Here is a 60948-nt window from a genome sequence, read left to right as displayed (position 1 = left end):
AATAAAATGCTCGTATGCTTCCATTTTAAATCGGATTAAGACCAATTACATAATGATAAATAAGGGTTTTTCACAGTATTAAAAGATGATGGAAATGACCAATTAAAATATTGAAGTTTTGTTTTTAAAAAGTTGGTCGAAGGGAGACTGATTCAAAAGATCATTGAAGCGACAAAGGCTAAGGTACGTTTTCCCGCCCATTTACGCATTCTAAGGTCCATTCGATGCACACATCCCTAGTTCTAGAATACTCATTCATTCTATAAGAGTGTCCAAAAGGTTCATTGGGCTCTCCACACTTTATTAAATAATCAGGATTCACCCTAAGGCAAGAGTACTTGGGATGAGGGTGAGAGATAGAAGAGGGAGTCGAGCTCAGAAGGGTGAGTTTTTTTTAATGTTATTGTGTACGATCCAATAATAGTTAAGTTTCTCTTAATTCGTGTGTGAGTATTTGGTTTTGATCCTTGACGCACAACACGAGTCTACTCAAAGAGCTTTAGTACAAGTTTGTTTTGGTAAGTTGCTTTCATTAAGAAAAAAACAAACTGGAAAGCTAGAACCAACTCAATCACATTCTATACAGAGACTTTCCCTAAGAGAACATAGAGGATTTGATGTCAACAAGGATTCGGCAGGCTAGGCTCTCTATGTATGTGCAGAGACTTTCCCTGGAAAATTATTTTGTTCCTCTCACACCATATGTGGTAGACGGTTGCCCCGGGCGCCTTTTATTTTCTCTCATTTTGTAGGGTGTTTGAATTGCGCGTTGGGAGCATTCAGATTTTCTCTGTGGATGTGATTTCATTCCTACATATAACATCCAGTGCCTCATAGATTTCAAGAATTTGAAGGTGCGATTGATTTCCTGAAGCAAACCCATGGATCGATCATTGGGCATCAACGCAGCTCCACCTTGGCTTCTTCATCAAATCGTTGTTGTACATACTCTCCGTACTTCTTCAACTCCATCCCACCATTCAACAATAGCTTTGAACTTCACTAACTATCGTGGCCAGCATTTTTAGGTTTTCCAAATCTAAGAGCCATTTTGCTACATATTTGATCTCCTCATTTTTGTTCCCATGAACTCTACACGCTACCAATAACGCTCCCAAAATCCTACCACATGGAAAACTCACAAGTTTCAGAATCATACCGAATGCCCATTCCCAGATTGGAAATGGGGAATGTGAAGAGTCCAAGTACCACATAATGACACCTTGGTCATAACCCTACGAATTGGGGAATATGACATTAAAAGGATTCTGGTGGATCCAGGAAGTTGCACAGAGGTGCTATATTACGATGCATTTAAAAAGTTAAGACTGACACAGGCGGATCTGGTACAGTCAATAACCCCTCTAGTTGGATTTGATGCAGGAGCAATTTTGCCATTAGGCAAAGTAACGTTGCCTGTTCGGGCAGGAACAGCAGTGCTACGTACCAACTTCCTAGTGGTAGATATTCCGTCTTCCTATAACGCGATTATAGGAAGAACGTGGTTACACAAAATGAGGGTGGTTTCCTCCACCTACCACCAGATGGTGAAATTTCCTGGGTCTAATGGAGTTGAAAAGATCAGAGGAAACCAAAAGGTTGCCCAGCAGTGCATGATTTCCATAATCAAGAAAGCACCGAAAGCTAAATAATGTGAGTTTGGCCATTTATGGTTTCCATTTTGATTTCTGATGTGTTTCACTTTCCGTTTTGGCTTCAATCATTATTTGGACAAGAAAAATCTGAAGATAAATTGACACAATATATTAGCAGCTTCAACTGTTGGCTACCCGTTCTCTGTATTTTCTTCATTATTATCAAAGAAGTATCCTATCATTTGACAAAAAAAAAAAAACTGTTGTAGGTTTTGGGCTGTATAGCTAGATGGCATTTGAGTTTTCATCATGATATCCATATTCATTCACATTATAGGTATTGTGGATTGATTCTTTTTGAGTGTTTGAAGTGAGTTATTACTAATGTGGCATGTGATGTGAGTTATTACTAATGTGGCATGTGATAAGTATCTGAAAATGGTGTGAATGAGAGGATCATTTGAGATTTTTCGCAAAATTCAGAAGATTAAAACAAAAGAAGACAACAAAGAATTAAAATGGGATACCGATTTTCAATGTCATGTTGGTCTCACGGTACCTGAAACCAAAAGGTTGATTAGTGTATGGTCCGTTTTCGGATATCTTGGACGCCTCTTATTAGATTTGGCCGCATCGTATTACTACTGGCCGCTTGTTTTGACACTTGGCCGCAAGTTTCTGAAAGCATGACTAAGTATACCCATCATCGTGGCCGGAGCGTTGGGCTTCTGATTAGGAATTGGGTTTTGAAGAGGGCCTCTATGACTTAGTACAGTGGACTGAAAAACACAAAAAATGTCCTGCGTAGTAACTGTCCTGGTGACCAGATAAGAGGTGATGGCATAATTTGTGCATGACTAAGGAAAACACAATGCAACTGAAAACACACACACAAAGCTGAATACTCACTGTACCTTTATGCAAGTAAGACCCAGTTATTTTCCTTGGAAAGAACATAACAAGACAGTAACATTTTTGCACATGGATAAACTCTAGTAGTTTGACAAGAACCTCCAAAGTCCAAAGTCCTCATTCCGATCAATTCATGGACCAGAGCCTGATTTCACACCACCTAGCCAAATTAACCTCAAAAGGAGCATTAAGAGAACTGCAGGAGGCTTAGAAATTTAACCAGGTTTTAGTGTTTCTCCAGTTTAACAATTTAGACGAGGCAATCATATCCTGTAAGGGACAGTGCCAAACATGCTTCCTTCTAAAACTGCAAAATCGGTATTGAATTTCCCTTCCGACTTCCAATTTCTTGCTCAAACTTTAAAGCAACGACACAGATTTGAAGGAAGACTGAAGATATTCATACCTCTAAGGCTTTGTTCATTTCATCTTCAGACTGTTCAGTGCTACTGCCATGTTCAGTGTGGTGCAGTGAAGAAAGCATGTCCCATGAGAAGGAGTTTGACTCAATGTCCTACATCGCAGCTTTACCAAATCTCTCTCATAAACTGATCTCTGTAGCTTGCTCAGAGGGAAGAGACCTCACCGGATCAGAAATAAAGTCTCCTGTACTGAATGACAATGATAATGGGAACCATATCATAAAGGCACACAAGACATTATTAACTGTAGAAGTTCTTCTGCTCAATAAATTATTGGTACAGGAGTCATTTTCTAACAAGAACCTTTAAATGGTCCTATTTTCAACTACTAGAGGGTAGCAAATGTACTTTATGTGAAATATACTGAAATGACAGGTAATAAGATAATAGTGAAATGCTAAGCAAAGATTTCCATATTCCGGGAGACACTCGTGACCTTCGGAGAGCAAAAATGCCAAAACAAGAAAGATATTTCGCAGGATTGGGACTCATGAAAAGGTTTAAACGATTAGTGGGTTCAAAAATCCTTAACATGGTTTTAAATTGCCAATGTTGAAATCACTTTTTCGTTTGAAGTTTGACCGCAACTTATATTACTTTCCATTTGCCAAAATTTTGGCTAAATTCAGACTTTACCCCCTTTCCGGTTATTCAATCTTTGATAACTTGTGCTGTTCAATTTTGGCTAAATTCAGACTTCGTAGGCCGAAACCCATTGAAATAGATCAACGAAAAGAAGATGCACAACGAAATCATCAAAAGAGTGAAGCATAAATGAACACACAAATGCAGGCTGGAGAGGATCTCGAGTAAGCAAGAACAAGATTGGCAGCTCCTTTCCCTTTATAAATAATCCAATCATCCACATCTTTTTGCTCTACCGCCACCTCCAGCCACTGCAAGGATTTGCAATCAATACACTACAAAGTGAACAAACACATCTAAATATATTATACTCCTAGACGCATACATACACATATACCAAATCCTGTTTGCTTGAAGATTTCTAAGAATTTACCATTAGAATTGCAACAAAAGCCAACTACAGCGAAAGCACATCAAGGAATTATGTTTCATCAAAGTGAACTCTAGTGTTTCTAACCCAGTTTACAAGAATAAGAACACCAACCAGAGACGGAGGGAGGTGTGGGCATATGGGGGCCAAGGCCCCCGCACGGTTTCGGGTTTTTTTTTTTTTTTTTTTTTAATTTTTTTGTTTGGTGAGAACATCTAGGTATTGTATTTTGTATTGGATATTATTTAGACATAAGAATGTGTTCATTTTTTGTCCCAAAACCCAATTTCTCTCTCTGTGCACGGTCTCCCATAAGTTTTTCCTTCAATTATTGATCTCATTTCTTTTTCTATCTCTCTACTTACTACCCAAAAAAACCTCCCTCAAAATTTAAACCAAACAAACTATTAGATTTCCGAACCTTCAAATTTCAAAATCGTGTTCATAGGTTGGCCCCCGTGTTTACAAGATCTTGGTTCCGTCCCTAACACCAACCAACCGGTCCAAACCAAGAACCACAGGTTACTTGCATATTTCAGCCATTCCTAAACTTTTGAATCATGTATACCTGAAAATCAAAACATATGTCGATGATATCTTCATGGATGGAATTCATGGAATCACTTCGTATGCCCCTCTTATACTTTAACAATCCTTATAATGTTCAAATGATTGTCTTTTTTTAGTCGCCTGCTAATTCAGACTAGAAAAACTCAATAAGAAACAAATTAAACACATTTGCCGCATCAAATGCGCCCGAGACGCAATTTGAGAGCGCCCCCGGCACATTTCAGTTGCGCCCGGGCGCATCCACATTTTCTCTCCTTTTTAATGCGCCTCGGGCTCATCCTATTTCCTCTCATTTGGTAATGCGCCCCAAGCGCTTTTGAATTGCTCCTCGGGAGCATTCAGTTTTTTCTCTTTTGATGTAATGAACCACTGAATTCCATGCCCTGGAAATTGCAAAATGGAAATGGTTTGGAGTGCAACAATTCAGTATTTTGAAGAAATCATTCTTCGTTTTTGGAGAAATAGAGATGTGTTGGAGACCCTCTTATATGTTCTCTCCTCTAGGACTCTATTACTCAATACTTTTGAAAGATATCAACCCACAGTGCATTAATTCAAAATGGAAACTCCATTATTCTGGTTCCAAATACAAATTAATTAAGCTTCCTCAATGGATGGTTGAGGCTCTAGATGGATTCTCCACTGACTGATTTGTAGCTGCAAAGGCCGACTGGAAACAGGTGTTCGACTGTTTCTTCAAACGGAAGTGAGTAGGCTTCGCACTGGTAATTTGCTTCACAAAATCTCATGTGAGTTATCCAGTAGTGCCACTACCAAGACTAAAAGTAAAGATCCTTCAGCTCAGTCTTATTGCATTCTGCATTGTATTTTTCATGAGGCGGATCAAACATACTGCATGCTAGACAATTGGGAAGAAAGAGAAGAGCCATATGATTTCTTTCCCTCGCTTCTTTGTAGCTTTGATCTTCGAAACCCAAATCACAGAGATGCCTCTCCCTATAATCCAAAACCAGATAACCGAACCAAGAAGCTTAGACGGAAGCATTTCAACAACAAGAACAGCGGATCAGAATACACAACGAAGAACCCCATGTTAAGAGAAGTTCAATCCTTCTGCAATCACCACTAGGCCATCCATGACAAACCATAATGCCATATTTGATTTGTAGGCCCAAAAAATAGAGAACCTTGGTATGAAAGATGGCCTGGTTACTGGCAGTTTTGTGGACTTCATACAGACCAAAATAGACCGTTCCTCCAAACATAAGGGTCAAAGAAAGAAGATTCCAACGATATGAGATAATATTTACTTCGTGTGTCTCACTGGTGAAGGTTGTAAGTGGATCATTAATTAGATGATATTGTAAGGATTCAACTCCATTGTTGAAAGAAAAGACATCTGGAAGGCATGACAGTAAGTTGTAACACAGCAGCGTTTGTAAACTAATCCTTCACATATAGTACCCTTCTTGCATATTTTTTTGGATTAGCAACATGTTGCTTATCCACTTCTTCTTCCCCTCGATGTACCCTTATCGAGCTTTTATAAAAACATCTTTTACCAAGCAAAAAAAAAACTATGCCAAACTATGAAATAAATGCGTTTGAAATCGGAGAGAGGTCGTGCAGGCAATGGTTGTGGCAAAATAGTTGCAGAGTCAGACATAGTTGATGCAATATTTATTGTCATCATGGGAAATCAAAAGTCACAATCCAACATGACAATTGGCAAACAATATCTTAAGTGTAGTTAACATGACCTTGAAAACTTCTATAGTTGCCATAAATGTATGAAGGGAATTGGGTCTCCATCCAATGAATCAGTGGATTGATCAAGTTCACTGAGAATTTCAGTTGTAAAACTACTCTTGAGTCGGGGATGTATGTGTAGTTTCCGAATTATGTGCAGAAAAGAATCAAACTTATATTGACCAATAAATCATTTTCCTGAGATTTAAGGCCATGTTGAAATGATGAACCTCATTAGAAGCATTCTTTCTCCATCTGGAAGAGGGCTCTCATTGCTGATAAAAAACTCAAGTAATCGAGCAGCATTTCGGACTCCGGGGATTTCCGCGGTAGATTAGGGATGAAATTTGTTGCAGGAAAATCAGAGGAAACATGAAATTTAAACAAAAAAACAATCACGTATAAATCTACCTGTGAGAGAAGACCAAAGACTTCTTCATGGTAAATCATGTTTTCTTCTTGCTTACTACAAGTAAAAGCGGGATTAGTGTATGGTCTGTTTTCGGACATTTTGGCCGCATCTTATTACTAATGGCCGCATGTTTTGACACCTGGCCGCATGTTTTGAAAGCGTGGTTACGAAACATGCATTATACTGTATGGTTTGTTTTCGGACATCTTGGCCGCTTCTTATTACACTTGGCCGCATTTTACTACTTTTGGACGCAAGTTTTGACACTTGGCCTCTAGTTTTGGAAAGCGTGACTAGTATTGTTGTTGGATTTGTAGCAAAAAAGGGGGGGAATATGCAGCAAAATGTCTCTTGGATTTGGAACCCAGTAATGCTGACTATTACACTTAGTACTGTTCAATTAATCTATTGTTGAGAGGTGGGATGGAGTTGAAGAACTACGGAGATGTATGCACAACAATGATTTGATGAAGAAGCCAGGGTGGAGATGCGTTGAAGCCAAAGGATGCATTCTGGACACAAGGAATCCAACCATTTTCTCCCACGTACATCGCAAAAACTGTAAGAATTGTTTGTTCTCAGTGAAGGCTGTAGAGTCTTTTATGCCATGAAAAGGAGATTCGGAAGGGGAAGCTCAGCTAGGATTTGTTGGGCCGGTTTGAGATGGATCACACCCTCAAATGCTTGAAATCCATGAGCCCGGCCATGGATGTCATATGAAGGAATGAAATTATTTTGTTTCCTTTTGAAATTGCTTCGAGGCCCCTATTTTTTGTTCATAGACAAATATATATGGACTAACACAAGAACCAATGACCTCTAGAGTGTTTTTTTTTTTAGCATGTTTGGAATGGATTCAGTGGTTCATTACATCAAAAATTCAAAAGACAAAAAAGTGAATGCTCCAGAGGAGCAATTCAAAGGCGCCTAAGGCGCATTAAGAAATGAGAGAAAATAGGATGCGCCGGGGCGCGTTCAATTGCGTCTGAGGCACATTACAAAAAGAGAGAAAATGTGGAAGCGCCTGGGCGCAACTTAAATGCACCTGGGGCGCACTCGAATTGGCCTAAGGCGCATGTGATGCAACAAATATTATAGATTCTTATTTTACTGGGTTTTTCTAATCCGAATTGGCATGAGACTAAAAAAAGACAATCCTTTAAATATTTAAGGATTGTTAAAGCAAATATTTTAGCTTCTGGGGGAATGGTAATTGTTTTCAAGGCAAAAATTGCATGGTTTTGCTACTGAAAATGGACTTTATCACGGTGTTCTCCAAACTTCATTCCTTGGATTTTTATGCAAAGTGCGGGGACATGGATAGAGCAGCTCAAATTGTTTAGACAAATTTCCTTTAAGAATAGCACTAGTTTCAGAATCGATCATACTCAAAATGCCCTGCATTTTGAGATTACCATAGAACTGTTTCGGCAAATGGGCAATGTAAGTCTAGAACCTGTGGCTGATATCTTCTTTTTCTTTTCTTTTTTTGAGGAGTTCTGTGGCTGAAATCTTTAAAAGCCTCATCCTTGTCTATACTAATATTGGCTGCTTGAAACTGTGGCTGATAGGATGATAAATAGTGAACTCATGACTATGACACGGACATAGGTTATTTAGGGCTATGGAGCCCGTGCGCTAGGTTTCGAAGCCCTGCATATTTTTCGTCAAATGGTGGAAAAAAGATTGGATCGGAATAGTACTGACCTTCTTGAGCTTATTATCTACTTGCATGTAGCCACTCTTGGCCTTCTAAGTGAAGGTTGTAGTACACTGTACATTGGCTTATAGAATAACCACGAGATTGGTTGTAGTAGACCTGCTGTGCTTTTCCAGACTCATATGAGTGATTCAAATTGTTCATATTTGTTCGGCTCAAAAAGTTTGTATTGATCGTAGTGATTCGGTGTTAGCATGAATAGCAGATCAGAATACACAACGAATCAAGACCCCATGTTAAGAGAAGTTCAATCCTTCTGCAATCACCACTAGGCCATCCATGACAAACCATAATGCCATGTTTGATTCAATGGCTCAAAAAACAGAGAACCTTGGTATGAAAGATGGCCTAGTTACTGGCAGTTTTGTTGACATCATACAGACTAAAATAGACCGTTCCTCCAAACATAAGAGGTCGAAGAAACAATAATCCAACGACATGAGATAATATTCAATTCGTGTCACTGGGGAAGGTCGTAAGTGGATCATTAATCAGCTGATATTGTAAGGATTCAACTTCATTGTTGAAGGAAAAGACATGAGAGCATGACAATAAGTTGTAACACAGTGGCGTTTGTAAACTAATCCTTTACATATAGTACCCTTATTGCAAAAAAAAATAATTTTGGATTAGCAACATGTTGCTTATCCGCTTCTTCTTCTCTCGATGTACCCTTATCGAGCTTTTTTAAAATCATCTTTTGCCAAGCAAAAAAAAAAAAAAAACTAAGCCAAACTGTCAAATAAATGCGTTTGAAATTGGAGAGAGGTCATGCAGGCAATGGTTGTGGCAAAATAGTTGCAGAGTCAGACAATTGTCTTTAAAATGAGAAAAGGCCCTTATTTGATGCAATATTTATTGTTTTCATGCAAAATCAAAAGTCACAATCCAACATGACAATTGGCGAACAATATCTTAAGTGTAGTTAACATGATCTTGAAAACTTCTATAGTTACCATACATGTATGTATTACCAAGTTTCAGATTTTCAATGAAAAAAAACAAAAGGCTTAAAAAGCATCAAATGTAAAGCTATAGACAGTTGACATCAACACTGTAATAAGACATCCTAAATTACACACTTTTGTAATGCGCCTCAGGCACAATTGAATCGCGCCCCGGGCGTATCCTATTTTCTCTCATTTTGTAGGGCGTCTCAGGCGCATTTGAATTTCACCTCGGGAGCATTGTTTTTCTCTTTTGGTGTAATTTCATTCCTACAAATAACATCCAGTGGCTCATAGATTTCAAGCATTTGAACGGATCATCAATTTCCCGAACTGAAACCATGGATCATCCTTTAGCTTCAACTTCAACACCATTCCACCCCGGCTTCTTCATCAAATCGGTGTCGTTCATACCTTTCCATACTTCTTCAACTCTATCCCACCTTTAAACAATAGCTTGAACATTACTAAGTGTAATAGCAAGCATTATTGGGTTCCAAATCCAAGAGCCTTTAGCTGCATATTCCCCTATTTTTTGTTCCTATTGAACTCTACAGGCTGCCAATAGCGCTCCCTAAATACTACCACATGGAAAGGCTTCTAGTTTCAGAACCATATCGAAAGCCTCGTTGAGCTTCCCAAACCAACTCAACAAATCCACGATACAAGTGTAATGATTGAGATCAGGTTCTATTCCGAATCTCCATTTCATGGCATAAAATACTCTACAACCTTCACTTAGAAGGCCAAGAGTGGCTACAAGTAGATAATAAGCTCGAGAAGGTCAATACTATTGTGCTCCAGTCCTTCTTACACCATTTGACGAACAATTTGCAGGGCTTCAAAACCTAGCCCACGGGCTCCCCAGCCCTCAATATCTGATGTCCATGTCACGAGTTCACTATTTATCATCCTATCAGCCACAGTTTCAAGCTGTCAATATTAGTATACACAACGATGAGGCTTTTAAAGATTTCAGCTGCAGAACTCCTCAAAAAAAAAAAAAAAAAGATTTCAGCCACAGGTTCTAGACTTCCATTGCCCATTTTCCGGAACAGTTCTATGGCATTCTAAAAATGGAAGGCATTTTGAGTATGATTCTGAAACTAGTGGTGCTATTCTTAAAGGGAATTTGTCTATACAATCTGAGCTACTCTACCCATGTACCTGCACTTTGCATAAAAATCCAAGGAATGAAGTTTGAAAAACACTGTGATAAAGTCCATTTTCAGTCGCAAAACCATGCAATTTTTGCCTTGAAAACGATTACCATTCTCCCCAGAAGCTGAAAATACTTCTTATGGGCTTCTTGTGCCTCTCTTATGCTTTAACAATCCTTATAATGTTGACTTGAGGGGCCTTTTTTGGCTCCATCCTCCTGTTGCCAAGCACACCACAAGGACAGCTATCCATTCTCCTGTTCACTATCACTCTGCCATGTGCTTTGAAGATCCCAGGCGTGGATTTGGAGTAAATGCTTTGTCTAAGCATGGGGTTGGAACAGCGGTAGTTTTTGGCCTATAAAAGGGCCTCTGAGCTCTGTATTCTGTATTTCTCTTGAGTGAGAGACCAGAGAGGGTGAGGTCTGTTTGTATAGCTATGTAGGAGAGTGGTGAGGAATGAGAGTCCTCGCTGTAAAGCTTTCCTCTCGTTTTGATAATAGCTCTGTTTACCTCTATGAACGTACCCAATTTTGAGGAGCCACGTAGATCTTCTGTGTTTGTGTGCACGTGTTTTGGCTCTATTTGATCCACTCAGGGCACAACATATAATGTTTAAAGGATTGCCTTTTTTTAGTGTCCTGCCAATTAGGACTAGAAAAACTTAGTAAAATAAGAATCTGAAATATTTGCTGCATCCCATGAGCCTCAGGCGCAATTCGAGTGTGCCCCAGGCAGATTTAAATTGCACCCAGGCGCTTCCACATTTTCTCTCTTTTGGTAGTGTGCCTCAGGCGCAATTGAACTCGCCCTAGGCGCATCCTATTTTCTCTCATTTCTTAATGCACCTCAGGCGCCTTTGAATTGCTCCTCGGGAGCATTCACTTTTCTCTTTTGAATTTTTGATGTAATGAACCACTGAATTCCATTCCAAACATGCTTAAAAAAAAAACTCCAGTGGACATTGGTTCTTGTGTTAGCCCATATTTATTTGTCTATGAGACAAATCTTGAACAAAAAATAGGGGCCTCGAGGCAATTTCAAAAGAAAACAAAATAATTTCATTCCTACATATGACATTCATGGCCAGGCTCATAGATTTATAGCATTTGAGGGTGTGATCGATCTCCAGAAGCAAAACCATGGATCAATCTTTTGGCTTCAATGCAGCTCCACCCTGGCTTCTTCATCAAATTGTTGTCGTTCAACATCTCCGTAGTTCAACTCCATCCCACCTCTCAACAATAGCTTGAACAGTACTAAATGTCGTAATAGCTAGCCAATATTACTGGGTTCCAAATCCAAGAGTCATTTTGCTGCAACAACGAAGTTTGGAAAACACTGTGATAAAGTCCATTTTCAATAGCAAAACCATGCATTTTTTTGCCTTGAAAACTATTACCATTCTCCCCAGAAGCTGAAAATACTCAAGTTTAACGTCTCACTGGTATACCATACTTCATCTTGCATTTTGTTGAAGCACTTGTCAACTTCCATGATATCCTGTTTTGAAATGTAAGTATGTAACAAGAAATCAAGATATTCTAAGAAACAACATCCCTTCTATCAATTTCACTGAAAAAGGTTTCTATCTCATCGATACTACCTGCATTACTATACATTTTCGAAATCAAAATTTTCATCACAGAAGAATGCAATTGCTTCCGGCATTACTAGTTTCTTAGACTAATTTGAGTACGTGGGCGAGCACTGAGCGATTTAAATTTCTATTCAGTGTGAATATACATCGGCTTATAGAATAACCACGAGATTGGGTGTAGTACGCCTGCTGTGCTTTTCCGGACTCATATGAGTGATTCAAATTGTTCATACTTGTTCGGCTCAAAAAGTTTGTAATGATCGTAGTGATTCAGTGTTAGCATGAACAACACACTTTTGGCTTAAAATTTATAGACTAATATGATTTTCAGTATAAACTTCAAGATAAGTGTGTCTAAATTACACCTGTATACTCAGCGTGATAGCATATAAAAGAGTTGTTGCCGTCGTCGTCACTTTTTTGCTACTGCACTCACCCACTGGTGTTAATCCTCTCTCTTTCCGATGTGGGTTGGCGTTCCAAGAGATGAGAGCAGCTCAACCGACGAGAAACTAGAAGAGGAAGAAGTATCCAAGGCAGACCACTACTACAGTTGATTCTTTCCTTAATGTTATTAAGTTAGCGAGGGTGCGCTAAAATTATGTGTTTCCCCAACACCAGTGAATAGGAGTGGTTACGGAACACGCGTTTTCTTCTTGCTTACTCTAGTAAAAGCGTAATTAGTGTATGGTCTGTTTTTGGACATATAGCTGCTTCTTATTACTGTTGGCCGCCTGTTTTCACACCTGCCCGTGCTCTTTAGTAAAATCGTGACTAACATCTTTTCTTTTTGATCGGCAAAAAATAAAGATTTATTAACTCCAAACACAAAGTACAGAGCTAATAGGATCATGAATTTACCGGCCTGACCATCCATGACCCTCATCTCCTAACCATATGGAGGAAAAATTGATTTGAGCCCAATAGGCTGAGCCCAAACCAGGGGAAAACACCTAAAAAGTCCAGGTTGGAGAAACACCAACCAAAAATAACCAGCCCAAAAACCCAAACGGGCTAGGCCCACACCTAATACAACCCTACACACCTAAACCAAACTCAAGAATCAACCCTCCAGCCACCACCTCCATATGCCAGCTACCGCCACAACCACCGCCGGACCTGCCAACCCAGCCGAGTCACAAGCAACCATTTATAGATTAAACATAGCACCGTCCAAACTGCCACCAACCGCCACCCACCACCATCTGCCGCCACCGTCATCACCGTCTGGGAAATACCCAAAACTGGTTCCGCACGCGCGCTCCAACCACCAAAACAAATCGAAGACAGAGAAGAGCCACCAGATCTGAAAACAGGAGAAGCAAAACCAGCTGCCGGCTGTGTTGAATCCCTAGCCGTTAGGCACAGAACTGGATCGGCCCAAGGAAACCGACCGGCGAGATTCAACGCCCAAGCACCACCCGTCCAACATCTTGGCCGCATCTTATTATTCCTGCCGCTTGTTTTGATACTTGGCCGCGATTTTCTAAAAGCGTGACTAGATACCCATCATCGTGGCCGGAACGTTGGGCTTCCAGAGAGGATTGGGTTTTGAAGCGGGCCTTTAGGACTTAGTGGACTGAATTGAGCTAACCAGTTGGCCCACCTTATTTTAAGCCGAAACCCATTGAAATATATCAAAAAAAAATACTTTCAAAAATCTTTGTGTCGGCCCAAAATATTTTCCTAGCTCTCTTTTGGGAATTTATACTTTTACAATATTAATGTTTCCCTAATTTTTTTTTTTGTCTTTATTCAATTTTCTTCCACGTTAGTTAGTTTTGATTCAAAGTTTTTTTATGGATTATTGATTAGAAATCGAAGAACTATAAAATTATGACCCAAACTCAAATTTTATTTTTAAAAAAGGCAAGAAAAAGTCTGAAAAGTTAGACTATTGTTTGGCCTTTTTTCGGATTTTTTCCAAAAATAATTGTGTTTGGGTCATAATTTTCCACTTCTCCGACTCATCTCGTCTAGACAAATCGATAGTTTACAAAAATTTGACGCAAACTAACAAATGCAAAAAAAAAAAATTTGAATAAAGACAAAAAAAGATATTCCTTTTGGCAGGAAAATAAAAATGTCTGTGCAATTCATTCATGTAACATTTTAACAGAGAGACCTGTCCAAGTGACTGTCCAAGCATACACCATAATTTTTTAGCCCTTCCAATTTCTTGCTTGAATGGAGTCAATGGATCACAAACGGGGTCAAAGATGCTGCCTAGCACCCCGGTGCCAAGCAGGTGCCAACCGTTCCAAGCATACACCATAATTTTTTAGCCCTTCCAATTTCTTGCTTGAATGGGGTCAATGGATCGCAAACGGGGTCAAAGATGCTGCCTACCACCCTGGTGCCAAGCGGATGCCAAGCGTTCATTTCGGCACGGATCACTCTTATTGAATCTGAGCGCATATAAATCTAAACTGTTCATTGCTTGATCAATATCCGAGCCATCGATCGCTGAGATGAACGGTCGGTTCGGCCACTTGGCACTGTTGCCATGCACATGCATCTCCAAATCCCGAGGATAGTAGTGTATTCTTAAGTTTCTTTCCATGGAAGGCACTCATCATTCGTCAGAGCCGGATGACCATCCTAGCTATCATATCCGTTTCTGGGAGATTCATTCCTAGGAGCCTTTTGTATGCGCAGTACCTTCCCAACCTACTCAAAATCGAAGCAAATGTCATATGTAATGAATGTAGGTACATTGCACCGTCTTCGTAATGAAGCATGTTACTATGGCCTCCCCTATTGACCCACTGTTATATATCTAACTTGTTTTATCTCCATTTTATTCTGAAATTCAAGTTCATTTTACGGAGTACAAGGATGCATTTGCAAATTCAAACAATTCTTCAAAAGGAAGATCCCAATTCTCAGAAGGAAGAACTTGTTTGCTTTACTTTTGGAGTTTGGTAAAATGCTCAGTTGAATTATTGTATAATCAAAAATGAAACGATCAAAGAGGCAAGCTGAAATGATCAAAAGAGTGAAGAATAAATGAACACACAAATGCAAGCCGGAGAGGATCCGGAGTAAGCAAGAATAAGATTTCTAAGAATTTACCATTGGAATTGCAACAAAAGCCAATAACAGTGAAAGCACATCAAGGAATTACGTATGTTTCATCAAAGTGAACTCTGGTGTTTCTAACCCAGTTTACGAGAATAAGAACACCAACCAACCGGCCCAAACCAAGAACCATAGGTTACTTGCATATTTCAACCTTTTCGAAACTCTTGAATCATGTATACCCGAAAATTAAAACATGTGTCAATGAAATCTTAATGGATGGAACTCATGGAATCACTTCCTACGGGTTTCTTGTGCCTCTGTTATGCTTTAATGATCCTTATAATGTTTAAGGCATTCCCTTTGTTAGTCTCCTGTCAATTCGGACTAGAAAAACTCAGCAAAAAACTAATTAAAAATATTTGTTGCATTACATGCGCCTAAGGAGCCCCAGGCGCACTTAAGTTGCGCCAGGGCGCATCCTCATTTTCTCTCTTTTTGTAATGTGACTCAAGCGCAATTGAATGCGCCCCGGGCGCATCCTTTTTTCTCTCATTTCATACTGCGCATTTGAACTGCTCCTCGGGAGCATTCACTTTTTTTCTCTTTTGATGTAATGAACTATTGAATTTCATGCCGACATCCAATGGCTCATAGATTTCAAGAATTTGAAGGTGTGATTGATTTCCATAAACAAACCCATGGATCGATCATTAGGCTTCAATGCAGCTCCACCTCGGCTTCTTGATCAAATCGTTGTTGTTCATACATCTCCGTACTACTTTAAACATGCAACAGCTTGAACTTTACCAAGTGTAGTAGCCAGCATTTTTAGGTTCCAAATCCAAGAGCCATTTTGCTACATATTCCCCTCATTTTTGGTTCCCATGAACTCTACAGCCTGCCAATAGCTCTCCCAGAATCATACCAAATGCCCATTACGAATCTCCATTTCAAGGGATAAAAGACTCTACAGCCTTCACTTAGAAGGCCAGACTCAAGAGTGGCTACAATCAGATTATAAGCTCAAGAAAGTCATACTATTCGACTCCATTCCTTCTTCCACCATTTGATGAAAAAAATGCAGGGCTTCGAAACCTAGCCCATGGACTCCACAGCCCTCAATCATCGATTTCCATGTCACGAGTCTCTATTTATCACGCTATCATAAATAGTCTAGCATAAGAAATGCTTCCGCTTCATGCGTGCATGTTTAGGATAAGCACGGATAACCTGGGATGATTTGGCATTATCAGTAAAACTAAAATTGATATTTGGGGTGAGCTCAAATCCAAGGTTCAGAAACTATGGGGTCCAATAGCTCTTACACAAGTTAAAAAGCATTGAAGAACAAATTATGAATCATGTAACTTGAGAATCAAAGCATATGTCAATGAAATTTTCATGGATGGAACTCATGGAATCACTTCGTTTGGGCTTCTTGTGCCTCTCTTATGCTTTAGCAATCCTTATAATGATCAAAGAATTGCTTTTTTTAGTCGCCTGCCAATTCGGACTAGTAAAACTCATTAAGAAACAAATTAAAATACTTGCTGCATCACAGCGCCTCAAGCGCAAGTTGAGTGCGCCCCATGCTCGTTTAAGTTGCGCCCAGGCGCATCCACATTTTCTCTCTTTCTGTAATGTGCCTCGGGCACATCCTATTTTCTCTCATTTCATAATGCGCCTCAGGCGCATTTGAATTGCTCCTCGTGGGAGCATTCACTTTTTTCTCTTTTGATGTAATGAACCACTGAATTCCATGCCAACATGCTCAAAAGTGCAAAATATTTTAACTGTGAACTTCTGGTTCCAAATACAAATTATGCTTCCTCAATGGATGGTTGAGGTTCTAGATGGATTCTCCACTGACTGGTTTGTAGTTGCAAAGGCCGACTGGTAAACTGGTGTTTAATTGTTTCTTCGAACGGAAGTGTGTAGGCTTCGCACTGGTAATTTCCACATCAAAGGCCGGTTTTGGCGGATTGGTCTGTTTCGGCGGTTCGGTTAATTTGCTGGGCAGCCCTAACTTGTGTGGTGTACTCGATCCATGTAAAGAAATCAACGAAAAGAGTTTTTATTTAGTGCCCTGGGCACCCCCACCACCCTCCTCTATTATCACACATTGCCGTAAAGTTCATACACGTAATATTGGACCTCATGTCAATGTATGAGGCAGACGGACTTATAGTGCTGTCACTTAATAATTTCTTGAATAAAAAAAAGTGTGTTGATGGCCCACAAAATATGTTGCTACATAATTTATTAGAAGCGCAAGATAGAAATTTTACATGATACTCCGGAGTATTGAATAACTAAAGTGTGGCTCACCTATTTAATCAAAGTTTGTGCTCGCTGCTAACCCCTGAAATAAATCAATTTACTGCATCACTAGATATATCTTCTTGCCCTTTTCTCTCCCCATTCATAAATCCCTCCACAAATATGTAGTGTCAATTCAAACTATAGCACTCAATATCAACATATCTTGATCACCATGTTTTAGGGGAAAGAAGAAAAAAGAGATTGGCAAGACGTTCAATCAGCCACGAGGCTTTTGGCCAAACAGCATCAAGGGAATGTGCTTTAAGTGCTAGGAAAAATGCAGTTGGGAGTTCTACTTCCCCTCCAAGGTGTTGATCTAGCAATTTAACACTAATAAATTTTGCCGAGAAAAAAGAAAAGTTCAACCTAGACCCCTAAAAGGATGGAAAACCAGCTATCCACAGGCCTAATTAGAGTTTTTTTCTGATCCTAACCAATCTGATGGTCACTAAATTCAGCAGTTACAACTGTAATTGGGGCACAAGGACTCACAAGGTGATCAAAGGTTTCAAACTAACGGCACAAATCAAGCAAAATGTGCAAAACCCAGTTTGCGGTTTGTTTCCCACATTGACTAAGCAGAAAAAAAGAGGAGACAGAACGTGGCTATAAAACAAGAGGCCCAACATAAGAGAGCATATCTTTCTCGACCTCCCGGCTAAGATCAAGTGTAGTATTTGTTCTTATTAGTTTAATATATGATATAAGATATGTGGACCATAGGCTCACTTTTTATTAAATAAATTATTCTTTTGAGGGGGAGGGCCCACTACAGTAGCAATCTTCTGGAGTCTCTCATGCGTTTCTTTGGTGTTGCACTATTGCCAAGTTCAAAGGTTTCTGCTACTTTTAGTACTTCGTGTCAAGAAACAAATTAGTTGGCTTGACATCTATAGATGTGTGTAAGTATTTTTTCAACTGTTTAATTGCGGGGCTAAGGTCTCTTTCCCTCTTAGTTTGTAAGCGGATCATTAATCAGCTGACATGATATTAAATTAATTTTTTGAGCGGGAGGGCCCACTAAAATAGCTTGCTATTGGGGTCTCAAGAGTGTCGCTTTGGCCTGGTGCACCCCATCCAAACAAAGTTAAAGTCACATCAAGGCTGTACGTATTTGGGTCGAGGATTCTCGGATGGATTTAAGGAGTAACAGGCAAAGGGAAAAGCCTGATGTTAAACTTTAATTTCTCAATCGTTCCATTCCCCTATTGCTTCTTATCGTTGCGAATTGCAGCACCCCTTCCCCTATCCCCTCCTATCAATTGACCAAAAAAAAAAACCGTTCCATTCCCCTTGATATATCCCATCAAAGATCTTTGATCCAAACAAAGCCTGATAGAGTTCAACAAGTTGAGCATGAAAGGATAAAAATAGTGCAGACCTTCCTTCTGCAGGCCACTCCACAGATTAAAGCATGTTGCTAATTAGCTGATTTCACTAGCAAAAAAGGAGAAGGTTAATTGATACAACAAAAGGTACAACACACAATTACGAGGTTAGAAGTTGAAAGCTATCCTAGATACGGTTGCGACTTGTTCGAGTCCCTCTCTTTTCAGCCCATCAGCCATGTGACGGTGTGAGCATTAGTACCACAAGCTAATTGAAGAAAACCTACCAAGTGAAAAGAACGTTTGAGTTTGGAACAAAACCAAAAACTGACAACGAATTATTCTTGAAAAGAATGCCGCCATTGATGAGAAATAATTTGATGATGAGTAATTTTACATTGTATATGAAATCCTCAGGTGAAGTTATTTTATTGAAGATAGATCCAAATTGTTCAATGAAATCTTCATGGATGGAACTCTTGGAAACTCTTCGTGCTGGCTTCTTGTGCATCTCTTTTGCTTGAAAATCCTTGTACTAATGTTTATAGGCTGGCCTTTTATAGTCTCCACCCAACTAGGACTAAAAAAAAAGACCACTGAAAAAAGATGCATCACATGAGCCTCAGGTGCATTTGAATTGCGCCCAGGTGTGCATCCTCCTTTGCACTCTTTTCGTAAGGCGCATTTAAGTTGCACCCCGGCCGGGCGCACCCAGAATTTCTTCTATTTTGTAATGTGTCTCAAGCACAATTGAATTGCTCCTAGGGCACATCCTATTTTTCCTCTTTTTGTAATGCGCCTTGGGAGCATTCAGTTATTCTTTTTTTTTTTTTGATGTAATGAACTACTAAAATAGACATTTAGTTTTGAGGGTAAAATGGTCACTTCTTTTGATGTACAAATGATTTTTTATCCAAATTACGTGGGATAGAAAGTAAATTGGACAAGCTTTCTAACGGTTCAAACCACACGCAAAATGGAGTTCGGGGTTGTCTGGGGCAAATTCGCAAAATTTGAGCAACAGTTGCGTCCCAGGAGCAATCCTTCGCGCCCAGGCGCATTTCAATGCGCCCCGGGCGCATCTTGGACATTGCACAACATGTCCCAACTTTGCGAACTTGCCCCAGACACTCCCGAACTCCAATTTGCTTGTGGTTTGAGCCGTTAGAAATATCTTTCAATCTACTTTCCTACCTAATTGATTTTGATGAAAATAATTTGTATATCAAAATACATGACCATTTTACCCTCAATTGGTCGAGGAAAAAATTATTTCAATAAAATGCTCGTATTGTTTTCATTTTAAATTGGATTAAGACCAATTATATAACAATAAATAAGGACTTCACTATGTTAAAAGATGATGAAAATGAACAATTAAAATAATGAAGTTTTATTTATGTAAAGTTGGTCGAAGGGAGAGCGATTCAAAGATCATCGAGCGACAAAGGCTAAAGTACATTTTCGTACATTCTAAGTTCCATTTGAGGCACACATCCCCAGTTCTAGGGTACTCGTTCATTAATTCTGTAAGAGTGCCCACAAGATTAATTGAGCTCTCCACACTTCATTAAATAATCAGAAACCATTTCATCATCAAGATTCACCCAAGGCAAGACTTGTGGTGAGGGTGAGAGATAAGCTGACGGAGTCGAGCTCAGAGGGGTGCTCCTCAAGTGAGTTTTTTGTAATGTTATTGCGTATGATCCTATTATAAGTTTCTCTCCATTCGAGTGAGAGTATTTGGTTTTGATCATTGACGCAGTACACGACCATGAGACATAGATTTGATATCAACAAGGATTCTGCAGGTTAGGCTCCCTATGTATGTCCAGAGACTTTCCTAGACAGTTGCTGAAAGAAAGAACTTGAGAAAGTATTTAGCCACGGTCGAACACCTAGCCAGGCTTCTCATCCAAGGAATGATGTAGCGCTCATTATCAAAATATCTTGATCGTCATGTTTTTAGAGAAGGAAGAAAAAAGAGAGTAGCAAGACGTTCAACCCTGACCCCTAATAAAGGATGGGAAATCTGTAGCTATATACAGGGCTATTTTAGAGGGGGGTTTATCCTAACCAATCTGATACTCAATAAATTCAGCAGTTACTACAATGATGTAATTGGGACACACGGATTCACAAGGTGCTCAGAGGCTTCAAACAACCGAGTGGAATAGAAGACACAAACCAAGCCGAATGTGCAAAAGCAGCAAAATCCAGTTTGTTACTTTGGAGTTTGTTTCCCACATCGCCTAAGCAAAAAAATGAGGGGAGAAAAAGCAACTATAAAATAAGCAAGCCAAGAGAAGAGAAGTCATACATTTTCGGGCCTTCTGGCTAAGATCAAATGTAGTATCTATTCTTATTAGTTTAATATCTGATATGGCTCACTCTTTATTAAATTAATTAATTTTTTGAGGGAGAGGGTCCCCTACAGTAGCTTGCTACTAGCCGGGGCATTTCAAGCATTGCTTTGGTGTTGCACTATTGCCTTGGCCTGGCGCACCCCACCCAAACCAAGTTCAAAGGTTTCTGCAACTTCGTGTCTAGAACCAAATCCGTTTAATTGCTGGGCTAAGGTCTCTTTTCCTATCAGTTTGTTTTGGTGGGTCTGTTTTGAACTCTGTAGTTTTTGTAAATTGGTTTTGGTTTTCATAAATTTTGACTTACCTAGGAAAAAAATACAAACCAACGCCAAAAATACGGAAAACTCTCAGTACAAAATTTTGATCACTTTTTTAGGTCCTAGATAGAGCTCCATGAAAATCACGAGCACAGTGCCCCTAGGTCAAAGAACCACATATTTTTACTTGCATATTTCAACCATTTCTAAACTTTTGAATCATGTATATACCTGCAAATAAAAATGTCTGTCAATGAAATCTTCATGGATGGAATTCATGAAATCACTTCGTACGGACTTCTTGTGCCTCTCTTACGCTTTAACAATCCTTATAATGCTTAAAGGATTGCCTTTTTTTAGTCCCCTGCCAATTCGGACTAGAAAAACTCAGTAGAACACAAAATAAAAATATTTGCTGCATCACATGCGCCTCAGGCGCAATTCGGGTGCACCCCAGGCGCATGTAAGCTGCGCCCCGCGGGCTCATCCACATTTCCTCTCATTTCGTGATTGCGCTTCAGGCGCATTTGAATTGCTCCTCGGGAGCATTAACTTTTTTATCTTTTGATGTAATGTACCACAAAATTCCATGCCAGCATGCTCAAAAGTGCAAAATGTTTTAGCTATGAACTCCATAATTCTTGACCAAAAAAACAAAAACTCCAGAGGTCATTGGTTCTTGTGTTTCACTGCTAGACCTTACTTCACCTTGCATTTTGTTAAAGCAATTGTCAACTTTCACAATCTATCTATCTATCCATATACTATAGAAATGTAGTTGAAACCAAAATTCTCTCAATCCTCTATCCTAAATTCCTACTCCTTCCGTCCCTTTTTAAGTGTCTTGCTTTGTAACTCCAACTTATTAAAAAAACATCATTATTGTACCTTTCATATTAAATTTTTCCTCCATTTTTCCTACTTACCTATCATCATTACACTTTTACTCACTAACTTTTTAAAATGGAATCTACTTTTAGGGACAAAAGAGACAATGCACCAACTTATACCCACTAACTTTACAAAATGGGCACTTATTAAGGGACAGCCCAAAATGGAATATTGGACTCTAAATAAGGGACTGAGGGAGTAGAAGTTTGAATTTTTTTTTAACAAAAAAAGAAAGAGAGAAAAACGTGGAGAGGTGGGGGGAGAGAGAGAGAGAGAGAGAGAGAGAGAGAGGAACGTGGAAGGGGGGAGGGAGAGAGAGACTTAGGAAAAATTATTCTATGCCCAGCAGGAGTCTCGTCACGTGGTACTCCAAATTCATCAAACATGAGACCGAAAAAATATTAAACTATATTTTTTATCACTAGCATTGTGCCGGTTAGATACATGGAATCGAAAAAAATCAACATTATTTTTTTATCCCATGCATTAAACGGGTACAATGTTTGATTTTTTTTTTTTTGTTACAAATTAGTTTGATTTAATATTTTTTGAAGTAATTTAATTTGATTTAATGTTTGTTCAATGCACAGAACAAAAAATATTCACATTGATATTTTTTTCTTAAACTATCTTTTCTGGGTGCCTGCTAAGGGGCCAGCATGTGTGTTGGGCCAATCTAGGCCGTTCATACTTGGCAATGGATGGCTCAAATTGCATCTCGATCGAACAGCTCTCGACCATCCATTGTTGTTCTGCTAAGATGCAATACGAGCTGTCTATTGCCGAGCATGGATAGTCCGGATTGGCCCAACTCGCATGTTGTTCTAGAGGAATAGCACGCACCCCAGGTTCCCATTTGATGCACGGGACAAAATAGTTCGGTGCTTCCGCTAAAAAATATCGAGCTCGCACAAAATTTATTTTTCGTCCCATGCATCAAACCGAAACGACGCTAGTATACTGTCTTGAAATGTACGAAGAAACAACATCCCTTCTATCAATTTCACTGAAAACGATTCCTACCTCATCGATACTACCCGTATTACTATACATTTTTAAATTTGAGTTTTAACATTTCATAGTTTGTGAACGAATCCATTGCATAGTTTGAAAGACTGAAAGCATGACAACAATTTGTAACATCGCATAGTTTGTGAACGAATCATTTATCCTTCACAAAGACAACAATGTTCAACGAAACAGATTTACAGTATCACTTGCATTCAAGCAAACTTATGCAAAAAATAGAACTTACTTGAGAAAACGAAAGCCCCAACCCCTACCTATTACTTTGATACAAAAATCATTAATCTGCGCTGGCTAGTCAATAAGCACCATAGAATGAACTTAATTGGTTTACAGAAAATTTTCATGAATAGACAATGTTAGGAATCCGTTGTGGCGGCACTAAAGATTGAAGTTGTAATGTGGTGGCAGTAAAATGAAATATAGAATATACTATCAATCCTTTTCGGTGTTCTCGTTTGGAAATATTCTCAATTTTTGTTGTGTTGATAGTTTTAGCAAGACACCCAATTTTGAATTTGAAAAAATATTTAAGCCCCACTTTGGGCGAATGTCAATGATTAAACGGTTTTTCCTACACTTTGATGAAGTGTGGATACACTATGAACACTATGAAACACTTAAGCAAAGAAGAAATACCTTAGAATTAGTAATTTGATTACCAAATCGAATGTCGAACGTGTTTTAACCTTAGTGGCTATAACAATTTTTGTAGTTGTCTAGTTTCTATCCAGTTTTCATGAACTAAACGCAAATATTTTTATGGTTAGATTCAGCCATCTTTTAGTACTTTAAAAACACCATTTATTGATACATAATGGGTCTTGATCCAATTTAAAATGAGAAACGTACATGCATTTTACTGGAATGAATCATATTTTGACCCATCAAGGGTAAAATGGTCACTTCAATTGATATACAAATGATTTTTTATCCAAACTACTTTGGTTAGAAAGTAAATTGGACAAGCTTTCTAACGGTTCAAACCACGCAAAAATTGGAGTTCGGGGGTGTTCGGGGCAAGTCCACAAAGTTTGACATGTTATTCAGCATTTATGCGCCTCAGGCGCAAATACTTTGTGCCCAGGCGCATTTCAATGTGCCCCGGGCGCATCTTGAACATTCCACAACAAGTCCAATTTTGCGGACTTGCCCCAGGCACTCCCGAACTCCAATTTGCTCGGGGTTTGAACCGTTAAAAAGCTTGTCCAATCTACTTTCCTACCGAATTTTTTTTGATTAAAAAAAATTTGTACATCAAAATCCATGACCATTTTACCCTCAATTGGTTGAAAAACAAATTATTTCAATAAAATGCTCGTATGGTTTTCATTTTAAATCGGATTAAGACCAATTATATAATGATAAATAAGGGTTTTTCACAATATTAAAAGATGATGGAAATGAACCATTAAAATATTGAAGTCTTGTTTTTAAAAAGTTGGTCGGAGGGAGATTGATTCAAAAGATCATTGGAGCGACAAAGGCTAAAATACATTTTCGCGCCCATTTACACATTCTAAGGTCCATTCGATGCACACATCCCTAGTTCTAGGATACTCATTCATTCTGTAAGAGTGTCCAAAAGGTTCATTGGGCTCTCCACACTTTATTAAATAATCAGGATTCACCCTAAGGCAAGAGTACTTGGGATGAGGGTGAGAGATAGTAGAGGGAGTCGAGCTCAGAGGGGTGAGTTTTTTTGTAATGTTATTGTGTATGATCCAATAATAGTTAAGTTTCTCTTAATTCATGTGTGAGTATTTGGTTTTGAACCTTGACGCACAACACGAGTCTACTCAAAGAGCTTTAGTACAAGTTTGTTTTGGTAAGTTGCTTTCATTCAGAAAAAAACAAACCGAAAAGCTAGAACCAACTCAATCACATTCTATACAGAGCTGCTGCTTCTCCAAGAGAACATAGAGGGTTTGATGTCAACAAGGATTCGGCAGTCTAGGCTCTCTATGTATGTGCAGAGACTTTCCCTAGAAAATTATTTTGTTCCTCTCACACCATATGTGGTAGACGGTTGCCCCGGGTGTCTTTTATTTTCTCTCATTTTGTAGGGCGTTTGAATTGCGCATTGGGAGCATTCAGTTTTTCTCTGTGGATGTGATTTCATTCTTACATATAACATCCAATGGCTCATAGATTTCAAGAATTTGAAGGTGCGATTGATTTCCTGAAACAAACCCATGGATCGATCATTGGGCATCAACGCAGCTCCACCTCAGCTTCTTCATCAAATTGTTGTCGTACATACTCTCCGTACTTCTTCCACTCCATCCCACCATTCAACAACAGCTTTGAACTTCACTAAGTATTGTGGCCAGCATTTTTAGGTTCCAAATCTAAGAGCCATTTTGCTACATATTTGATCCCCTCATTTTTGTTCCCATGAACTCTACACGCTGCCAATAACGCTCCCAAAATCCTACCACATGGAAAACTCACAAGTTTCAGAATCATACCGAATGCCCATTCCCAGATTGGCCCAACAAATCCTCGTTAAGCTTCCCATTCCGAATCTCCATTTCATGGCACAAAAGACTCTGTAGCCTTCACTTAAGAAGGCCAGAGTGGCTACAAGCAGATAATAAGCTCAAGAAGGTCATACTATTCGGCTCCATACCTTCTTCCATCATTTGACGAAAAAAATTCAGGGCTTCAAAACCTAGCCCATGGGCTCCGCAGCCCTCAATCATCGATTTCCATGTCACGAGTTCTCTATTTATCACGCTATCACAGATAGTCTAACATAAGTAAGATAAACTGGGATGATTTGGCATTTATCAGTAAAACTAAAACTGATTTTTGGGGTGAGCTCAAATCCAAGGTTTAGAAACTATGGGGTCCACGATCTCCTACTCAACTTGTAGAGCATTGAAGAACAAATTATGAAGCATGTAACCTGAGAATCAAAACATATATATGTCAATGAAATCGTCATGGATGGAACTCATGAAATCACCTCGTATGGGCTTCTTGTGCGACTCTTATGCTTTAACAATCCTTACAATGTCTAAAGGATTGCCTTTTTTTAGTCTCCTTCCAATTTGGACTAGAAAAACTCAGTAAAAAACAAATTAAACATAATTGCTGCATCACATGCGCCTCAGGTGCAATTCGAGTGCATTCCCTTGCGCCCCGGGCGCATCCGTAACACTTGAAAACATGCTAAACTTTTCGGGCTTGACATGGACACACTCGAAATCCAATTCGATCGTGGTTTGAACCGTTGGAAAGCTTGTTAGATCTTCTTTCTTACCGAAGTTGTTTTGATCTAAAATCATTTCTACATCAAAAGAAATTACTATTTTACCCTAAGTGGGTCGAAAAATAAATTAGTTTGGTAAAAAGCTTGAATCACAATCATTTTAAATGGATAGATAGGGTTTCCAAACTTCTAAATATGATGAAAAGGAAAAACAGAATTAAAGATGTATAATTTTATGGAAAATTGGTTATAAGAAGACCGATCAGACCACTAAGGCTAAACACATTTGAGCGTCCACACATTCTAAGTTCCATTCTGAACATACACTCCTAATTCTAGGATATTCCTTCAATCCTCGCCTGGCGCCATTCCCAGACCTAGCAGCAGACGGGCAGACCGTGCCTGAATTCAGACTTTTTCAATTTCACCTTTGAAGTTCACCCATTTTCCATCTGCTTTGAGTACAAAGCAGCTCTCGTTCCTGTGACATATCTTTTGGAGATATGGGAAAAGAAGAGAAGAAGCTCACAACTCCATTTGCTGTTGGGCGCTTTATGACGCATATCTTTGACGACCTCTTGCATTAGCAAGTCGAGTGCAAAGGAATGGAGTGCGGCGGAAGCGTTGTTTTCTCTTGTAAGTTTACGGAGTAAAATTCGATCGATTGTCTACACCACCAACACAATTAATCGACCTCTTTGACTACCACTACTACGACCGCCATTTGACTACCCTCACTTGAACGTTTGCGCCTTTGGAACATTTCGTAACTTAATAGCTATAACACACTAAAAGAAAAACTCTGTTTTTAGATCATAAGTTACTAATGAAATTTTTCGTAGAACCACTTAAACAACGAATAATTACCTAAGAACTAGGGATTTGAGCACCGAATGAAGGACAAAACGTGTTTTAGCCTTAAAGGCTTCGAAGATTTTTCTTATAGTCTCCTTTTTACTCACTTTTCATGAACTAGATCTAAATATTTTGATGGTTTCATCCCACCATCTTTTATAACTTTAAAAACCCTATTTATCGATATATAGATGGTCTTGGTCTAATTTAAAATGAGAAAGTTGCGAGCGTTTTATCAAAATGATTGTCCTTTGACTCATTGAGGGTAAAATGGTCACATATTGTTATGTTCAAATGATTTTGGATCCAAACTACTTGGGATAGAAATTCAATTGAACAAACTTTCTAACGGTTCAAACCACACACAAATCTGAATTTCGGAGTGTGTGGGACAAGCTCGCAAGGCGCATTGTTATGCGCCTCAAGCGCACTCCATTGCGCCCTGGGCACATCCTTTAATCCTTAACACTTAAAAACAAGCTAAACTTTGCGGGCTCAACACGGACACACACGAAAATTACGCATAATGTGCATCTAATTATTCTCTTTTGCGCCTCAGGCACAAGACAATGTGCCCCGGGCGCCAGAAATTGTTTAGTTATGCGGCTCAGGCGCATTGTGTTGTGGCCCAGGTGCAGCTTTCAAATAGCGAAGTAAGCCAATTGCAGCTTCGCGGCTTGCCAATGAAATTGCTGAACTGATCCGATTTCAACATGGTTAGAGTCTACTTTCTCACTCAAGTTATTATGATTCAGAATTATTTACACATTAAAGAATACAATGATCTTATCTCCAAAGTAAAAAAAAAAATCATTTTTTGAAATTCTAATCATCGAAGGACAAAGAGATAAAGAAAAAGAAGATAAGAAAGGAACAAAAGGGGGAAATATCTCTTTACGTACCTTTTAACTGTTTGATCATCCTTTTTCTTTTCGTTTTCCATTGTGTGAACACTTATTTAGTTTAGTTACAAATATGTGATTCTTTACATTCACTTTTGTGCACTGCTCTAAATCTCGTAGATAGTGAAGTGATCATTGTAATGTCTATCTAATTATTCTCTTATGCGCCTCAGGCGCATTACGTTGCGCCCTGGGCATAGCTTCCAATCTGCAAATTAGGCCAAACTTCCGGCTTGTCACCGACACTCTCGAACCCTTGAAAAGCTCATTGCGATATAATTATATGGTTGTGTCAAGCAATATCCTCATACCTCGCTAAGGACACTTTATTGAAAGTACCAAATAGTTCATTAGATCCTTGACATGTCCCTTAATCCGGACTCAAATACTATCCATTGGTTGCATCTTCGGTACTTAAAGCATACTCGTCAAGATAGAAGAACATTGCATGGTCCAACTCAGCTATTGATAAATGAAATCCTTCAAAAAGGAGTCCAGTGGTAGATTGGTTGGTTTCGCAGAGAATTTAGACATATCAACAAACTAGCACAAAAGAAATGCTCAATATGCCATTTTTAAGATCCTGACATCGGGTGAGTCTGCGACATATCCATCAAAATGAACTTATTTTCCCTAGTCTCTCTCAAACAGACACTACCCACCAGAAGAGAACCCATAGTTGCCATTAGCAACCAAAACACATACTTACATGGTGCAATAAGTCCGCGTCCATGATTAGGACAAAATTGCCCAAGGCATGCTTCAAACCGTGAACATAAGCAGTCCCTGAAATTAAAACTGCATCAAGTACCAGCTCATCATTTTCATTGCAAAAAGAACTTATATGCATTACATAATCCGAGTTTCTTGGGTCTAGCCCTCAACAGCTGCAGTTATAAAGGATCAATTATGGGTGTTACAAAACAATAACGAGTAAAATAATTGATCATCAAATATATTTCCAGTGCTACTTACAATAAGATCTTGTCCATACCACCTCCTAAAACCTTTTGACAAGGTTTTTAGTTCCACCAGGACTTCAGTCATCGACTATTATCAATTCAAAATCAACATCCTAATTATTGCACCAGGATGCTAACTTTTACACATGGCCGCTAACTATTACACCTGGACGCTAACTATTGTAGAAGCGCACCTACGCATCACGCTTTTCCAGTTATTTAAAAGAGGTCGCTCACTTTTTGCTGTTAGACGCTAAATTTTACACCTGGCCGTTGTTTATTACACCTAGACGCTAAATATTACTCTTGGCCGCTAACTATTTTAGAAGTGCACCTATGCATCAAGCTTTTCCAGTTATTTAAACGAGGTCGCAAACTTTTTGCTGTTGGACGCTATTTATTGCACCTGGACGCTTTTTATTACATCTGGACGCTTAATATTGCTCCTGGCCGCTAAATATTGTAGAAGCGCCCCTATGCAGCAGGCTTTTTCTGTTCATCCGTAAAGCGTGAAGCTAAAGCACGCTTCTCTTTGAGATTTGGCCGCTCACACTAATACACAAAGTGCTTGAAAATTGCCTCAATTTAAACATGCAACTAATGGAGTAAGAAATTCCTTGCTGTAAAGAACAATGAAAGCTATACAAAAATCGAAATTAGCGGTCCTGTTATAATGAAGTGAGAATCCACAGGGCCTTCTATGCTGGAAAACCACATTTTCTCTCTCCCCCCCCTATCACTCTCTCTCTCTCTCTCTCTCTCTCTCTCTCTCTCTCTCTCCCCCCATCGGGAAACGTCCCTTCGTCGGATTGAAATCATTATTTGCTAAAATGGGTTTCGTACAGTGTGGCCAAGTCTATTTTCACAGAAGCAACTTCACACAAATGTTCCCCGATTATGTGCTGATCAGTGTTCGATTAATATGATCTTCAACAATGTTTATCATCTTGACTAGCTCTACGAGATGAACCCTTTCGATCATGGAGATAAATAGGAATGAGATCACAATTTGACGAATTCACGTCGCCAGGTCCCAATTTCCGTCCAAATAATTAACAGAAGCCAACTGAGAGATGGCATTGAAATCAATTTGCAAATTGAAGGTTAAGTTAGTTGAAATTGAAACTTGAAGGATTAAGTTGAACTTTTGTGCAAAGTCGAAGGGATATATAAGCAAATCACTCGCTTACAAATTAATCATTTTCTTCCAAAACATAGTTGAACTTTACTGGAAGACCATTGAGTTCTTACATCCTACGTTTTACTAGCAGTTTGACATTTCGATAATCTTCTCTATTAGGTCGAAGAATGGATTGAACACGATATAGAAGAATCTTAATTCAAGCTCAACTAAGCCCCTCTTTGTATCACCCAATAAGGACGTATGTTAAATGTCAGCCATCCAACCAGACATTGTTTCTTTGGAAAATGCAGATTATAGAGCGAAAATTCTAAACCTCATTTAAGAGAATGTTTTTGGAGTAGAAAGTCTTATAATTTTGTTTGTTTGGTTTGGTTAGGGAACGATGAGCAAAAATATAAGTTGTTACTTATCAAAATACCTTCATTTCTCTTTTGTCCCACGGAAAACAAACGTTTCTCAGTAGGCTTCATTTCACGTTAACTAGCTTTCCTTTCAATGTAGCTGTATTGTGATTGAAAGTCAAAAGTAGCACCTTGTCTAGTGATCAAAATTTTATTGTCCTGTTATGGAATTCTTTCAGAATAGCTGAAGTTGAAATGTTATGAAAGGGGCTTGGCAATCATCCAAACCACCAATAAAGGCACATGAACCTTCTCACCTTATCGTTATAAGAGTGTGATATTTGTGGGATGATGTAGAACCAACCTATCTAGTGAAGGACAAAAATGCAATTTTGCTACTCATTCTTATGAACTGACTGATAGTCCCACGACTCCCACCTTTTTTCGATTATAAAGATATTAACCCACTGTTTTTACAACGTCAATGTTGGTTTGGAACAGTTCCTATGATCAAGTGAGAGTTGTTTTCAGTGAATTTCCTTTTCTGCCAGAGCCAAGATTTCAGTGGATTAGTAAATCAAATTCGTATTGGTTGATGTTGTTACTTTTTTTTTTCTTTTTCTGATCTATTGAATTGATAGTGGTTTTTTATTGCTAAATTACAGCGTATTGGCTGGTGCTTGATTTTGCTCTCATGTAATGATGAGGCTATGCACCCCTTTTGGCTTCTTTTAAATAAATGTTAGTATTTGTCAACAAGCCATGGAGTAGACTCTTAAGCATTCTTATCCCAAAGTGGTTTGGTACAAAGGATACCCCTTGCTGGACCTCTTCCAGCAATGGGACCTTTTCTGTGAAAGCTACATATCAGTTCTTGGCAAACCATTCTCCCCCACATTTCAATTGGAAATGGATTTGGGCGTTAAGAATTCCTGCCAAACTCAAAAGTTTTCTATGGCTGTTGATGCATGGAAAGATCCTTACTAACCATTAGCGTTGTATCCGTAATTTGCCAGATAGTGATCTTTGCCCTCGTTGCAATTTGGAGAGAAAAGATCTCAAGCACCTATGTTTTGACTGCCCTCTTAGTGCTAACATTTGGTTGCAGTTACCCGCAATCCAAGGAGCCCTCACGGCTAGCATGGAGGAATGGAAAGAGTGGCTTCATACCAACGTCAACCACTCCAGAACAAACTCACGGGGTTATTTCTTAAGTGTCTTAGTTTTAGTTACACTTTGAAAATTTTGGCTTGCTAAAAATGGAAAACTCTTTGATGATGTCATTGTTAGTTCATTTGATATTTGCTTTACTAGTGCTAAATTTGCCCATGAAATTGTGAAGAGTTTTACATCTGTTGCTTGTGCTAAACCTAGACAAATTAGACTGATTGCATGGAATTTTCCAGGTATGGGAAAGCTGAAGTTAAACACTGATGGAAATCCGGGATAAGGAGAGAGGGCATTGGGTGCTGGGATTTCTAGGATGTGTGGAAGACAGTACGAGCCTTGAGGCCAAACTTTTGGGGATTTTTAGAGGCCTGGAGATGATCCAAAATCATGGTATGGAGGCTATGGAAGTCGACACCAACTCAGCAACCGCCATTGCTATGACAACTGAGTACCCTGACCACTCCCCACACAAATTGCTGATCCAAGAGTGGAAGGTGCTTCTAGTGGCAATAGGATGTCTTCTCAAGCATACATTCCGTGAGGTTTCTACCAAGTGGCGGATAGACTCGCCAATATGTGTGTAAACCAAGAGGACAAGATGATGTCGCATATTATCCCGCCCGACGATATTATTCCGCTGCTTGAGGCGGACATGAGGGGCATGGCTTTTGAGTGTTTCTGTTTTTTTTTTTTTTCATTTCCAGATAGTAGCCAGGAAGAGTAATTGGGATGTGGAAATGATTTCTGATACACATCTGTAGTAATACAAATGTCGATGCAAAGAGTACATAGATGTCTTCTGATAGTTATATGCATATGCCAGAAGAATCGACAATTTCGTCCCAAGACTTCAGACTTCTCAATTCTCGACATGGCAACAATTAACCTGCTTTATATTTGCAATTTCGCTCCCAAAAGTTTTTTGTTGGAATAACTGCTGTAAAACAAGAACGGATTACCTCGAATTATGCTATTGAAAAACAGAATACCAATTTGTAGAACGACGGCTGGGTTGAGTCGCGGACTAGGTCGCTTTCTTTAAGACGTTTCGCGGCTCTGCCCAGGTTGTGCAAGCAGTTAGTTAATGCCCCGCCGTCCCCAGGATAAAACAGCCCAGAATTCAGCACCTCTGCACGGAAGAAAACCGAAAACAAAACACACAATCGACCTATTGCTCGAACTCAGAAAACAATTTTTGGGGTGGAAGAGTGTTTTAAAACCAATTCCGAAACTGTGTATTTATAGGTGCAGGGGGGCTTGATTTTTGGAAGCAAAAATTTGATTTTAAATCAATTAGCAAAAACATGGGCTTTACTAGTACGTGCGCGAGGCTCAAATCCCGGATTTGCACCCCCTCCTGCGCGAATAACTCGTGACGCACACCCGATTAACTGGTTTCCGAATCAGTTTTCCAAATTGTCACCTATTTTCCTGAGTGCGCGAGACCTCTCCTTGGGTTCTCATTCACAAATCCATTAGTGTGCAAAGTCATTTAAAGTAAATAAAAGTTTTGTGACTAGCCAATGTGGGACTAGTGAAAAACTCAATGTTTTACAAATACACACCCAAGTTCCAACATTTTTAATCTCAGAGTGCAGCAGAGTTTTGTTACAATTTCATACACCTACCAACTTTTCCACAAATGGATAGTTATTGTGGTCAGAGACAGCAAAGTACTTTGTTATACCCAAAGTTACACCAAAACCTCTGCAATTTCAAGAGAAAGAAATGACAGAACATAGGACGCGTAGATTGCGTCAAAACTTATGGAACTTGCATCCCCCAAATAAGGAAGGCCATGTTGTTGGCTTTAGCCTTTTGACAAAAAGGATCAGAAATCAGAACTGTTTATAACATTTGCACACTGCTTTAGGAAAAAGACTGAAATAACGCAGGTTTTGCTACTCTGACCACATCTCACATACGTGCCAATAAATACAGATTCTAAGGATTTATGCTATATCATCATCTTGTAGACTTGAAAGCGCAGAGCTTCAGCTTAGCCAAGTCTCCTGGTCTTCTTGAAGGCTTGAACCTGCCTTCATTAACTCAGGGTCATAATACAGAAGTATCACACTTGCTTGGTCTTTGCTGCTCCATCCAATTGCATATTCTCCAGAATTCAACGTATTACGTTCAGCCTGCATCATGTTTTGAATAATGAATAATGCATTATTTAATGGATCGAGCATAGATAGGGGATGGTTCTTTCCCTGAAATATGGAAAAAAAAAAAAACCCTTTCTGCATTTCTCAATGTGAAATGTGGAATTGGATGAAAACTAGTACTACTTCCAGGGCCAGCTAAAGGTGTAGGCTAGGGAAGCACGTGCTTTGGGCCCCCAAAAAATGTTTAAAATGAGAGCCCCAAAAATTCTAAGATCCCTATATATATAAATATATATATGTACATGTATATATGGCCCAAATTTTTTTTTGCATTGAGCCTCCTTTACACAAAATAGGCTCAATTAAAATTTATGAGCCACAAAATAGGCCCAAACGGTGGAATTACTCTTTAGAAATACTGGGGTGATCAAAAAAAAAAAAAAGAGAAGAAACGCGCGAGGAGTTGAGGACTATGGAGACTTAATTAGTACGTTTGCAGCAAAAAGTGCGAGAAGACTAATTTTCAAATGATGAATTTTGAGGTATTAATTAGTACGTTTGCAGCAAAAAGTGCGAGAAGACTAATTTTCAAATGATGAATTTTGAGGTATTGTAACAGTAGTTGCATTTTTTTTTTTTTTGTGTGGATAATATGCTTCTATTTCGTAATGGTAAGACTTTTTGTAAATCACTTTGGTATGAAAGGTATAGAGAGGCCTTATTCAAAAGGTTCACTTCCGGCCTCCAAAACTTATAAGCCAGCCCTGACCACTTCAAAGGCCTCTCATTAATGAATGCTGACTTGTATTTAGTGAGGAGAGTGAATTTCGCCTTGGCTAAAATCTACTCCCACTTATAAGAGGGGTCTACTTTCATCTTATACAACAAAAACTGAAGATTCCAACTCATTGAAAGAAGCAAGACTGAAATTAAGAGTCATTCAGTGAATAGGTACAACTAGAATGGGAAAAACCCACCATGAATTAGCTTTGTACAAGGGTTAACATGTTATCAGGGTATGAATTGTCTTGGATAGTATCCACATTGCAAACTTGAGGGATGTAATAATATGATAAGGAAAAGCAACCGGAACGACTGAAATACGATTCAACTCTTCCACAACTACTCCCCATACTCCCCAGATAAAGGAATTTTGCAGTTTAATAGCTGTAAAGAGATCATCAGCACTTTCGTTGGAGCAAATATTATTGGCAAGAACAATGAAAGCTACTATAAAAAATCGAAATTAGCGGACCTGTTACAATGGAGTGAGAATCCAGAAGGCCTTTTGTGCTGAAAAACCACACACTCTCTCTCTCTCTCTCTCTCTCTCTCTCTCTCTCTCTCTCTCTCTCTCTCTCTCTCCGTCGGGAAACGTCCCTCCCTCGGTGTGAATGTCTTCTTTGCTAAAATGGGTTTCATACAGTGTGGTCAAGTCTATTTTTTTTGGAAGGAACTTCACTCAAATAATCCCCGTCTATCAATGTTCGATTAATATGATCTTCAACAATGTTTATCATCTTGACAAGCTCTACAACATGAACTCTTTCGATCATGGAGATAAAACGGAATGAGATCACAATTATACGAATTCGCGTTGCGAGGTCTCAACAAACAAGAGCGGCGTGGTTTTCTTCGTCGGAGTGATCTATTCAATGTGGCCACATATATTTTTACAAAAACAAATTCACTTTAAATGTACGCGATTATAGATCAATTAGTGTTAGATTAAAATGATCTCAAACATGGTATAAATCCTAATGAGATCACAATTTGACTCAAATCATTGGTAACATGGTTTTCAAAGGACTTCCCAGCAGTTTCAAGATGCGAAGTCACGTATTGAGAAACCTCCAGTGTTGAATTTGCGAGCTTCAGGTTAAAAAACTCGTGCCTGTCGTATGGGAGTTTCTACGAGTTCCAGTAAAAAACTCCAATCGTGGTCGTCCCCATTTCTCCCAAGATTTATCTACTCTCTCTCTCTCTATACATATTGTATTTCACTGAATATTCGTTCATAAACAGGCGTCAATCCTCTACAAGTTGATTCTGGCCTCACATGTTCAGGTATGCGAAAGCTCAATTTTTATCCGAATTGTATACATTCAATCCGTCTCTTATTCATTCAATTTTTATCCGAATTGATAGATTAACTTTCGTCACTTTTCCCCCCTAAGTTTACAGAATCAAGCAAAGGCAAATCAGATGTATTGAAGGAAGTAACCATCAAATCAAATTCCCTTGGTTTTCTATACAGATTATAATACCACAATCCATAGAAATATATGCTAAAAAAAAAACCCATTTAGCGGAGTGCTACACCAAAACCTAATTCAAATTGCATTCAGGCAGCTACTTTGCTTACAAATTAATCATCTTCTTCCAATACATAGTTGAACTTTACTGGAAGACCATTGTGTTCTAACATCCTACGTTTTACTAGCAGTTTGACATTTCGATAATCTCCTCAATCTATTAGGTCGAAAAACACATTGAACATGACATAGAAGAATGTTAATTCGCTGAGCTTAGCCCCTATTTGTATCTCCCAATAATGACGTATGTTAAATGTCAGTCATCCAGCCAGACACTGTTTCTTTGGAAAATGCAGATTATAGAGCAAAAATTCTAAACCTCGTTTAAGAGAATGTTTTTGGTGTAGAAAGTCTCAAATTTAGGATCTTTTGCTGTGCAAATTTGTTGAGAAATGAAATAATTTTTGTTTGTTTGTTTGCTTGGGAAGCTGCCTGAAATCGATTTCCTGTTCAATAGTGGCCTAAAGTTTGTGGTTCAAGAAGGATGTTCCTATCTGGACGTTTATCCTATGTTAGGCTTTCAAGAAGCGATTAAGTACTAAAGACCAGATTGTTAACTGGGGGATGATTGTAAATGAGACTTGTCCTCTATGTTCTCGGGCCAATGAATCTCACCAACATTTGTTCTTTGATTGCACTTTTTCTAGAGTTGTTTGGGTAAAAGTGTGGGGCAAATTATCTCTGCAGTGGGTCTAGTTTTGCAACTCTCGGATGTGGTGGAATGGTTTACTCTTGTGTAAAGAAGAATGATTTTCGAGGTAGAGCCATGAAAGGATCTTTAGCTGCTACTGTATATGCAATCTGGAGGGAAAGGAACTACAGAGCCTTTCAACAAAAGTCTTTGCCAGCAGACCATGTGGTTCAAATGACAATTAATTCTATAAGAGATTTCCTGTGTTCAACAAAGGGGCTCCGCGAATGTTAGCTAACAGGCTGTTATGTGTTACCTGGGGCCTCTCTGGAAGATCTATTCTCCTTTGATGGATCTGTTTTTTGCGGTAGCTAGGTGTGTAGTTGTGTATAGAGTTTGTTCTTTGTTTTCCTTTGATGAGTTGTTGCAAGTTAGTTGTATAGCCAGGGCAATCTCCCTGGATTGGCTGGTCATTGGTTGAGCTTTTATAAAAGTAGTGTACTTATCAAGAAAAAAATACCTTCATTTCTCTTTTGTTACCCATGGAAAACAAACGTTTCTCAGATGCTTCATTTCATTATTTTCACTTTAACTAGCTTTCCTTTCAGTGTAACTGTATAGTGATTGAAAGTCAAATGTAGCACCTTGCATTGTGATCAAAATTGTATTTCTTTCAGAATAGCTAAAGTTGAAATGTTGTGAAAGGGGCATGGCAATCATCCAAACCACCAAAAAAGACACATGAACCTTCTCAACTTATCGTTATAAGAGAGTGATATTTGTGGGATGATGTAGAACCAACCTCTCTTGGGAAGGACAAAAATGCTATTTTGCTACTCATTCTTATGAACTGACTGACAGTACCACAACTCCCACCTTTTTCCGATTATAAAGATATTAACCAACTGTTTTTACAACGTCAATGTTGGTTTGGAACAGTTACTATGGTCAAGTGAGAGTTTTGTTTGGGTAAAACAGGTCAAGTGAGAGTTGTTTTCAGTGAATTTCCTTTTCTGATAGAGCCAAGATTTCAGTGGATTGGTAAATCAAATTCCTATTGGTCGAAGTTGTTACTTAATTTTTTTTCTGATCTATCCAATTGGCAGTGCTTTTTGATCGCTAAATTACAGTGTGTTGGCGGGTGCTTGATTCTGCTCTCATGTAAATGATGAGGCTATATCCACCCCTTTTGGCTTCATATAAATGAAAGCTAGTATCTCAACAAGCCATGGAGTAGACTCTTAAGCCCTGACTGGAGGCCAAGGAGAAGATGAGAGACCAAGAAACACAAGGCCAACAAACCCTGTTCTCCACTCTTGTTTCTCCTACTGAATTTAGTGCCATTGTTAGTGTTGAGCGCTGACACATTGAGCAGAAGTGAATTCCCACTCCCACCTGACTTTGTCTTCGGTTCAGGAACTTTTGCTTATCAGCTTATTTTTTTGTTTTCTTCCATTTATTTTATCCTACTTATCAGGTTACTAGTATCAGTAAGTCCAGGAACGCAACTGTGTCCGCAACTCCTTCGATGTATGTGGATCCACGTGCATCGGAAGCCTCCGGATGCAGATGTGTTTTAAAGTTGTATTCCTAGCATTGCTCTACTAGTAAACCCTAGCGTACATTGTTTTGTTCTTTGACTTTTCATAGTTGCAATACGGAACAACCCATTAATACAATCTGATGAATGTTGGTGTCTTATTTTGTATCCATGTACCTGTATGTATAAAATAGTCTGAGGGCACGGCATTAGATAGGACTCGGAGCATTTGGGACACTTTTGCTTACTCGGGTCAGTTTCTTGTCCTCCCCTTCCCTTTATTTTACAAAAAAAGGACTAGTTTGATTAAATTCAAAAGAATGTGATTTTGTTTTCCGATTCCTTTCAGTCTCTTTCTTTCTTCCTCGTCATCTTGGATTTTAAAGTTCATAAGCTGTTGAGTTTGCCGAAGACTGGTACAACAATAATTTTCTTGTAGCTTTATGCTACTGTCTTCGCTTCAGTTAAATTTCTGGTTCAGGAAAAAGAATTGCGGTTCAGTTAAACAGTTGTTTCAGGAAGGATCTTGGCACCGGTACCTTACTACGTGCATGGGGGCTTATTATATTTTCAACATAACTCACTTGCCATTTGCATCCATGATGTGATGATTTCTGTATCACTCCAACACCTTTGATTATTCTTAAGTGATGATAAATAGTTGCTGAGATAAAGACCATATATACCAAAAAGCTACTTCATGTTTCCAGAAATTGATTGTGATGTGGATCCAATTCAAACAGGGAATGACACCAGGGACGTAGAATGTGAAGTGCGAAATGCCCAATAAACTCACTAGAACTCATAAGAAATGAATGAATACATTAAACTAAGAGTGTGAGTACCAAATGGAAATTGGAATGAGTGGGTCGGCACGAAAACGTGTTTTAGCCTGGCTCCGATGATCCTTGAATTGGTCTACTTTCGACCAACTTTTCATAAACCAAAATCTATTATTTTTATGTTTTGATTTCACCATCTTTTGGAACTTTGAATACCCTCTTTCTCGATATACGAATAGAATTTTGATCCGGTTTAAATTTTGTGTAATTTACAGATTTTCCAATAATAATTTGTTTTTAATTTCAACCTGTTGAGGGTAAAATTGTCATATCTTTTGATGTATAAATAAGTTTGAAGCCAAATTAAATTGGTTAGAAAGTATGCGAGACAAGCTTTTCAATAGTTCAAACCATGTGCAAATCGGAATTCGAGAGTGTCCGTGGCAAGACCCCAAAGTTTGGTCAATTTTCGCAATTTCGAGGCTGCGCCCGGGCGCAATTTAGTGCGCCTGGGGCGCATACACATGCGCCTAGGGCGCATTAAAACTGTAGTCAAACTTCACGGGTTTGTATCGAGCGCTCCGAAACTCCGTTTTTCGCAAGGTTTATACCGTTAAAAAGCTTGTTGAGTCTAGATTCTATCCCAAGTAGTTTGGATCAAAGATTATATTTGAATCAAAAGATATGACGAATTTACCCTCAACGTGCCAAAAAATAAATTAATTTGGTAAAACGCTCGCATCTCTTTCATTTTAAATCTAATAAAGACCTATTATATATGAGTAAAGAGGATTTTCAAAGAACTAAAAGATTGTATAATCACACCTTATAAATAGTAGTAAAGTTGTGTTTATGAAAAGTGGGTAGTAAGAAGCTCCATTTTGATTTCGAGAATATTACACCTAGAATTTGAAGTGAACCATTTCTGAGTTTCTTTCGTAAACCTTTATCAGTAACATGTCCTATAATTGGTTGTAGTGGTCAAGGGCTATTGTTGGGGTATGGAAACCAAAATTTGGCTTTGTAAATGTAAAAGCCTTGTCTTGGGCATACATTTTAGGTGAATCCCAGTCATTAAGCAGTTTTTATGTGCTTTGATGAAGTGCGAAAAGCCCAATGAACTCACTAGAACTCTTAAGAAAAATGAGCGAATACCTTAGAACTAGGAATGGGAGTACCGAATAGAAATTAGAATGAGTGGGAGGGCGCACAAACGTGTTTTGGCCTTAGTGGCTCCGACGATCCTTGAATTGGTCTAATTTCAACCAACTTTTCATAAACCAAAATATATTATTTTTATGTTTCGATCAAACCATCTTTCAGGACTTTGAATACCCTCTCTTCTCGACATACAATAGATTTTGGTCCGGTTTAAATTAGGTGTAATTTACAGATTTTTCCATTATAATTCATTTTTCGACTTGTTGAGGGTAAAATTGTCATAACCTTTGATGTATAAATAATTTTGGAGCCAAACTAAATTGGTTAGAAAGTATGTTAGACAAGCTTTTCAATGGTTCAAACCATGTGCAAATCGGAATTTGAGAGTGTCCGTGGCAAGACCCCAAAGTTTGGTCAATATTTGAAATTTCGAGGCTAGGCCCGGGCGCATTAAAATTGTAGTCAAACTTCGCGGGTTTGTATCGGCCGCTCTGGAACTCAGTTTTTCGCAAGGTTTGTACCGTTAAAAAGCTTGTTGAGTCTAGATTCTAACCCAAGTAGTTTGGATCAAAGATTATATTTGCATCAAAAGGTATGACGAATTTACCCTCAACATGCCAAAAAATAAATTAATTCGGTAAAACGCTCGCATCTCTTTCATTTTAAATCTAATAAAGACCTATTATATATGAGTAAAGAGAATTTTCAAAGAACTAAAAGATTGTGTAATAACACCTTATAAATAGTAGTAAAGTTGTGTTTATGAAAAGCGGGTAGTAAGAAGCTCCATTTTGATTTCGAGAATATTACACCTAGAATTTGAAGTGAACCATTTCTGAGTTTTTTTCGTAAACCTTTATCAGTAACATGTCCTATAATTGGTTTTAGTGGTCAAAGGCTATTTTTGGGGTATGGAAACCAAAATTTGGCTTTATAAATGTAAAAGCATGTTAAAGCCTTGTCTTGGGCATACGTTTTAGGTGAATCCCGATCATTAAGCAGTTTTTGTGTGCTTTGATGAAATGCGAAAAGCCCAATGAACTCACTAGAACTCTTTAGAAAAATAAGCGAATACCTTAGAACTAGGAATGGGAGTACCGAATAGAAATTAGAATGAGTGGGATGGCGCGAAAACATGTTTTAGCCTTAGTGGCTACGACGATCCTTGAGTTGGTCTAACTTCAACCAACTTTTCGTAAACCAAAATATATTATTTTTATGTTTCGATCCAATCATCTTTCAGGACTTTGAATACCCTCTCTTCTCGACATACAATAGATTTCGGTCCGGTTTAAATTAGGTGTAATTTACAAATTTTCCCATTATAATTTGTTTTCCAACCTTTTGAGGGTAAAATTGTCATAACCTTTGATGTATAAATAAGTTTTTAGCCAAACTAAATTGGTTAGAAAGTATGCTAGACAAGCTTTTCAATGGTTCAAACCATGTGCAAATCGAAATTCGAGAGTGTCCGTGGCAAGACCCCAAAGTTTGATCAATTTTTGAAATTTTGAGGCTGGGCCCGGGCGCAATTTAGTGCGCCTAGGGCGCATACACATGCGCCTAAGGCACATTAAAACTGTAGTCAAACTTCGTGGGTTTGTATCGGGCGCTCCGGAACTCTGTTTTTCGTAAGGTTTGTACCGTTAAAAAGCTTGTTGAGTCTAGATTCTAACCCAAGTAGTTTGGATCAAAGATTATATTTGCATCAAAAGGTATGATGAATTTACCCTCAACGTGCCAAAAAATAAATTAATTCGGTACAACACTCGCATCTCTTTCATTTTAAATCTAATAAAGACCTATTATATATGAGTAAAGAGGATTTTCAAAGAACTAAAAGATTGTGTAATCACACCTTATAAATAGTAGTAAAGTTGTGTTTATGAAAAGCGGGTAGTAAGAAGCTCCATTTTGATATTGAGAATATTACACCTAGAATTTGAAGTGAACCATTTCTGAGTTTCTTTCGTAAACCTTTATCAGTAACATGTCCTATAATTGGTTGTAGTGGTCAAGGGCTATTGAAACCAAAATTTGGCTTTGTAAATGTAAAAGCCTTATCTTGGGCATACGTTTTATGTGAATCCCTATCATTAAGCAGTTTTTGTGTGCTTTGATGAAGTGCGAAAAGCCCAATGACAACCTAATGATATCTCCCCTTCTCCCTGCTATTGATACGGCTTTCTTAAGAAGCAGGAATCCAAGCACATGTTACATTGATGCACATTGACTTCCCTCCGATTCTTGAAGATGAATATGGTGGATGGTTCAGTAGACAAATTGTGTATGATTCTCGACTTCAGCCACCTTTAACATCACTTACTTCTAGAGCTTAGGGTACCCTGATTGAAGTAGAAAATGTATGATGTATAAGTAACGAATCAAGCTCACCAGTTATGTGGCAATGCAGGGAAATACTTCACAGCATATGCCCATGTGTGCTTTAGAGAATTTGGTGATAGGGTGTTGCATTGGACTACCTTGAATGAGGCCAATGTATTTACCATAAGTGGTCATGATATAGGAGAAACACCACCTCAGCGATGCTCTTCCCCATTTGGGGTAGGCAATTGTTCAAAGGGTGACTCCCCAACTGAGCCATACGTTGCTGGTCATCATATCTTGCTTGCACACGCATCAGCTGCATAACTGTATAGGAAAACGTACCAGGTATCAAATGTGGTTTTTCTCGAAGGATTACTAAGTCAGTGTTTGATGTGGGCAGCGGCTTTTCTGCCGCTGCTTATAACTTAAGCTAAAAGCTTTTTTTACAAAAGAAAAAAAAAACTTTAGAAGGCTGTAAAAGCTTTTTCTTTTTCTTTTTTTTAGAAGCTATATTTTGATTTTTTTTACTTCTGCCTTTGAATAGAGCTTTTAGCTTAAGTTCAGTTGCAAGAAGATTTCTGCTATCTTCAGTATCTTTGAAATTTCCATAAGATTTCTGCTTCAATTCTTACTTTGCCACATGCCCACATCCATAAGCTTCAAAGAAATTTGAAAGTTTCATGTGTACCTGTTTCATTCTTTCAATTAAAGATGAACATAATCAACGAAATATCAGAGTTCAGAGAAATTGTTTGTGTTAACATGGGAAGCAACATGGATTCATGGGAATAAATGTCTTTTCTTATTGACTTGTCCCTTGTACAAATGTAACAAAAGATGTGATAAGATGTCTTCTCACCTTATCGTTATAAGAGAGTGATATTTGTGGGATGATGTAGAACCAACCTCTCTTGGGAAGGACAAAAATGCAATTTTGCTACTCATTCTTATGAACTGACTGATAGTACCACGACTCCACCTTTTTCCGATTATAAAGATATTAACCAACTGTTTTTACAACGTCAATGTTGGTTTGGAACAGTTACTATGGTCAAGTGAGAGTTGTTTTCAGTGAATTTCCTTTTTCTGCTAGAGCCAAGATTTCAGTGGATTAGTAAATCAAATTACTATTGGTCGATGTCGCTACTTAATTTTTCTCTGATTTATCCAATTGGCAGTGGTTTTTTATCCTTAAATTACAGTGTGTTGGCTGGTGCTTGATTCTGCTCTCATGTAAATGATAAGGCTATATCCACCCCTTTTGGCTTCATATAAATGAAAGCTAGTATCTCAACAAGCCATGAAGTAGACTCTTAAGCCCTGCTGGAGGCCAAGGAGAAGATGAGAGACCAAGAAACACAAGGCCAACAAACCTTGTTCTCCATCTTGTTTCTCCTGCTGAATTTAGTGCCACTGTTAGTGTTGAGCGCCGACACATTGAGCAGAAGTGAATTCCCACTTCCACCTGACTTTGTCTTCTGTTCAGGAACTTTTGCTTATCAGCTTATTTTTTTGTTTTCTTCCATTTATTTTATCCTACTTATTAGGTTACTAGTAACAATAAGTCCAGGAACGCAACTGTGTCCCCAACTCCTTCGATGTATGTGGATCCACGTGCATCGGAGCCTCCGGATGCAGATGTATTTTAAAGTTGTAATCCTAGCATTGCTCTACTAGTAATTCCTAGCGTACATTGTTTCGTTCTTTGACTTTTCATAGTTGCAATACGGAACAACCCATTAGTACAACTGATGAATGTTGTTGTCTTATATTATATCCATGTGCCTGTATGTATAAAATAGTCCGAGAAATGAAGGTATTTTTTTCCTAATGATGTGCGAAAAGCCCAATGAACTCACTAGAACTCTTAAGAAATAAACGAATACCTTAGAACTAGGAATGGGAGTACCAAAAGGAAATTAGAATGAGTGGGAGGGCGCGAAAACGTGTTTTAAACTTAGTGGCTCTGATGATCCTTGAATTGGTCTACTTTCGACCAACTTTTCATAAACCAAAATATTATTACTTTTATGTTTCGATCCCACCATCTTTTAGGACTTTGAATGCCGCACGCGTTAGTCTATACAATGAGGATGTAGTTTTTTGAAAATGTACACAAGTCCAAGGACTGAGCTTTTTGGCGTGCTTAATTAACGGATAAGATTGGTTACTTCTTCTTTCCGAGGGTTCAAATTGCGATACAGCTAGATCAATGGTCATGTTTGTTCGTGTGTGTCTAAATCTCAACCTGATGTAACTTTAAACCCATCACGCTTCTACCCCTCTCTTCCCTGCCCCTTTCATAGATTACACGGACCTTCTACAGACCACCATCGATCACCATTTACTCACCCTTTCCATCTCAATGCTAATGTTGTTGATGGCTAGATTGGTGATGATCACAAACAGAAACAGAGCAATGGAGCGATCAATGGAAATGACCCCATAAGTCCTGGAGAAACGTCAGAGAGACTGACGGAAGCACTGATTTCAAAGGATTCCCAAAGGCTATGAAGCTCAAGCTGAATCTCGTCCAACTTGGTGGTGAGATGACGGAGGTGTGGTAGGGGTGTGGTGGTGGTAGAGTGGTGATTGTTGGTAGTGGAAGTGATAAGAGGGTGGTGGTATACAGGTTAAAATTGTGGTCGCGGATGTTGTTGCAGGAGTACTTATTTTTGAGGTACCTTATTTTTGCGTCAGGCGCGATCATGGTGCGCCCCGGGCGCATCAGTGTATTTAACTGTCTTAATGCGCCTAGGCGCGAATAGGCCACGCTCCTAGCGCGCTTATTTGGATCGCTAATTAGATCATTTTTCGTGTGCATTTATCATTTCTTGAGACTTCTAAGGCTCCAAAATAACATCAAAATTTGTGCAATCGACGTGGCAACCTGCAATCACAAGAACCACTTGAGATATTGCAGGTAGCAATAGACATTGAAACATTGAAAAGAGACAACAAATGTATGTTGGACTGCCTAAATGTGTATGTTTTCGCTCTATACATTTGGATTGACTACATGTGTACATTTTCTCTCTTGTTAAGTAAACCGCACTTCTCGTATATTCCAACAATGCAACGAGGACATATTACATGATACTCAAAATTTGAGTACCGAATGTGCTCAGTTGCATTCATGTGTATTTCTCTGTGATGGGTTGATTATAGTCAAGGACGGAGGAAAAGGGGGGCACGTGCCCCCACTCAAAATTAAAATAATTTTGTTATATTTTCGTATATTTAGTATAATTATGAAATTAAGTGTGCTACTACACATACACACTTGCATATATCTCAAAAATATACATATATATTTAGTTTTATGTTTCAATTTCATTATATGGGGCATTTATACTTGTTGGTTTCCAAACTATGTCTATTTAGATTAATTTTTTCTTACTTGTATGTATTTTTAACCGTCTAAGAGCAATATTTTAAAATAATATCATTAATAAAACTATATCGATCATTCTAAAACTTGTCAATATTTATGTAAAACATACTCTCAAATTTTGTATGAGATTTTGTACTCATTTTTACATAATTTAAGCGAAAGTATGTGTTACTGTATATATTTTTGTAGTTTGTAATACATCCCTTAATTATATACGATCTTATTGTGGTTAACTAGAAAAATAAATTTTCGTCACTAGGATTAACAAGGTGCCTCACTAAACAACATTTCTAAATCCGTCCCTGGTTGTAGTTTTCCTTTTCAGTGTCTTCGAATGCATTCATTTGTAATGAAATGAATTTTTGGATCAAAAAAAAAATGTGGTCATTTTTTTTTTTTATCAGCAAAGAAGATTTTATTAATCAACGAACCGAAGTTACAAAAATTAAACAGAAACGGGGAAAAAGAGGCATCACAACCACAGACCTACATCTCAATTATGTTGGCACCTAGGCCGAGAACATTCATCTACCAGCCGCCACCAAAAGAGGGGAAGGTTGGCAAGACACCAACCCGAAAACAGAGATAAAAATCCAATAAACCAGTCACTAAAAACCCCTAGACATACTGGGAAAACTGAACAGACTAAAACCAGATCATGAAATGCCCATACAAAAGAGAAACAACACCATAACTCTAACGCACTTTCCAAACAGCTCTATCTCCTGAACATGGACTTGAATCTGTGCTCCATAATCCTGCAACTAAGAGAACCAAACCATTGCTTCTATAATTGGGATTGACCCAGAAACTTGAGATAAACAATCCACTGGAATACTTGAAAAATTTCTGATAAAACTCGTAGACACCATTAGATCCACTTCAGCTGTGTTGTGCAAATTAGAGAGGGGATAGTATCAAAGAACAATAGTCCCAATCTTCTACTATCAACCTCAGACTTGAGTTTCCGCATAGATACCAAAATAAAACGCAGAACTTGTGCTAATTAGAGAGGGGATAGTATCAAAGAACAGAAGTCCCAATCTTCTACTATCAGCCTCCAACATGATTTTCCTTCTTGATAGCTTTCTACATGTTTCTCAGAACCAGACTTGATAAAATATGGAGGGTAGGGGATAGTATCATAGAACAAATGTCCAATCCACCTCGGACTTGAGAATCCAAACATTCTGAAATTTGAGAGGTACAAGGGGGGAATAGTATCATAGAACAAAAGTCTCAATCATCTACCATCACCCGCAGATAAGAGCAAGTACAAAAATAATCTTTACTCAGTATCACAGGACAAAAGCCCCATCATCTACTGAGAAAAGGCCAATTGAAATTCTAAGAAAACTGAAAACAGAGTTAATATCAACTGAAGGTCTGACTCACCCAACACCCCAATCACTGTAATGACCCAAATCAAAGCACCAAAGCAGAGAACAACCAGAGACCACCACTCCCCTTGTAGCATCAAAATACCCAACTACCATTCATCCCAACATTAACTCACACTAGACATCACCCATAATACCAAAATCTGACCACAGCCAGTCCCTATCCACATGTCAAACCAACCCCAGGTCCCTATAACAGCCTCATCACTTAAACACCCTGAATCTTGTCCACCTTCAATTTCCTGACCCCTTGAATGCATCTTTTAATGTCTTCCATTGAATACTCTTTGAGATTATAGCAACCTTTCAGCCAAATAGCTATCTTTGTCTTAATAGTTTCCACCAATACCCTTTCATCAAAAGCTTTGTTTCTGAACAAAATATGGTTTCTTTCAATCCATATGGACCAGATAATAGCATAGAAACAGATTTCCCAACTCCTTTTTTCCACCAATTTGAATTTATTGGTGAACCACCAACACAAAAGCTCATATAGACTGGATGGGCACACCACATATTACCCCCACCAATCCAGGATTGTAGACCAAATCCTCCATGATATTGTACGGTGCAAAAAAAAAATGAGGCACAGTTTCTACTTCCAAAGAGCAAAAAGGACAAAGTCCCACAGAAGTATCCTCTAAGTTTAAAACATTCCTTTTTTTCAATTCTGAACCAGTTGCAACCTTTTCTTGTAAAGCCTGCCAAACAAATACTTCCACTTTAAAAGGGCATAAGTTTTTCCAAATCCTTTTGCGTAATGGGCCAATATGATTCTGTGAGTTGAAATCATCTTCCCACTTCACGTAGCAAGATTTAACAGAAAAGGAATTAGTTTGGTTGTCCCATCTCCAGCAAAGTGAGTCACTGACATTAGGCTGCAATGTTATAGTATTCAAGTTCAGCTTCAGTTCATTCACCTCTTCATTTTCCCAAGGAAATAACCTTCTACTGAAAGTAAGGTCCCATACCAGATTAGAAGAGTCATACATTTCCTCAACAGTGGAATTCTTTTGATTGGATTTTCTAAACAGTCTAGGGTATGCATCTCTCAAGGCCTGATTGCCACACCATACATCTTTCCAGAAAGAGGTTTGTTGCCCTGACCCAACTTTAATCCAAAAACCTTCAGCAATAATCATTTCCAGATTTGCACCTTCTTTACCAACTTGACATATATCCCCCTAGATTTTAGAAAAGCTGTTTTGGTTGTTTAATTGGGATGGTAACCACTTGGAGCTTGTCATCCCGTATTTACTATTGATAGCTTTCACCCAAAGTGCATCTTTTTCCACACCATATCTCCACCACCGTTTGCATAAAAAAAGCTTCATTCTGAATAAGAAGTCTTCTAACACCCAAACCCCCTCTTTTCTTACTTTTAGTCACCCTATCCCAACCAACCATGTGCAATCTTCTTTTTCATTTGAATCCCCCCAAAGAAACTGTCTTTGAATCCTTTCTATCTTCCTTGCAACTGTGAAGGGCATTTTGAATAAGGACATGTAGTATAGTAGTAGGTTTCCCAAGTTGGAATTGATCAAAGCTAACCTACCACCGAGAGTAATGTATTTCCTGCTGTAAAAGGCAAGTTTTTTCTCAAGCTTCTCGATAACTGGTTTCCAAGTATCAATCCTTCTAGGATTAGCCCCCAAAGGCAACCCCAGATATTTGAAGGGGAGACTAACCACTCTACAGCCCAGAATCTCCGCATAGGATTGTACTATATCCTCAGGAATGCCAATGCCACACAATTGACTCTTTGAAAAATTGATTTTCAAACCAGAAATTAACTGGAATGTACAAAGAATTTCCATGATAGGTTGCACCTCCTCTGTCATTTTTGCAAAAAATAATAGTATCATCAGCAAATTGTAAAAGGGAAATGACTGGACCATTTTCACCCATTCTAACCCGTGAAATCACCCTTTCTATCTTTGCTCTTTCAAAGAGAATATTTAACCCTTCGGCCACAATATTGAACAGCAAGGGAGACAAAGGATCTCCTTGTCTAAGACCCCTTTCCATTGAAAATTCAGCCGTAGGAGACCCATTTATCAAGATAGATAAAGAAGCAGTATCAAGATAGATAAAGAAGCAGTTGAAGTACAAGCCTTTTATCCAAGAAATCCATTTTCTGCCATACCCAAACTTCCTAAGCATAGAGAACAAGTAACTCCAATTAACACTGTCATATGCTTTCTCAAAATCCAGTTTAAGCACAAGACCTTGGTTACCATTTTTCTTCTCACTATTAATTGCTCAAACAATTCTCTATCCATGAGGCTCCTATCAAGGTGAGTTAACATTGACGAACCATGGCCACAAGCCTTAGCAATGTGCAAAATAATTTGATGGAATTGAAAAATTGACATAGCCCATCTTAAATTAGTAAATTGCCATATTGGATCGTTTTGGATGTAATCAAAGCACAATACCTCTTTTCTAAGCATAGTTTATTTTAATTTTCAATTGTGCATACCGATGCTCTGGACTATCAATGAAGGAAGCATGGTAATGTGCACATAAATTGATTTGGTCTCTAGGCCTACCTCTCTGATGCCATTTGGCTTTGATTTGGGGGCATGGTTTTACAACAAAATGTCCTTGTAGCTCCTCGGTTCTTGGAGGTTTAGGGGAGCCACTGTTTTAGTGGTATTCTGAGAGTAGCCACTTTGTGCATATATTGCCAAAGGTTAGGTTTGTCTCCAATCATCCCCGCCCATACCCCCAATGATTGGGGACTAGATGAGTTATGTTATGTTGTTGTTGTTGTAGTTTATTTTAATTTTCGATTACAATTGCAAATAAAATTATTATACATCTGTGTTTTTGATTTCACTGAAACCAATCACATATGCTAGATAAGAAAAAATATCCATGCATTTGATGAATATCAAAAGCCCGAAACATCAAAAAATAGTTAAATCATTAAATAATTGTTATGGTATAAAATATGAAAACCAAAGTAAGTTGCAAGGATTTGTCTAAACCTGAAGGAAGATTGGCCGCTCATGCTTGTAGAGAGATCCAAAGTTTTCAATGAAACCTTCATGGATGGATCTCCTTGAATCTCTTCTTCTTGCAATGGGGTGGTAGTAGTGGTGAAGTGATGGTGGTAGCTATGTAGTGATAGCGGTATTGAACCACAGAAAACTAAAAACGCAAGATTAAATATTAGTCCCTGTGGTGAGGTAGTGTTAGTGGTGGTGGTGAAGGAGGAGGAGAAGGGAGGCATGGTAAGAGGCGGCTCCACTTGGGGAGTTCCATGGTTTTGCTTAGAATACATGTGAAAATAAATTATGGGCTAGCCTTTCTTTGAACACCCAACGTAAATATCAATGAACACCCAATTCTAAAAGTCTTGAACGTCAAACCCAAAACTAATGGAACACTCCATCACAACCCAATTTACACTCCATCAATCCAGGTTATTCATAGGAGTATTTGAATACCTAACACATTATATTAAATAAAGTTCATAATCATAATAAAAAAAACTTGTAAAAACAAAGTGAAAAGAAGAATCTATTGGTGCAAGTATTATGCACTGCGTTCTCTTTCTATCTTTATTGTCGATGGTCTAAATGTGTTAATTTCGCATTCATGACAAAAAAAAATTTGGTCTAATTAGTTTATAAAATTACAGACAAAGCTTTAAAAAATTTCATCTACATTGTAAATCCCATTAACTTGAATAATTTTCCTTCGAATTTAAGACTACGATAGAAAATTCATCATGTCATCCTAAAGAACATATTTTCGAGAAGGTCAACCCCAACATACTTGCTATAATTTCTTTCACAAGGGTTTTAGTAGATTAATACGTTAGTTAAACGTTGGCACAAAATATGAAAATTCATTTACGACAACTGTAAAATTTTACCCCCTCCTTTCTCGAAACACTATCTACTGCAAAATTCAACTTTCAAAAAAAATTAATATTTTTAAAAAAAAGAGAGTATATATATACTTTTTTTTTAATGTCTCATTTTGCCTCGTAATAAATTTTTTTAGAATAGAAGTTTTTTTTTTTTACCGTACTATTTATACAACTATATGAGATTGTGTACACATATTATTGGTTAATTTATCAGCTAGTAGAGTTAAAGTAATTTATGAACATCCTATCACAAATTCCTGAAGCCGCCACTTGCATGGTTGGGGCGGAGGGAGGAAGAGATGGCAATGTCTCAAGATTTTTCGTATATTTTCCTTGCATAACACTAGAAATCTAGATAAATGGTGGAGAGCTGTAAATGATCTTAGGTGTATTTTAGGTACTATAACAATAAGGGCGATTCTTACGCATACAAGTGGTCACTGATGTACTCCTCTGAGTGTACTCCTCTCCTCTGTTTCTCCTTCACTCTTGGTTCCCTTCTATCAAGCTTCGTCCATCCTCTGTTTTGGTCACCCGCCGGTACGCGCTCATCGGCTTGGGCGTTCGGCGGCTTGGGTTGGCAAGGTTCGCTCCTCTCGCCGGCTTCATCTTCTTGGGGTTGGTGGATCTGCTTAACGGCGAGCAGAGGATGCAGTTGGCGTGGGTCTCCTGCCCCAGGCGACGTTTTGGGTGATGTCCAGCGGCGGCATGGCGGGATCTGTTGTTGCTCGGGGCGATGGTGTGCTGGTGGCTTTGGTGGCGGGTGGCGTTGGTTCGCAGCAGCGCTTGGTTTGCCGGCTGTGGTGAAGGTGTGCCGTTTGTTTGGGCGGCTGCGGCGTCGGGTGACTCGGTTGCTGTGGAGAGTGTGGGAGGAGGTGGAAAGTCGTGTAGCTGTTTTTTTTTTTTTTTCTAACGTTTTGTTTGCTGCAGGTTATTCCAAAATCTGATAGGCAAAAAGTTTTTGTTTTGCCGTGGTTAGCGCCAGTTTGGAGACATGGTCGTGAAGGGTATGCGACCCCAATAGTCTGCATTTTTTGGTCGTTTTGTGTGTTGTTTTCAGCCGGCGATTGTGCAGCCCGGACAAGGGGTCGACTTGGCGATGATGGTTCCAACTATTGTTCTCGATCCTGATTATACGGGTTCGTGGAGAGGCGATTTTAGGCAGCAGTTTCCTTGCTCTCTCACTGCCCTATCTTTGTTTCCTCTCTGTGGTTGCAGGCTGTTTGCATTACCTTGGTGGGTCTGTTGGTTTCCTTCTACCGCCGGTCATCTACATCTGGGAGTGACCGGATCTACTTAACGGCGAGGCGGTTGGGTGGTGGTGCTGGTCTGAGTGGTGATGCCTACAGTGTTTTGTGTGGCGGCGATTATGAAGCGGGTTAGGGTTTTGTGAGGTTGGGTCTGCCAAGCGGATCCTTTTGGGCCTGTTTGTTTATTTGGGCTTTGTTATTTATCTAGGTAACGGGTGTGCGTAATTGTTTTATTTTTAGGCTCCCGTTTTAGACCTTTGGGGCGGGGCTTCGACCCATGTGATATACTCTCCAACTTTTTGTTAGATTTCCATTTTCCCTCTCCCCGTTTTTAATAAATTTTTACCTATCAAAAAAAAAAAGTGGTCACTGATACATCTCAGGCGCAGATTATTGCTCCCCGGGCGCGAGAAATAGTTTCCATATGCGCCTTAGGCGCATGCTTATGCGTCCCGGGCGCATCTTCCAAAAAACTGCAAAGTAAGCCAAACTTCGCGAGTTTGCCACGAACACTCCCAAAGTTCGATTTGTGCATCGTAAGAACCATTGAAAATATTGATGAGTCTAATTTTGAACTTAAGAAGTTTGGATTTTAAAAATGTTACACGTTATGGAAAAATTACGTGTAGGTACAGAAAATCCAAAGTAATTTCCCCAGGCTCAAACCCAAATCATGTAATACACCCCCAGAAGTCGCGAAAACCATTGAAATACAATTCCACTGATTTGGCTAAAATGGTTTTCGCAACTTGAGTTGGCTGGTTTGAACTCGAGTTGGGTTGTATTTCGAAGAGATTGCTATTCCAGTTGCACCAAATATGCTAACAAGCGAAGAGAAAGATGAGACTCCAACGGACTCCAGGAGGATGGTATCCACAAATGTGAAGGTTTTTTTAACCCAATATGCCTAGCTTGGAAATGGGTGCAGCTCGTGGGCACTTGCGCAGAACATGGCAGGTGTCTTCCTTAGTTGGAGTAATACACTAATACGCCTAGCTTGGAAATAGATTATCACGCGTGGGGAGGCGTTTTGTGCCAAAAGCCAGAAGAAATGTTGGATGCAAGGGTCGTTACATGGCAGTTTCCAGACCCATGTCCAATTTGGATAGGGTTCAGTATGAATGGCGCATCTAAGAATGTTGTAGCCAGAACTAATAGTGAACTAATTGAGAGGCCCAGAGGTTTGGGATCAAAGAGGTCCATCTCCTACCCAATTGGTCATCCAGAAAGATGAAGAGGATCCATTTCCTATGAGTGTTCGGGATCCTTGCATGAATAGGTTGTATCCCTTCTTAACACCACGCCAAGTGAATGAGCAGGGCGTTCACCTCTGTTGCATTATGCATCCCTCTCTAGTCTCTAAGGGTGTGATGTTTCTGGTTTTGATTGTACTGTTACTATAAGACATATGCAAACTCCGATTGTTTGTTGAATGTCTCAGAACAATGTCACAGCCATTAATATGACTACAAGTGGCTTCAAGTAGAGGGGTACTCCTTCACAACTCATTTAACTTATTTTTTTGTACTAAGTCAAGCTATGATGTGGGAGGAATTCAAGTTATTTTTTGTATCTTGTTCCCATAATTTAGATAGGAGCTGTTTTCATTTTGGACTTCTGTATCTGGAAGCAAGAGAAATGGAGAGATCATTGGAAAAGACCCCATAAGACCAGGAGAAACGTCAGAGAGCTTGGTAGAAGCATGCACCGCTGGTTTCAAAGGATTCCCAAAGGCCCGAACACTGTGAAGCTCAAGCTGAATTACCTCCAACTGGATTCAAGGATTTAGTGTTGAGGAGAAGGGACGGGGGGGGGGGGGGGGGGGGGTTTGAAAGGATTCCCAAAGGGCCGAACACTGTGAAGCTCAAGCTCCAACTGGATTCAAGGATTTAGTGTTGAGGAGAAGGGACCGGGGGGGGGGGGGTGGGGGCCGAAAGAAATGGTAGAAAATGTTGAATGGCCTAAAAAACCTAGGTTCACAATAATTAGGTCGAGTGTTAGCTATCAAGCGTACGTACAAGTATACAATCCTAGTGCCAAGTAGATATCTCCTTTAAAAGAGAAAACTTAGACCATCCACAGTGGCATAATCAAAAATAAATAATTAAAAGTGGACACATCAGCTTTTGATTATTCATTTAAGAGGTTGTTAAACTTAACAATGTTGAGGTCCACAATGGTTACTTTTAGTCCATAACCAAAATAAAGATCCCACTACAATTTCACTCTCTCTCTCCCTCAGTTTCCCACCATTCACTTCCCTCCATTACGTTTTTTTTGGGCAAAAATATATTAATTCCCTCCCTTAATTTTGGGAGGGAAATTGGTGACTTCTTTCCCTCAAATTACAAAAAAAATTTTGGGGGGGGGCAAAAATCTGAAGAAAATTTGGAACCAGTCAACGAAGAAGAAAATATGAAGCGGAAACAAGCGTGATAAAAATTTGGAACCAGGAGATGTTTGGGTTTACAAATTTTGATTATTGAAAAAGGTTGTTAGTTTTGGTTATTCAAAGCTCAAAATTTGATTATTTTTAAAGATGTTTCTAACTTTGATTATACCATTGTGAGCCATCTTTTGCATAAACATTGTTAACTTTAAAAATAATTGTGTTTTGATTATACCACTGTGGATGGCCTTATGTCACAGTTTTATTTCAATAATAGCATCCAATCGAGCTGTCCTAAATCATTATGTGAGCTTCAATGATCCACTTTTTGATTCCGTACGTTAATTAGTCCTGTTATTCTATGATCCACTTACGTCGTCTATATGAAGAATTCTGCGGAATATTATATCAGCTTGAAGATGTAGTTAATTTGCACCATCGAGTGTATGATCATGATTCATGTTGGTGTTTATTCACTGCAGTCATTTATTGTATATCAATTTGAATAGGGTGTCCATTAGTCTTTTTTGGGCAAAGTCCAATTTGACCCCCCGTAGTTATCGCCATGTGCGGATACCCCTTTATGGTTCCAAACTGATCACATAACCTACCTGTGGTTTTGAAAATGTGCAGATAGACCTCCTGCCATCATGTTTTTCATCCATATTAACGGACACAACATTAAAAGACCGATATACCCTCATCATATCCCTTGTTTCTTCTCCTGTTTTAAATCTAACCACATTATCCCTTATGGTTCACAATTTCAAAACCACAGGTAAGTAATGTATAGACCTGGGTAACACGTCGTGTCGGGTCGTATTCGTATCATGTCAATCGGGTTCGTGTCACAAACTACCCAACCCAAACCCGACCCATTTAGAATTCGTGTTTCTCGAGTCGTGTCATTTTCGCGTTTCGTGTGAGAAATGCTCAACCCTAACCCGTTAACTTCGTATCCGGTTCATGTCATATTATCGTGTTCGTTGCCCAATTCTATATAGAATTACAGATATATCATATTATATATATATATATATGTTCGTGTGAATAGGTGACACGGATTAGTAACCGTGTTGGACGTGTCAATTTCGTGTCTCGCGTATTCAACCCGAACTCAACCCATTTAGAATTCGTGTTTTCGAGTCGTGTCATTTTCGTGTTTCGTGTCAGAAATGTTCAACCCTAACCCGCTAATTTCGTGTTCGGTTCATATCGTGTTATCATGTTTCGTGTCCGTTGCCCAGCTCTAGTTATGTGATCAGTTTTGAACCATCTAAAGTGAGGTTGAAGTTAATTACCGGAAAACTTCTAGAACATATTTTAGAGAATGATGTTATGAATTTATACGCTGCAACATTCTCTTGCCATGAATTGATGCGCAAATGGTATGATTTTGCAACATTGTCTTGCCATGAATTGATGCGCAAATGGTATGATTTTTCATAGTTAGAATTTTAAAACCGATGTTGTGAATTTAAACTATTAAGAATTTTTACGAAATTCAAGGGTGGTATGCACCCACCGAAGTATGAAATCTTTGTGGATTAATTATACCTTTAATTTAATTATGTAAAGAACTTTTTATGGAAAATCGTCATTTTTCTATTTTGAGATGTAAAGAACCTTTTATAGAAAATTGATGTCCAGTTTTGAAAACAAAGGAAGACAACTGCTCTATCATTTTAATTGATTTTCTTACTCTTTCTCACAACTGCTCTCTATCATTTTAATTGATTTTCTTACTCTTTCTCACAATTGCTCTATCATTTTAATTGATTTTCTCTATCATTTTAATTGATTTTCTTACTCTTTCTCACAACTACTCTATCATTTTAATTGATTTTCTTACTCTTTCTCATACACACACAAAAGACAATGAGGAATATGCAACTAAAAAAAGAGAACTAAAATTGATTTTACCCTCTCCCCTTCCACTATCGATCAATCTCACATTTTTATTCCTCCTATCGATTGACCAAAAAAAAAATCTCACAAAAAAAAAGGAAGCCAACAAGGAATATGTGACTAAAAAAAGAGAGCCAAAATTGCTGATAATAAATAAAAAGAACCAAAATTGATTTTACCCTCTCCCCCTTCCATGATCGATAAATCTCACATTTTTAACCAGAGAAAAAAAATTATCCTCTTTTCCATAATTTTGGAAGGAAAGCCATTGGGAGATTTTGATATGTTTATATATAATAAAAATTACTAAAAGGAAAACAGAAATGACGCCTAACAAAAAGATATGTTTTCCCCCAATAAAGAAAGGCAATAATACTCTTCCAAAAAAAGAAGACTGTAATCCCCTTCTAAAACCCTTCATTTGACCCTCTCCCCTTCCAAAACCCAAGAATTCACAGCGGCCACCGTAAATCCTCGCCGGTGACCACTCTTCGACGGAATCATGAATCCTCGCTCCCGAAAAAAAGCTCGTCTTGCACCGAGCACCTCCGTTTCCTCGGCTTCCACCAGACCGCGTCGCCGGAATCCCGCCGCCCAGCCACTGCCTTCCTCCACACCTCCCACCCAACTCGACGTGCCATTGCCAGATTGGGCTTCTCGCCCTTTGGCGCTCCCCACGCCATTTGAGGTCGACGAGTTCTTCCGCAAGAACGGGGACACCCGCTGGGCCGTACGGGAGTTCGAACGGCGAGACCTCGAGGGTTTGTTTGGGCCCTTCGATTCCGCGTATCCTCGTATTAGTCGCTTATTCTATCAGAATATGGTCGTGGTTGAAGCCGAGCCCGACAAGCTATCCACCGTGATCGATGGTGTAACCGTCACGGTTACACCCCGTGACATTGCCGCGGCACTTCACTGTACTAGAGCTGTTTCTGGTTATGCACCATTCCCGGATGGCGTAACGTTTGACGGGATTGTTGGTGACATGTGCGGGGGTCGCTACGGCCGCCGCCAATCACACACTCGCCGTGCATTTCTACCCGCGCGAGTTTGGTTCATTGACTCGGTCTTGAAGGCAAACGTCTGTGTTTCGGGCCACCACGAGGAGCGGAACGGGACGTTCTTGGAGGCTCTGTATGCCTTCCATAAGGGATACGAGGTATCGATCCCGGATTTGATTTGGGGGGAGATGCTGAAGTTGTACGAAACATCGAAAGTCCGTCAAACCCCATCGGCCCTTGCTCGTGCTCTGCCGTTCCCCACATTGATTACTACCTTAGTTCGCCAGTACTACAACATACCTAGCGATGAGGATGAGGCATGTAATTTTAAGTATTTTGATCAATCCCGTTGGGACACGAGTTTCCGGGCTTTGCAGCCGTCGGCCGGACTTCCATCCCCACCTCCTCCCCCTGCGCCTATCGTTGACCCGATTCCTTCTCTGGCCCCGGCTTCTATTGAATTGCGTATCAAGCTGCTCGCAGCCATCCGTAGCGAGATTGCAGCCGCTCCTCCTCCTCCAGCTTTGCTTACCGAGATTGCAGGCATCCGTAGCGAGCTTGCAGCCGCTCCTCCTCCTCCAGCTTTGCTTACCGAGATTGCAGGCATCCGTAGCGAGCTTAGAGAGCTTGCAGCCGCTCCTCCTCCTCCAGCTTTGCTTACCGAGATCGCAGGCATCCGTAGCGAGCTTTCAGCCATCCGTGCTTGCCAGGAGACCATCCGTACTCAGCACGCGGCCTTGGTTGAGCTCCATGAGCGCGAGATGTCTCTGGCTCTCTCTTTGTTACGGGAGTTGCATGATCGGCGATGACCAATACCAGAGGCTAGATTAATCTATCTTGATATGATTAGTCTTTTTGATATACAAAGAAATAAATTGATGATTTTTATGATATGGTTTGATCTTTAGAGTGTTCATTGTCTGGCTAACTATGATGTATGTACGCATGTTTGCTCTAAGTATTGGCGGAATTCGGCCCAACTCTTTTGCCGCATTTACTGTATCTACTTTGAGTTGCTTTGTTATTTTGTGGTGTTGTTTTGTTTCTTTGTCTTAATGAACCTTAATTTGGCAAAATGACAATGAAATAACAAAGGATTAAGAATGTGAAAATTGAACTAATTGAAATTGAATGTGACCCAGTACGTGGATTTGGTGTAGATGATTGGTGCTAATTAAACAGGTGTTGTTTATGAAACCTACATTTGGTTGAGATGTGGTCGTTTTGACTCAATTTACTTTCTGAAATGATCAACCACAAAGTTGCTAAATGTCTCCTAAGCTTCCCACGGATATATTTTCGGTGAGAAAGTTTTACATTTTGGGAGGACTAAAAGCTGAATCACTCTCAATCGAGCAAAGAAAGGGGAACACATAGGATAGTGAGGCCAGAACTTCCACTGTTTGGTCCCAGGAACATGAAATGGAAACAACATAGCAAGATTTGTTGCATCGGAACTTTTAGTATTGGCTCTTCTGTTGTGATTATATCTTTATATCTTCTTGTTCTATACTCCGTATTAGTTTAGATTGTCGAATCTCATCCTGAAATAACCACCATTTGAGGTGGATTCATTCTGGTTTCCTCTTTTAGTTGTGCTGCGTAATGGAATAGCATTTTGTCTACTATTTTTAATTATTTCCTTAATTTTCATTCTTCCTTATTCTACCTGATATAACTTTGCTTTTGTAACTTCTGTTATTGTAGATTGTGAGGATACTAACCATGCAAAATTGCCTCTTAAAGAAGAGAATCTTCCGAGGAAACGGTCCGGCTAATGGAAGCCCAGTAGGCCAACTTTAAGAATGTCAAAATACAATATTTAATAGTTTAATTTATGTCCTTGCATGTCATTTCTCTGCACCCAGTACAAAACTTTTTACTTTTTGTTCAAAAGTTAATACGGTCCGGCTAATGGAAGCCCAGTAGGCCAACTTTAAGAATGTCAAAATACAATATTTAATAGTTTAATTTATGTCCTTGCATGTCATTTCTCTGCACCCAGTACAAAACTTTTTACTTTTTGTTCAAAAGTTAATAAACGCACACTCTTTTGTTCTCTTTAAATGAAAATGACAATTTTACCCTACACCAATTGCCACTACTTACTAACGCATTTGTTGGATTAAAAAAAAAACCAACGCATTTGCTTCATCAAAACATTAACTCCTTTATTTATATAGAAAATAAAAAAATATTATATTGGATTAAGCACTTGAATTATCTGATTGAGCCAATTTTTTATATTGAATTATCTAATTGAGTCAAAATCGTCAACTTATTGTCAAGGTGGACTATTTGACCTTCCAATCGCCTATATGCACGTGGCACGAGGGGCTGCGGAGAAAGCGACCTCAGTCAAATCTTTACCCAATGAAAGAAAGGCACGTGGACGGATAAGAGAGGTATTGGTCCCTGCGGGAGGCCACCACGGAGGCCCCGATGGTCCCGCAGAATTATGAAATGCATCCTGAAATAGTTCTAGCGGAAGGAAACCATGTCACCACGAAAAATGGCGTTAAAAAAGTTTTCGGAGTCTCGTTCTAGCCTAGAGGCAGGGCTCGGGAGAGACCCTGCGGAGAAAATAGGATCGCAGCGGGTCTCGACCTTGCTCTGGCAGGAATTGGGGAATTTCTTGTGGCTTGGCAGCTTGGGAAGGAGGTATCTTCGCGGGATCACGAGCTGTCCCGCGGACAAGTGTCCACGGAAAGGGCAAGTTTCCCCAAGGCCAGGAGGTACAGAGGGAACACGTGTCAGAATTTAATAGGACCGCTGTCCTGGGCCTAACCTAGGACCAAGTGCCCTATAAATACTCCTGACATTCCCAATGATTGGAGAGGACCTTTTTTTTGGGAGAGAGGGTGTGAACACTGAATTTGAGGAAGGAGGATATTCTTCCTCAGAGAAAAGGAGTGACCTCACCCGCTCAAGCCCAAAAAAGGCCTAATACCCTGCGGAGAAAGAGAAAGAGACACGCTGCCTCTGTTCCG

General features: G+C 39.1%; 1 protein-coding gene, 3 long non-coding RNA genes, 2 other non-coding genes and 1 pseudogene across 6 annotated transcripts; 5 read left to right on the top strand and 2 right to left on the bottom strand.

Annotated features, from left to right (window-relative positions):
- Window positions 1–18046: 18046 nt before the first annotated feature.
- LOC131331640 (U2 spliceosomal RNA) lies at window positions 18047–18254 on the top strand (annotated as a pseudogene).
- Window positions 18255–21055: 2801 nt separating this feature from the next.
- Window positions 21056–21248, top strand: LOC131331628 (U2 spliceosomal RNA). Its single transcript, XR_009201438.1, has one exon. It is a non-coding gene; the product is annotated as a U2 spliceosomal RNA (small nuclear RNA).
- Window positions 21249–26931: 5683 nt separating this feature from the next.
- LOC131328716 (uncharacterized) lies at window positions 26932–29298 on the bottom strand. The gene is made up of 4 exons (XM_058361622.1): window positions 29227–29298; window positions 29105–29138; window positions 28961–29049; window positions 26932–27162 (listed from the first exon to the last, which is right to left on the bottom strand). Exons 1-4 carry the CDS (start codon window positions 29296–29298, stop codon window positions 26932–26934), a joined length of 426 nt encoding a protein of 141 aa, XP_058217605.1.
- Window positions 29299–33597: 4299 nt separating this feature from the next.
- Window positions 33598–35341, bottom strand: LOC131329565 (uncharacterized). The gene is made up of 2 exons (XR_009200795.1): window positions 35232–35341; window positions 33598–34009 (listed from the first exon to the last, which is right to left on the bottom strand). It is a non-coding gene; the product is annotated as an uncharacterized LOC131329565 (long non-coding RNA).
- Window positions 35342–35887: 546 nt separating this feature from the next.
- LOC131329413 (uncharacterized) lies at window positions 35888–37471 on the top strand. The gene is made up of 2 exons (XR_009200758.1): window positions 35888–36043; window positions 36720–37471. It is a non-coding gene; the product is annotated as an uncharacterized LOC131329413 (long non-coding RNA).
- A 95-nt stretch (window positions 37472–37566) lies between these two features.
- Window positions 37567–38623, top strand: LOC131329414 (uncharacterized). The gene is made up of 2 exons (XR_009200759.1): window positions 37567–37869; window positions 37901–38623. It is a non-coding gene; the product is annotated as an uncharacterized LOC131329414 (long non-coding RNA).
- An 11402-nt stretch (window positions 38624–50025) lies between these two features.
- On the top strand, window positions 50026–50131 carry LOC131331619 (small nucleolar RNA snoR100). Its single transcript, XR_009201429.1, has one exon. It is a non-coding gene; the product is annotated as a small nucleolar RNA snoR100 (small nucleolar RNA).
- The last annotated feature ends 10817 nt before the right edge of the window (window positions 50132–60948 follow it).

This window comes from Rhododendron vialii, chromosome 6a (genome assembly GCF_030253575.1).
Source record: "Rhododendron vialii isolate Sample 1 chromosome 6a, ASM3025357v1".
NCBI classification, from domain to species: Eukaryota; Viridiplantae; Streptophyta; class Magnoliopsida; order Ericales; family Ericaceae; genus Rhododendron; species Rhododendron vialii.
This window is presented reverse-complemented; position numbering and strand designations above follow the sequence as displayed.

Excerpts from the sequence above, each read along its gene's own strand:
- LOC131328716 (XM_058361622.1), bottom strand. The coding sequence starts at position 29,298 with ATGACTGAAGTCCTGGTGGAACTAAAAACCTTGTCAAAAGGTTTTAGG. Across the intron at positions 29,139-29,226 it reads GGTATGGACAAGATCTTATT|CTGTTGAGGGCTAGACCCAA; the intron begins GTAAGTAGCACT and ends TTATAACTGCAG. Across the intron at positions 29,050-29,104 it reads ACCCAAGAAACTCGGATTAT|TTTTAATTTCAGGGACTGCT; the intron begins GTAATGCATATA and ends TACTTGATGCAG.